Raw genomic sequence first — 72,089 nt, 5'->3', positions numbered from 1 at the left:
AAGGGTGGCTGCAATTGCTTGCATCACAAACCCTTCTCCAGCATCGATGCACAATCCTGAAGGGCGAATACAATAATAATAATAATAATAATCTTTATTTCTACAAATACATGTGCAAGGTATATAGCTGACATAAATAACATACTGCTATTCAGAAAGCTTGTTATGCAAAGCATTTCGGGGAAATTAGGTCAATGTTGTCCCCAGGATGCGACCCGCACCAGTCGATTAATACCCAGGTATCTATTTGCTGTTAGGTGAACAGGGACAACAGGTGTCTTAAGGAAACACGTCCTTATGTTTCCACCCGTACCGGCGATCGAACCACGGACCTTAGTGTGTGATCTGAGTGCACTACCAACCGAGCTACGGGATACTTAAGCGGAGCGAAGCAAAGAGCAGAAACGGCTAAGTTATGATAGGCAGACGTTCGGAAAACAGATGAAATTGCTCAGGCATCTAGAAATGAAAATGGAGTTTTAATGGGAGATTTTAACTTGAGCCAAATCGACTGGAGCAGTTTGATAGGTAACCTCGAGTTCAGCGACTTTCTTGAAATGGTCCGCGACTATTTTTTAAAACAATTTGTGTCAGAACCAGCTAGAGAAAGTAACCTGCCGGACTTCATTCTGGCAAACAGGAATTCTTTCCTCTGATAGATAATCTCGAGGTTAACGAGGAGCTTAGAGAAAGAGATCACAAATCACTTTTAATATCTCTTGGAATTACACTAATAACCATAACAAAATTAAGGTCCCCAATTTTCTTACTACCAATTATATGGGGCCGAGGGATTACCCGAGTAGTGTAGACTGAGGTAACCTAACTAGGGACTATCATGAGGGAGACCAGATCATTGGTGGTGCTGATTGCCAATATGATAAGCTGGCCAGGCTGCATATATTTTTAATAGAGAATTTATATCAAACGTGAATGACCTAAATCGCTTAACAATAGATTCTCAATAAGGTGAGAGTCACCTTATTGAGAAAAAACTATTCCGTTCAAGAGGGAAGTAAAAAACGAATAAGAGAAGCCAAAAGAGAATATGATATTGAGGTTGTGAGGAAAATAAAGAGTACCTGGGGTACCACTTTCAACACTTATTTCCTCTCTGCTTTTACACTAGAGGAAACAAACGAGGTCCCCGAATTTTATAATTACACTGGTCAGGAAAAAAATAAATTATGCAATATCAAAGTCTTTAGTGACATTACCCTCAGACAAATATATAGAGTTAAACCTAATAAATCACCAGGCCCTGTTGAGCTGTCTTCAAGTGTTCTAAAGGAATGTAAGGAGGAACTTATCAAACCATTAGCAAGTCTCTTCAACATTACCACTAAAAGCAAGTATCGTACTGGTCAAGTGGATAATGGTAAATGTGATACCCATTTACTAAGTGGGAGATTGGGTGTTAGTTTCAAATTATGAACCAGTCAGCCTAATCGTAATTGTGGGAAAGTTGATGGAATCAATAATTGTTAATGCAGTTCAAAGCCAAATTGTAAGATACAATTTGATCAACGAATCTCAGCTTTCTTGCCTTACGAGTTTACTAACTTTTTTCACTAAGGTATTCAGGCGGTAAACCAAAATAAAGAAAACGATATTGTGTATCTGAACTTTAATAAGGACCTTGATAAAGTTTCACAAGGAGCTTGATTAAAACAGTGGCGGCACACACAATATGAAATATTATCGCCTGGGTCGAGGAATGGCCGACCTGTAGGCAAGAGAGAGTTTCCATTAATGGGGAGAAATCGGAATGGTAACCTATTACGAGTGGTACACTACAGGGGTCAGTGTTGGGACCCTTGTTGTTCACAGTCTGTATAAAAGAAATTGATGAGGTAATAAATAACTACATAAATAAGTTTGCCGGTGACACTAAAATAGGCCGTCAAATAATTTCTGATGTGGACATTAGAAGACTACAGAATGACCTGGAGAGGTTGATGTAGTGGTCAGAGAAGTGGAAGATGCAGGTCAATGCAGACAAGTTTAAGTGTCTAATCCTGAAAAAAAGTAATAACTATGATAATTATAACCTAAACAATCTTGATATTAGTCTAACAGGAGTAAATAAAGTCAAATAGGAGTCAATAAAGGGACTTAAATAGTGTGTTGAAAATATCTAAACAAGGCAGAACTCGCAGCAAAATATTCAAGCTGGAGAAAATTTATTTTAGAAAGGATGTGAATAAATGGTTTATGAAACCGACAAGTTGATAAATGAGACACTTGTGCCACATTTAAGTATCTTTATTCGGGAAACGTTTCGCCACGCAGTGGTTTCAGTCCAATGCAGAAATATGCGGACAATGAGGAGGAGTTTGAGGTAATTAGTCCCTCAGCCTACAGTCGATGTGTGATTCAGTCCATCAGTTTTGACCGAAGCTTTTGTCAAAGCTCCTGGAGAGTGAAACGTTGCCACAAGATGTCGTATTAGTTGCACTTGTGTCCCTTTACCTAACATGGGTCAGTAGGCCTGTTGGAGCGTTTCTTCGTTCTTAAGTTCTTAAAGTGGGGAAGGAGAGGTGATAGTGGCAGTGGTGGGAGCCTAGTCCATCCCTATAAGGTTGAGGCTTGCTAGTACACCCCATTGGGGATGAGGCTTGCTAGTCTACCACTTTGGAGATGAGATTTGCTAGTTCACCCCTTTGGAGACGAAGCTTGCTAGTCCGCCCCTTTGGGGATGAGGCATGCTAGTTCACCCCTTTAGGGTTGAGGTTTGCTAGTCCATCCCTTTGGGGATAAGGCCTCCTAGTCCACCCCTGTAAGGATGAGGCTTGCTAGTCCACCCCTTGAGGGATGAGGCTTGCTAATACTCCTCATTGGGAAGGAGGCTTGCTAGTACTCCCTTTGAGGATGAGTTTGCTAGTTCTTCCCTGTGGGGATGAGGATTGCTAGTCCTCCCCTTTGGGGATGAGGCCTGTTAGTCCACCCCTGTGAGGATGAGGTTTGCTAGTCCACCCTTTTGGGGATGAGGCTTGCTAGTCCACCTCTGTGAGGATGAGGCTTGCTAGTCTAACCCTTTGGGGACGAGGCTTGCTAGTCCCCCCTTGTGGGGATGAGGCTTGCTAGTCCTCCCCTTTGGGGATGAGGCTTGCTAGTCCTTCCCTTTGGGGATGAGGCTTGCTAGTCCACCCCTGTGAAGTTGGCTGGTCCACCCTTGTGAGGCAGGCTAGTTCACTCGTGTGAGGTTGGCTAGTCCACCCATGTGAAGCTGGCTAGTCCACCCCTGTGAGGTTGGCTAGTCCACCCCTGTGAGGCTGGCTAGACTGCTTCTGTGAGGCTAACTAGTCCACCCCTGTGAGACTGGCTAGTCCACCCATGTGAGGCTGGCTAGTCCACCCCTGTGAGGTTGGCTAATCCACCCCTGTGAGGCTATCTAGTTCACCCGTGTGAGGCTGGCTAGTCCACTTTTGTGAGGCTGGCTAGCCCACCCCTGTGAGGCTGGCTAGTCCACCCTTGTGAGGCTGGCTAGTCCACCCTTGTGAGGTTGGCTAGTCCACCCTTGTGAGGCTGGTTAGTCTATCCTTGTGAGGCTGGCTAGTCCACGCCTTTGAGACTGGCTAGTCCGCCCCTGTGAGGCTGGCTAGTCCACCCCTGTGAGGTTGGCTAGTCCACCCTTGTGAGGCATTAGGGGAATTGCCAATAAACCCCTGGCTGCCTTCAAGAGAGAGCTGGACAGATACCTAAAGTCAGTGCCGGATCAGCCGGGCTGTGGCTCGTACGTTGGACTGCGTGCGGCCAGCAGTAACAGCCTAGTTGATCAGGCCCTGATCCATCGGGAGGCCTGGTCATGGACCGGGCCGCGGGGGCGTTGATCCCCGGAATAACCTCCAGGTAACCCCTATGAGGTTGACTAGTCAACCCTTGTGAGGCTGGCTAGTCCACCCCTGTGAGGCTGGCTAGTCCGCCCCTGTGTGGCTGGCTATTCCACCCATGTGAGGCTTGCTATTCCACCCCTGTGAGATTGGCTAATCCACCCCTGTGAGGCTACCTAGTTCACCCGTGTGAGGCTGACTAGTCCGCTCTGTGAGGCTGGCTAGTCCACCCTTGTGAGACTGGCTAGCCCACCCATGTGAGGCTGGCTAGTCCACCCTTGTGAGGCTGGCTAGTCCACCTTTGTGAGCCTGACTAGTCCACCCCTGTGAGGCTGACTAGTTCGCCCTGTGAGGCTGGCTAGTCCGCCATGCTATGCTGGGCTGGCTACCAGTTTTACAATCTTGTGGTTGTGGTTTAAAGTGTCCCAGGAGGCTGAACTCCAGGCTAGGATTTTAAAGCACCTGTTTCAGTTTCATGTGGTTTAGGGGGTTTAAAGTTACGCGGTTTATTATAGTCAAATTGAGTTTTATGGCGTAGCAACAGTAGCAAGTTACTGTCATAAAAATATTAATCTTATTTTATATATTTCCGTTGGATATAAAATGCATATTTATTAAAATTAAGAAAATATAGCCATTGATCTGCACGTGTTTGTGTGCATGAAAGTTGTGCTTGGGGAAACGTCTAGTCTTAGTTCTTGTCCCCGTCAGCCTGGCTACCTGGAGGTTATTACGGGGATCAACGCCCCCGCGGCCTACAAAGTACAAAAACAGTAGACCTACTGGCCGACCTTAGGCAGGACATAATTACACCCACCAGTCCCCACTCACGTTTCTGTCCAACCTACTTTTGTCCCCACTCACGTTTCTGTCCAACCTACTTTTAAAACTTCTCATAATATAATATTTTATCTGATGACGCTATTTGGCAGTTTGTATTATTTTCTCAGGTATAGTGAAGACTGTACTTCTTTCAGTTGACCGCATGATGACCTCAGCACACGCAAGAATAGTAAATTGATCTCAGAACTCTCAGTAGGTAGAGGAGCTGTAGCTCAACTCCCTCAACAGACTTATAATCTATAACTCAACTCTCTTAAAGAGTCATAGGAATTGAAGATTACTTTTAAGGGCCCTAGGAGTTGATGATCAATTTTAAGGGACCCATCAATCTATGTAATCAGTCCATCAATCAAGATTGATGGACTGATTAAAAAGACTCCAGACTGAGGGACTGATTACCTCAATCTCTTTCTGATCTTCACGATTCTTCTTTGTATTGGACTGATGAAGCCACTGTGTGGCGAAACATTTCCACAGTAAAGATACCCAAGTGTTGCACATGTGTCTAATTTATCAAGACTGACAAAAAGGCAGGTGCACAGCACAATTACAAAAACCGAGCCTTCCTCTGGGTATAGTACATCAACATTAAGAACTTGAAGCTGATCTGAAGAAACATTCTCAAGTTTGGACGAAAATCTTGAAAAAGAAAAGAATTCCAGGAACCGCTGTATGCACTACTTTGGTGTCTTTATTACTGAAACTTTTCGCCTACAGAGTAGGCTTCTTCAGTAGATTACAGAGGTGACTAAAACTAGAGATAGCAGAAGTAGTGATCGGTATTGCATATTATAAAATATATTGGTATCCCCTTTTTTGGAGGGATACTTAATAAATGCAAGATTAACATGTTAAGCAAAGGTATGGCTGCTCTACAAGCCTAGTCTGCAAGTTCTGAACACGAAGCATTTACCCCTCCCCCCCTCATGCATGCACGCATATATAACATTCATACGTAACGTACACAGCCCTTTCCTCAGCGACTGCACTACACTACTCTACATCAATATCACTGCTCTCCTCTACAACAGTCCTCACCTCCACCTCCACACCCTCCATCTCCAGCAACATTTCTAAGTGATCTAATAGTTACAAGTGGCTGGACCACTTAAAAAATATCTTCACTTAATTCCAAATGAAAGGAAATATAATTCACAATGAATGAGGTTTCCGCGATCCTCACGCACTCCAGCCAGGTGCACCTTTACTAGTGCACTCTGAGTGTCACCAACACGTGCACAATATTCGCAGCCTCAGTAGCTGTAGTAATAGTAATGGCAGCAGTACTGGCAGTAGGGGTTCTAACTGGAGGTTGTTCCGGGGGTCAACGCCACGCGACCCGGCCCTCGACCAGGCCTCCCGATGAATCAGACCCTGATCATCCAGGCTGTTGCCGCTGGCCGCACGCAATCCAACGTACAAATCACAAACCAGCTGATCGGGCACTGACTTGAGGTATCTGTCCAGTTCACTCTTGAAGACAGCCAGGGGGGGTTGTTAATCCCCCCCTGGCAGATGCAGTTTAATATAGACAAATGTAAAGTTCTAAATGTTGGACAGGACAATAACCATGCCACATATAAACTAAATAATGTAGATCTTAATATTACGGATTGCGAAAAAGATTTAGGAGTTCTGGTTAGCAGTAATCTGAAACCAAGACAACAGTGCATAAGTGGTCGCAATAAAGCGAATAGAATCCTTGGCTTCATATCAAGAAGCATAAATAATAGGAGTCCTCAGGTTGTTCTTCAACTCTATACATCCTTGGTTAGGCCTCATTTAGATTATGCTGCACAGTTTTGGTCACCGTATTACAGAATGGATATAAATTCTCTGGAAAATGTACAAAGGAGGATGACAAAGTTGATCCCATGTATCAGAAACCTTCCCTATGAGGATAGACTGAGGGCCCTGAATCTGCACTCTCTAGAAAGACGTAGAATTAGGGGGGATATGATTGAGGTGTATAAATGGAAGACAGGAATAAATAAAGGGGATGTAAATAGTGTGCTGAAAATATCTAGCCTAGACAGGACTCGCAGCAATGGTTTTAAGTTGGAAAAATTCAGATTCAGGAAGGATATAGGAAAGTACTGGTTTGGTAATAGAGTTGTGGATGAGTGGAACAAACTCCCGAGTACAGTTATAGAGGCCAGAACGTTGTGTAGCTTTAAAAATAGGTTGGATAAATACATGAGTGGATGTGGGTGGGTGTGAGTTGGACCTCATAGCTTGTGCTACCAGGTCGGTTGCCGTGTTCCTCCCTTAAGTCAATGTGACCTGACCTGACTAGGTTGGGTGCATTGGCTTAAGCCGGTAGGAGACTTGGACCTGCCTCGCATGGGCCAGTAGGCCTTCTGCAGTGTTCCTTCGTTCTTATGTTCTTAAGTGTGATGGGGGCTGCTGAACAGTCTTAGGTCCCGGATACTTATTGTGTTTTCTCTTAGTGTACTCATGACACCCCTGCTTTTCATTAGGGGTGTGTTGCACCGTCTGTCGAATCTTCTGCTTTCGTAAGGAATGATTCCTGTGTACAGATTTGGGACCAGTCCCTCTAGGATTTTCCATTTGTAGATTATGATGCGTCTTTATCATCTGCATTCCAGGGAGTACAGGTCAAGAGACTTTAAACATTCCCAGTAATTAAGGTTCCAGACTTAACTAATATGCACAGTGAAGGTTCTCTGTACATTCTTTATATCTGCAATTTCTCCTGCCTTGATTGAGGCTGTTAGTGTACAGCAGTATTTCAGCCTGGAGAAAACAAGGGGCTTAAAGAGGATCATTATTGTTATGGTAACCCTTGTATTGAAGGTTCTTATCCATCCTATCATTTTCCTTACAAATGTGATAATGACCTTGTCATGAAACTTGAGGTGAAATCCTTTGACATTATCACTCCCAAGTCCTTCACATTAGTTTTTCGCTCTATTATGAGGTTAAAATTTGACATATACCCCGTTCTATCTATTATTATCTCAAGTTGCCATAACGGAGTAACTGAAAGTTGTCCTCATTGAGCATCATAATGCTTTCCGGGGCCCACTGGAAAACTTGGGTTATAACTGCTTGGAGATTTACTGTGTCCTCAGTCGATGACACTCATGCAGATTCTAGTATCGTCTGCAAAGAAAGACATGGTGCTATGGTTTACATCTTTGTTTATATCATATATGAGGATGAGGAAAAGGATGGGGGCGAGTACTGTACCTTTTTCACTGTGGCAGGCTCCGACTTAACTCTGTTTACCATTACTTTCTGTGTTCTATTGCTTAGAAAGTTCGAGATCCATCTGCCCCCTTTTCCAGTTAATCCTTTAGCACGCATTTTATGTCCTATTACATCATGATCTCACTTGTCGAAGGCTTTTGCAAAGTCGGTGTACACTTCCATCTGAGCTCTGTTTGTCCTCCAGTGCATCCAGGACCATGTTATGGAGGTCCAGTAGTTGTGAGAGGCAAGAGCGACCTGCACTATACCCATGTTGTCCTAAGTTTACGAAGGTTCTTAGTATGAGGAAGGAGCTTGGTGTTTCTAGTATCAGTGATAGGATTATTAAGATTAACTCTGTACTTGGTATTAGAATGTAAGAAATAAACCAGACACAATGTCACTGTGATAACATGCAATTATACTAAGTTTTATAACTGTAACATTTTAGACAAAACCATTTCACCCCTCGGGGGAAGGTGTGTTCATTGAATATCACATACCTGGAAGTCCCTCCCAAGAAGCACATTACTAGTAATTCCTTACTGAAATCACAAGTTATAAAACACTGATAGGTCTGAGCAGGAGTCTACTGATAGGGCTGCATCTGCTCTTGTTGCTACTTCCCTGGATAAGAAGGATAGGAATTATATTGAGTTAGGCATAAGAAATCAACTGGGGGGAATTGTTTGCTATCCTAATGGTACAAATGTTAACTTATGACACTGAGTTTGACTCTGTTATTGCTATCATTATTGCTTATTCTGTCATCACTGGGATTGATAAGTTAGTCACAGAAAGCATCCCTAAGGAAAATGTAGATATAACTTTTCGGCATGTCTGTGTCTAGCATTAGGAATAATATTAGGAGAGAAGTAAATAATGAAACTGAATGTTATAGGAATGTAGTTAGAAGCCTGAGCAGATCTATCACTCACTATGATAGCATGGACGTAGATAAGTATGTTAATGGAGCAATTTGCATTGTGAACAGACCAGGGTTAGGTTTAAGAGGTGCTTCTGGCAGTCTAGCAGACAACACAGATGATGATCAAACTAAATGCAAAGTATGTGATAAGCTTTATGGTCACTTTCTAGAACACATATGCTTAATTGTCTACTTACTGGAGAATATAGAGAAAGTCAGTATAATAGCCTGTGTGATATGCCAAGGTATCTTTTTTAATGAATATAAAATACCACCAGCCATAAGGGGAATTACCAATAGACCCTTGATTGTCTTCAAGAGAGAGCTGGACAGATACCTAAAGTCAGTGCCGGATCAGCCGGGAAGTGGTTTGTACGTTGGACTATGTGCGGCCAGCAGTAACAGCCTCGTTGATCAGGCCCTGATCCACCAGGGGCCTGGTCATGGACCGGGCCGCGGGGGCGTTGATTCCCGGAATACCCTCCAGGTAGACTCCAGTTAGGTAGATACCAAATAAATTAAGCAAATACCCAAAATTTGCTTGCGACGGATAAGTCAACTGTAGATATAAATCCAGATATATTCCTATGAGGAATATGGATACTCAAAAGCCTTAGTTCCTAGGCCTTTTAGTGTATCCATATAATCTTGCCCTACCATCCATAGGATGGATATGGGGTGCGCAATAAACTAGCCGCTTAGGCGGCAAAATCTGTATCGGTGGGAGATGGTCAGTCCCTAAGGGACTAAGTATCTCCCAAGGGGTGACGGGCTAATCACGCCAATACTCCCTCTACTGCTTCTAGTGTTGTATTCACCTGTAGCCGACAGAAGAAGCCTGTTGTGAAGGCGAAACATTTCGCCTTATTTATTTATTGATTTATTTATTTATTGAAAAAAGTGAGCATTATCGATTTATTACTTGGAGTGTTACCTGGATTTGTTACAAAGAAGTGCATAAACATCACAAGTCAAACGACCCTCGGAACTGCTATATCCTCCACCCATCCTTGAAAATTTCAGGCACTCGCATATTGCAATAAAAAATACAAATATATAATTTTCCTGATTTTAAATTCTACTATGTGCTGTAACTAATAAAATACTCACAGGTCCAGGCCTAGTAGGCCTTAGTCCGGCCCTGGTGTTACTCACTACTGTGTGTGATCGTAATATCAAGTTCACAAGCGTTCTTAGAGAATGTTTTAATTCAGATGGTAAAATTGGACCTGTGCACATGCGTAGTTTAGGAAAGCTCGTAGCAGCACGCCCGACAATACCTCTTGTAGGTTGGTTGTTTGGTTAATGGGGTTTGAAGCCTAATGACTACACGAGGGTTCTTAAGGCTGCATGCAACTTGTTTATCACCAGTCAAGAATACTTTAATCCCTGTAGGTCACCGGTAGTTGCTTTCGGGGGTCACCACCCCAGCGTCCTGGTCCCAGATCAGGTCTTCTGGTTGTTTGTCTGGCCAATAAGGTTGCTAGTGACCGTAGTCCAACGTATACACCACAGCCTGGCTGATTAGGAACTGACTTGAGGAAATTAGACACTTGTGTAACACTTGGGTGTCTTTATTATTGAAACGTTTCGCCACACAGTGACTTCCCCAGTCCAGTGCAGAGAAGAAGGTTTGAAGATCAGAAGGAATTTGAGGTAATCAGTCTCTCAGCCTCGGGTCGATGTAATCAGTCCATCAAGCTTGATAAGAGTACAGCATATGTACAGAGGAGCTTATATACTGTAGACAGGTGAGGTAAAGCAGTTGTAGGCGGTGTCACCTTGGAAAAATCCAGAGGTTAGGCAAGAGTAGAAGTTCCTGTATCTAGATTCCATGATGTTGCTGTCTAACGGGAATGTAGATAAATTGTTCAGAGAACCGACAGGATAATGAATTAGACACTTTTGCAACACTTGGGTATCTTTATTGTATTGCACAAGTGTCTAATTCATCATCCTGTCACTTCTCTGAACCATTTATCTGCAGACAACTAAGGGTTTGTTGGTAATTCCCCTTAACATATAATGGGAGTACGTACATTGAAGAGTCGTGTTCGATTTACGCTTATTAGTTCTCTTGTAGCGTATTCATCGCTACCCTGCTGTTTGTAGAAGATATCTTACATCCTGTGCCAAGCCTCTTCCTTTCATATTAAGCGATTTCTGTGTGAAAGTTTGGGACTAAGTAGTATCCCTCTAGAAAGTTTCAGGTGCAGTTTATGATGAATCTTTCTTCCCTACATTCTAAAGAGGACAGTTCGAGGGACTTCAGTCAGGCGCTCCCAGTATGTTAGGTGCTTGACTGTGGTTATACAAGCTGTGAAAGTTCTCTGTTCGTTCTCCAGTTGTGCAATTTCACCTGTCTTGATGGGGACTGTCATCTTCTCCATAGAATATCTTAGGCACGAGATAATGCTTTCTTGCAATTCACCATGACTGGTGTTTCATGAGTCAGGTCTGGGGCAGAGTTCAGGGTCATACAGTTGATCGCTTCTTCGAAGACAAGTGAGGTTAGGGTTATATCAAAAGTTTCAAATATGTCCGCAGTGTTGTGCATCTCGTCAGTCCTTAGGCTGATAAGTGGTTTACTGCACACCGAATCGTATTGCGACGTAAGTATTTCACTCATTTCATTTTAGGAATTAAAGTAAACTCTCATTGTATGTAACTGAGATCAACACCTCTGGGTGTATACATCCTGGCGCTGTTGTAGCAGCAGTGTAGCAGGTAGTTATTAGTGCAGTCACCTGCCACCGTGAACACTTGCATACTGAATGTTGTTTATTTACAAAACAGTCAGCTGCACTGCTTGTTATCCTGACCTGATTGTTGACCATCTATTATGGTTATATCCTGCCGTGATTGTTGACCAGTTATTATGGTTATATGCTGCCGTGATTGTTGCCAACCTGTTATTGTTCCTATATGCTGCCATGATTGTTGATCAGCTATTATTTTTCCTATATGCTGCCATGATTGTTGATCAGTTATTATTGTTCCTGATGAAAGTTAAGACACTTGTGCAACATCTGGTTATCTTTATTGTAGACGTTTCGACATCCAGTGGCTTTATCAATACAGATTCTTGGACATAATTAAAAAACAGAAGAATTATATATGTTCCTATAAGCTGCCGTGATTGTTGACCAGCTCTTATTGACATATCTTACCGAGTGGTGGTAGCATTGAGGTGCAGGGAATCACAGCATACATAAATTGATCATACAACCGTTACCTCTGCTAAACAGGAAATAAACTTTTCCATAGAAGTGTAGGGGAAAGTTAGCGTAGGCCTAGCTGCTGTGTAAATAATAAAACAATGATCCCAGTATAGCGCAGTGAAAAGTGTATTTTGAAAGAATACAGTGTATATCCTTGAGATAAACAGTGTACAGTACTAAATAAAAGGAAATTAAATAATAATAATAATAATAAAAATAATAGTGAAGTGTGGCAGTGTGGGTAAGTCTTGCCCTCACACCCACCCTACACCCACCACCCACCCTACACCCACCACCCACCCAACACCCACCACCCACCCTACACCCACCACCCACATACTGCAGACTTGGTTCGTATAAATACATCTTAAGAACATAAGAACATAAGAACGAAGGAACACTGCAGAAGGCCTACTGGCCCATGCGAGGCAGGTCCAAGTCCCTACCGGCTTAAGCCAATGCACCCAACCTAGTCAGGTCAGGTCACATTGACTCAAGGGAGGAACACGGCAACCGACCCGTTAGCACAAGCTATCAGGTCTAACTCACACCCACCCACATCTACTCATGTATTTATCCAACCTATTTTTAAAGCTACACAACGTTCTGGCCTCTATAACGGTACTTGGGAGTTTGTTCCACTCATCCACAACTCTATTACCAAACCAGTACTTTCCTATATCCCTCCTGCATATTACTGGCACCAGCAAGAGAAAGGTAAAGTGGAAATCAGTTTTCTTCCGTGGCATACAGAGTGTAGTAGGATACAGACAGGATGTCAGCACAGCATATCTGTGAGACATGTAAAAAAATTCTTGGAAGGAAATCCAGAATCACATGCAACCTATGCTCTTCCAAACACCATATCTCTTGTACTAGACTAAATACAGCCTCAAAAAATGACCTCGAACTAGCAAGGTGTTTCTGGTTGTGCAATAAAGATGTAGAACTTTGGGGAGGTATCAGAAAGGTACTAAGGAGAGTAATAAATGATAAAAATAATCAAGAAAACAAAGATGACTTCTTGGATAGTCTACCAAAAATATATAAAACATGGGAGCAAGAGATAGTGTATCAAAAAATGCAGAATGCCCATACCACAACAGATGACTCGAAACTATTTAGTCACCCTCATAGTGCTAAACCAGACCCATCCCCCAGTCATAGCACTAATACCCACAGTGATGGTGATAAGATAAGATAAGATTTCGTTCGGATTTTTAACCCCGGAGGGTTAGCCACCCAGGATAACCCAAGAAAGTCAGTGCATCACCGAGGACTGTCTAACTTATTTCCATTGGGGTCCTCAATCTTGTCCCCCAGGATGCGACCCACACCAGTCGACTAACACCCAGGTACCTATTTGCTACTAGGTGAACAGGACAACAGGTGTAAGGAAACGTGTCGAAATGTTTCCACCCACCGGGAATCGAACCCGGGCCCTCCGTGTGTGAAGCGGGAGCTTTAGCCACCAGGCCACCGGGCCACCAGGCTAAGCCCCCAGCCCCAGTGCTGACTCAGACCCAGCCCCAGCCTTACTGCCAGCCCAGACTCTACTTGGGACCCTACCACAACCGTAAATATACAACCATCATTGCACAAGACCGTGTCCCACAGTACAGATGTTGGAGAGGAGTCTCCTCCTTCTTCCTCTACTGAGGAAAGTAGATGGAATCTAGGACGGGGTGGCCCTGGCTTGGATACTGAGGATTATAGTGCAGTCCCAGAACCTGCAGAAATTGACAACACACCTCCCAACAATTCTCAACCAAAGGTAAATTTGTGTGAATATTATGCTTGGGGCATCTTTAAGCATGGAATATCAGGAAAAAAAAATGGGACATGCAACTTTGAGCATCCCAAAAAATGTAGCGACCTCCTGTCTAAAGGAGTGTGTCGTTCTTCTTCCTGTACTTTCTTTCACCCAAAAATTTGTCACTCCTCGGTCCTCCAGAAGCAGTGTTACAACATCGACTGCCCTGCATACCATCTAAAAGGGACCAGGAGGCACAGACCCCACAAGACAAACAATAGTAGCTACGACAACCCAACTCCAGGTGATTTTTTTAGTGCCAGGAAACGGAAAAAGAAAATGGAAGGAAATAACAAAAATAGTCCACCACCTTGGAGCCTTGTTGGACTGGAGGCACAGCCAGTAGCCACCCATGGCCCTCCAGAATTACAACTACTGATGCCAATAACAAAATCCCCCCAACAAACACAGAATACAACCTCATTCATATTTGCTAATATACAGGGCCTTAAGCCATCCACCAACAACAAAATACCTTTTATCAGTGGACTTCTAGAGGAGTCTAATGCAATGTTTGCAGCCTTCACAGAGACTCACACAAAAGATCACTTTGACAGTGAAATATGGATAAGTGGTTACAACCTTTTTAGATGCGACAGAATGAATAGGCAACAAGGGGGGGTTGGCCTGTATGTCAAAGAGTCCCTCATCTGCATGGAGTTGCTGAACACCACAAATGAGGTAGTTGAAATTCTGTCAATGAAGATCGAGAACCAAAATCTAGTCATTGTGGTTGTATATAAGCCACCATATGCAACCTCACAACAGTTCAAGGAACAGCTACTGAAAATTGATTACTGTCTGGAAAACCTTCCAGCTCCATCCCCAAACATCTTACTGCTTGGTGATTTCAACCTAAGGCATACAAAATGGAAGAATGTAGCAAATAATGTTATAGCTGAAACAATCCCCGGAGGTAGCACAGATGAAAGGTCACACACACATGAGCTACTAAGTCTCTGCGAAAAACACACCTTAAGCCAGCAGATAGTGGAGCCAACAAGACTAGAAAACACACTTGACCTTATCTTCACAAATAATGAGGACCTGATAAGAGACATAAGAATGTCAAAAACAACTAATTCCAATCACAACCTAATCGAAGTCCAGACGTACATGCATAGGGGTCCTGATCAGCAGAATGCATGTACCTGTGAAGGTGTCTTCACAAAATACAACTTCAACAACAAGTACATCTACTGGGACCAGGTAAACCACATCCTAAACGAAACATGGGAAGATATCTTAAATGACATGGATCCAAACCAGTGCCTTGAAAGGATCAACTTCCTGGCAGCTGAAGCATGTTCTAGGCATATTCCCCTAAGAAAGAAGAAGAGCAGGAGTAAACTGGAGAGAGAAAGACGCTCCCTCTACAGAAGACGACGAAGAGTCACTGAGCCCCTCAGGAGTGCTAGAATATCTGATACACGAAAGGAGGCGCTGACCAGGGAAGTGGAAACTATCGAACTTAAGATAAATGACTCTAACAGGAACCAGGAGAGACAGGAGGAGCTTAAAGCTATTAGTGAAATTGAAAGAAATTCAAAATTTTTCTTTTCATATGCCAAAAACAAGGCAAATACCACATCTAGTATCGGGCCCTTACTCAGACAGGATGGGACTTACACAGATGACAACAAGGAAATGAGTGAAATATTGAAATCCCAGTACGACTCTGTGTTTAGTGAACCACTAATCGGTCTGAGGATCGACGACCCAAATGATTTCTTCATGAATGAGCCTCAAAACTCCATAAATGTATGCCAGATTTCCGACATTACCCTAACTCCGATAGATTTCGAAAAAGCCATTGACAACATGCCCATGCTCTCAGCCCTGGGCCCAGACTCGTGAAACTCTGTTTTCATTAAGCACTGCAAGAAACCCCTCTTGCGTGCCCTAAGTACACTATGGAGGAGGAGCTTGGACATGGGTGAAATTCCAGTCACTTAAAACGACGGATATAGCCCCACTCCATAAAGGTGACAGCAAAGCATTAGCTAAGAACTATAGTCCAATAGCTCTGACATCCCACATCATAAAAATCTTTGAAAGAGTGCTAAAAAGCAGGATTGCAAATCACCTGGATTCCCAAAATCTGCACAATCCAAGACAACATGGGTTCAGGGCAGGTTGCTCCTGCCTCTCACAACTACTGGATCACTATGATATGGCCTTGGATGCACTGGAAGAAAATCAGAATGCAGATGTAATATACACAGACTTTGCAAAAGCATTTGACAAATGCGATCATGGCGTAATAGCCCATAAAATACGTGCTAAAGGAATAACTGGGAAAGTGGGGAGATGGATCTTCAACTTCCTAACAAATCGAACACAAAGAGTAGTGGTCAACAGAGTTAAATTGGAGGCTGCCATAGTGAAGAGCTCTGTTCCACAAGGCACAGTACTCGCCCCCATCTTATTCCTCACCCTCATATCAGACATAGACAGAGATATACATCACAGCACCGTATCATCCTTTGCGGATGATACTAGGATCTGCATGAGGCTGTCACTGCTGAGGATGCGGTTAACCTCCAAGAAGATATAAACAAAGTTTTCCAGTGGGCAACGGTAAACAATATGATGTTCAATGAGGACAAATTCCAACTACTCCGTTCTGGAAAACTGGAGGAGATAATAACTAGAACAGAGTATACTACTGACTCCGGCCATACAATAGAGCGGAAAAATAATGTAAGGGACCTGGGAGTAGTAATGTCTGAGGATCTCACTTTCAAGAATCACAACAGTGCCACGATCGCACGTGCAAAGAAAATGATAGGATGGATAATGAGAACGTTCAAAACGAGAGATGCCAAGCCAATGATGATCCTTTTCAAATCACTTGTTCTCTCTAGGCTGGAATACTGCTGTACATTAACATCTCCATTCAAAGCAGGTGAAATCGCAGATCTAGAGAGTGTACAGAGATCCTTTATTGCACGTATAAGTTCTGTCAAGCACCTTAACTGCTGGGAACGCTTGGAAGCACTTGACTTGTACTCGTTGGAATGCAGGAGGGAGAGATATATCATAATCTACACTTTGAAAATCCTGGAAGGAATGGTCCCAAATCTGCACACAGAAATCACTTCCTACAAAAGTAAAAGACTGGGCAGGCGATGCAAAATGCCCCCAATAAAAAGTAGGGGCGCCATTGGTACACTAAGGGAAAATACCATAAGTGTCTGGGGCCCAAGACTGTTCAACAGCCTCCCATCAAGCATTAGGGAAATTGCCAATAAACCCCTGGCTGCCTTCAAGAGAGAGCTGGGCATATACCTAAAGTCAGTGCTGGATCAGCCGGGCTGTGGCTCGTACGTTGGACTGCGTGCGGCCAGCAGTAACAGCCTAGTTGATCAGGCCCTGACCCATCGGGAGGCCTGGTCATGGACCGGGCCGCGGGGGCGTTGATCCCCGGAATAACCTCCAGGTAACCTCCAGCTGTTTGGTTCCTATATTCTATCGTGATTGTTGACCAGCTATTTGGTTACTTGTAGCGTCCTCAGAAAAAACAACATAATTATTATGTATATATTGTCTATTTCATGTAATTTTATATTGCTGATTTTTTGTTAATAGCTAAATAGAAAATTTCATGCTTTATATTATTAATTGTCATATATTTAGCTTATGTATATAGGTAGGATGTAAAACTACACCTATCACTGTGCTCGTTGAAGGAGAGTTTTGATTGGCTACTCCAACGCTACAAACTACCTGACCGCTTATTTCATTGTTGGCGCCTCGAGTGTTAAGCCGGCAGGTGTCACCTGTCGCCTGACTTTGTAACTACAGGGCCTTCCTCGCTCTCGCTTTCATAGCTACTGGTCGAGGAAACACCTCCTCTCTCTGTTTTGTCCAGGAGAACAGCCCTCAGTTCGTATTATTTAGACTGTTTTGGTAGAATACGTCTCCATTGGTGAGCCAGGACAGACATCTCGGAACTCCCTGAAGCTGTTTCCAGAGCATTAGAGTTACTGATATTTAAAGTTTTCAGAAGCTGTGTGGTGTATGACACTATATCTCTGGTCCAGAGTTCAACTCTTGATCTACTTTATTCTGACATCTATGCACTGTCGTAGCTAGAATTGCTGAACTCAGTTTCAGTAATAAGGAAGGTTTTTCCTTATATGGAAGATTTGCCGATGGTTTCCAGTTAGGTTTTTTTTTTTTGTTTCTTTCCTTGCCTAACTCTGTGCTCTTCACAGCTGCTTCCAGCATTATTGATGTTCGGTGAATTGGTCATCCTACGGCTCTAGCAAGCTGTTGTATTGCCTCTATGGGTCAGATGTTATATTATCTAGGAACTTGTTTTTGCCGTGAATGTTGACCAGCTATTTGGTTCCTGTATCCTGCCTTTGTTGTTGACATTGTTTTTTTCCTTATATTCTGCCGTAATTGTTGACAAGCTGTTATTGTTATATCCTGCCTTGATTGTTAACCAAATGCTTTTGTTCCTATATCCTGCTGTGATTATTGGCCATTTGGAATAATTAACTCATTTACACTTTTATTAATAACAAAACATTTAATATTCAGTGCTTGTTGCAACACTGGCAGTTGTTCATTGTTGGAACACAGGCAGACAAATCTGCACGGCCCGGTTGCCTGGTGGCTAAAGCTCCCGCTTCACACACGGAGGGCCTGGGTTCGATTCCCGGCAGGTGGAAACATTCGACACGTTTCCTTACACCTGTTGTCCTGTTCACCTAACAGAAAATAGGTACCTGGGTGTTAGTTGACTGGTGTGGGTCGCATCCTGGGGGACAAGATTAAGGACCCCAATGGAAATAAGTTACAGTCCTCGATGACGCACTGACTTTCTTGGGTTATCCTGGGTGGCTAACCCTCCGGGGTTAAAAATCCGAACGAAATCTTATCCATTGAGGACACAGTAAATCTCCAAGTGGTTATAAACAAAGTTTTTCAATGGGCTGTGGAAAACAGTATGATGTTCAATGAAAACAACTTTCAGTTATTCCGTTATGGCAACTTGAGGAAATAATAGCTAGAACAAAGTATAAAACAAATTCTAACCACACATAAAGCACAAAAAAAAAAATTAGCTAATGTAAAGATGGAAGTGATGTCAGAGAATCTCAAATGAAAGATCACGACAATATCATTATCACAACTGCGAGGAAAATAATAGGATGGATAATGAGAACCTTCAAAACAAGATATGCCATACCAATCATGATCCTCTTTAAGACGTTTGTTCTCTCAACTCCATCTACACCAGCATCACCTCCATCTACACCAGCATCACCTCCATCTACACCAATATCACCTCCATCTACACCAGCATCACCTCCATCTACACCAGCATCACCTCCATCTACACCAGCATCACCTCCATCTACACCAATATCACCTCCACCCACACCAGCATCACCTCCATCTACACCAGCACCACCTGCATCTACATCAGCATCATCTACACCAGCACCACCTGCATCTACATCAGCATCATCTACACCAGCACCACCTCCATCTACACTAGCATCACCTCTACACCAGCACCACCTCCATCTATACCAGCATCACCTCTTGTCGGTATTGTATACTAATCATGAACACTGCAACATCATGAAATCTTGGTTCAGGGGACATCTCCACAACCTTCTTCACTACTACTAACCCGTGCCTTGGGTATGACCTACTTCCACTGGGTAATCCCGCCTACCAATGACAGTGCCTTCGTCTGATACCCGTCCCCTTTACACCTGACGCCAGTTTATAATCGCCAGCCTTCTTGCCTGTACTCCAGATTGATTCTTCACGACTACAGTGCTCTTCACACCATCTCCAAGGCTGAGGGACTGATTACCTCATCTTCTGTCTTCAAATTATATCCTAGAGTTTGTATTGAGAAAGCCACTGGATGGCGAAACGTTTACATTAAAGATACCCATATGTTGCATATGTCTAATTTTCATCAACATCACCTCCACCTACACCAGCGACACCACCTCCATCTGCACCACCATCACCTCTACCACTATCAGCACCACCGTCTACACTTACACCAGTTATGACTCACGAAATCGTAATGACACGATTGCAAACAAACCATACCCCGGCCGGGATTGAACCCGCGGTCACATGCACCAACACCACTACCTACTCAAGCAACACCACCACTTACATCGCTACCACTTACCCCACCACCACTTACATCGCTACCACTTACTCCACCACCACTACCTTCTTCAGCAACACTACCACTTACATCAGCACCACTACCACTTGCATCAATACAACTACCACTTACATTAGCACCACTACCTGTTTCAGCAACACCGTCGCCACCTACACTACCAACATTTATACCACCACTTACACCATCACCACTACCTACTTCAGCAACACCATCACCATTACCTTTAAATCCAGTTCCGCCACACCTTACCCCACTCCGTATGCGTAGCCTCATTATTCACTTAAACTAGTTTTTAGGACCTGCTAAGCCACAGTGTTCAGTTTATTCATTTTTTTGTAACGAAATTACGAATCAATACGTTGTTAATAATGATGTGTGAAGTGCCCGAACCATCAACAAAACAGAGGATGGAAGGTAGCAGGGTCAGTGACCAGCATTATACTGTGTGTTTTTGCGGGCCCTCACCGAGGCTATATATATACGTTTTGCAGCGGGGGTGTACGTAAAGAGTATGTTTAAAGCTGGATGTATTAGGGTCAAGGTCGTGGTAGGCAGAGAATAATGATAATGTTAGGTGAGACACAACGGCGTTCACCTGGTCACTATTTGCTGACTTCCTCGTTCAGCTGCCACACGAGCACGTACGTGCGCGCATGCACACACACATATACACACACACACACACACACACACACACACACACACACACACTTACACACTCACACCAACACACTGTCACCTACACACACACACCAGCGAAGAAGTGGGGCCAGGGGCTATGAATCGACCCCTGCAACCACAATTAGGTGAGTACACACACACACACACACACACACACACACACACACACACTATGCTATGATTCGACCCCTGCAACCACAACTAGGTGAGTATACTTCCACAGTCGACATCAGTGTTTTAAACTGTACTCGCAGCCCTGCACACACCCAACAATACTACTGCTTTAATTCAAGTGAAGAAGGATGTCCACTTAACATGCATCCAACGTTTACTGCTACTCGTGCAACATTTGAAAGGTAGTGAGACTAGGGAAAAAAAAAGTTTCCACAAATAAATTCCTCCACTCAACACCTGACGGAAGCATTTTTAAATTTTTGGCGGGAGGTGTTCAGTGTGTTGAGGGCAGCTAGCGCGTTCGGTCGTGTGGTGCACACTCTACCTTACTCGCTAACATTATTCACTCTCACTACCAACATTGCTGAACCTTGCAGTCGAGTGGTGTTTGTGGCTGGCACCTGGCGTGTGCGCCTGCTTTCTGTGGCTTGTGTATTGAACTAGTGGTGAGCAAGAGAAGTTCAACCTCACTTTTTTCCGTACCATTTAAACTTGTGGCCTCGTAAGACAGGTCGTAGATAAGGCGAGTGGCTTTTTAATTACTTCTATAGCTTACATTACTTACGTAACCAGGAGGAGGTTATTTTAACAATAAACATGTTAGTAGTATATTCGATATGCTGGAGAGAACAGGTGCTGTGGAATCTGACCTCAATTCTCCTCGTCCAGTCAAAACAATCGGTTATCAGTAGAATAATCACACTAAATACGAAATATTGTTGTTTCTAATTATGTCAATGAAATTTTGTGGTCATCGTGAAGTACTTAACACGGTTAAATTTAACAATATATTAGCGCGCTTTTATTAATAAAAGGCTCGTGTGGGTTATTTATTTTAACTTTGACAATAGCTCAGTAATTTTTTACTATATGACTATGTGGGTATATAATTTCTTTAAACTTGACATTGAACATGAGATGTAACTTAATTAGTGATTTTGGCAGTGAACATTGTCTGTTTACATTCTGAGTAAACAAATGAGAATTCAGAAAAAAGGTGAAAGTAATAATCTAGTACTTTAACATCTTAGTGTCAGTCAATTTGATCACTTTTCCTTGATTGTTTTATTGTTTAAGCAACACAGTGATAATAACTTGTCGCTTAATCACGTTGTTTTAAGGTTTATTAAATCAGTCACGTTCACTATCAAGCCTCGTAGCATTATTACACGTGTTCCCTCCAGCCTCGTCAGCCTCTTGTGATTTACAAACAGTATATATTGTTTAGTGAACCATCATCATTTGGTATTCTTAATCACCATATAGTTCTTTTAGTGAACCACCATAATATTTAGTGAACCATCATAGCACTCTTGATCACAATATCTAGTGAATCACTGATACTTAGTGAATCACCATAATATAGTGAACATAATATAGTTTATGACCACGTAGTTCCTCTAGCTACCAATTATTTATCTTGGTGACCCCACACAGTACTTAGTAAACTATCATAGTTTTCATGTTGAACCATCATAGTGATCTTAGCTACAACATAAGTGTGTTAGTGAACCACAATTTTATTAGTGAACCACACAGTACATTGTGAACTTCCATAGTTCTGTTAGTGAATCTTAATGCTTCTCTTAGTGAACCTTCATATTTCTCTTCTACTTAATCTCTTAGTGAACCATCATAGTTCTCGTAGTGATCGAATACTACTCCTAGTGATTACATTTGTTTTAATGAACCACATATTTCTCTTAGTACCGATACTGACCACAGAGTACTCTTAGCGACTACATATTGAACAATTTTGAGACCAGACAGACTGCTTGTCCACATGAGAAAAAGAAGCCGCAAACTTTACAAGGCTGCGAGGCCACAGAATGAGGAAAAGCTTAAACAAAATCTATCTTGATAGACAGTGTGATTCGACAAAGATCCATTTTGATTGACTATGCGTATGTGATTCGTCGAACAAAAGACATCTTGATTAACTTTTGTGTTTGTGACCGTACAAACAATACATCTTGATAAACTGTATGATTAAGAAAATTCCATCTTGATAACCTAGCTTTGTGTGTGTGTGTATAGCACAATTTGAAAGATGGAGATGCCATCATACCCCTCAGAAGAGGCAGCCCCCACGCTGGACACTTACGATCTGCCTACCAGAGAGGTAAGTGAGATTCTGCGAGTGGATAAGGTTGCTGAACACGTATGACCTGCCTGTCAGAGAGGTAAGTGAGGTTCTGTTTGTGTATAAGGTCCCGGAGAAGTATGTCTTGCCTGCTAGAAAGATAAGTGAGGTTCTGTGAGTATAAGGTTGCTGGACACGTATGACCTGCCTACTAGAGAGGTGAGGTTTATGTGAGTTAAGGTCCTGGGTACGTATGTCCTGCATAACAGAAGTGACGTTGTGTAAGTGTATAAGGTCCTGAACACGTATCTGTTGCATATCAGAAAGGTAAGTGAGGTTGTGTGAGTATATAAGGTCCTGGTGAGTGTATAAGGTCCAGTAAGATAAATGAGGTTTATGTGAGTATATAAGGTCTTGGACAGGTATGTCCTGCCTATCAGAAAGGTAAGTGAGGTTGTGTGAGTGTATAAGGTTTCTTCTGGCCTACGGCTCTCACTGCTCCAGATTCCGGTGGGCCGTGTACTGGAGCGCGGGGTAAAGACGCCCAGTTTGCTTGGGTTTAAAGGTGAAGTGACGCTCCTCCAAGAAGCCACTGACTGGAAGGAGTAATGGCGTTCCTTCAAGAAGTCACTGACTGGGAGGAATAATGGCACTCGTCCAAGAAACCAATGACTTAAAGGAGTAATGGCGATCCTCCAAGGAGCCACTGACTGGGAGGGGTAATGGCTCTTCAAGGAGCCACTAGGAGGAGTAATGGCGTTCCAAAAAGCCACTGACCGAGATAGTAGTGTTCTAAGAAGTCACTGACCGAGAGAGATAGTAGTGTTCCAAGGTACCACTGACTGAAAGAAGTAGTAGTGTTCTTAGGTACCACTGACTGGGAGAAGTAGTGGTGTTCTAAGGTACCACTGACTGAGAGAAGTAGTGGTGTTCCAAGGAGCCACTGAGAGAAGTAGTGGTGTTCCAAGGAACCACTGAGAGAAGTAGTGGTGTTCCAAGGAACCACTGAGAGAAGTAGTGATGTTCCAAGGAACCACTGAGAAGTAGTGGTGTTGCAAGGAACCACTGAGAGAAGTAGTGGTGTTGCAAGGAACCACTGAGAGAAGTAGTGGTGTTGCAAGGAACCACTGACTGAGAGAAGTAGTGGTGTTCCAAGGATCAGCCGGGCTGTGGCTCGTACGTTGGACTGCGTGCGGCCAGCAGTAACAGCCTAGTTGATCAGGCCCTGATCCATCGGAAGGCCTAGTCATGGACCGGGCCGCGGGGGCGTTGATCCCCGGAATAACCTCCAGGTAACCTCCAGGTAAGGAACCACTGACTGAGAGAAGTAGTGGTGTTCCAAGGAACCACTGACTGAGAGAAGCAGTGGTGTTCCAAGGAACCACTGACAGAGAAGTAGTGGTGTTCCAAAGAACCACTGACTGGGAGAAGTAGTGGTGTTCCAGGGAACCACTGACTGAGAGAAGTAGTGGTGTTCCAAGGTACCACTGACTGAGAGAAGTAGTGGTGTTCTAAGGTACCACTGACTGAGAGAAGTAGTGGTGTTGCAAGGAACCACTGACTGAGAGAAGTAGTGGTGTTCTAAGGTACCACTGACTGAGAGAAGTACTGGAGTTCCAAGGTACCACTGACTGCGGGAAGTGATGTTCGAAGGAACCACTGACTGAGAGCAGTAGTGGTGTTCTAAGGAGTCATTGTCTTTTTTTTTGGGGGGGGGGGGGTTAGTGGCGGTGATCCAAGAAGTACTCTCAAGCGGGGGTTAGTGGCGCTTCTCCAAGGAGCCGCTGATAATATGGGCGAGGGGTGGTTAGTGGCGCTGATCCAAGGAGACACTGTCTCGAGAAGGAGGACGGAGGGTATTTTAAGGACATACACGCTCAGCAGGTAGTGATACACGTCTAAACAACTACTGACTGTTTCAGAAGGTATTGACTGTTTTAGGGGGTAATGACTGTTTCAGAAGGTGGTGACTCTCAGAGAGCAGTGACACTTCTCTAAAGAACTGCTAATTGTTTCAGAAGGTAGTGACTCATAGAGTAGTGACTTTCAGAAGGTAGTGACTGTTTCAAAGGGCAATGATCATTATAGAGGGTAATGATTTATTCCAGGTACACTTATTGGAGTATATTTGGAGGGAGTTCGCTGTATGATCCTAGTGGGTTTAGCGCTTCTGTTTGATTATAATAACACTGGAGGTAGTTCCAGGGGTCAACTCCCCCTACGGCCCTGTCCATGACCAAGCCTCACGGTGAATCAGGGCCTAATCATCCAGACTGTTGCTGCTGGCCGCACGCAATCTAACGTACGAACCGCATCCCGGCTGGTCAGGTACCGATTTTAGGTATCTGTCCAGTTCCTTCTTGAAGACAGCCAGGGGTCTGTTGGTAATCCCCCTTATGTATGCTGGGAAGCAGTTGAACAATCTAGGACCTCTGAGACTTATTGTGTTACCCACTTTTCATAGGGGGTACGTTGCACCGCCTGTCAAGTCTTTTGCTTTCGTGGGGAGTGATTTCTGCGGTCAGATTTGGAACTAGTTTTTCTAGGATTTTCCAGGTGTAAATTATGATGCATCTTTCTCGCCTGCGTCCAAGAAGTACAGGTCAGGGGACTTCAAACTGTCCCATTAACTGAAGTGCCTGACTGTACTTATAGGTGCAGTGAATGTTCTCTGTATTTTCTTCAGGTTTGCAATTTCGCCTGCCTTGAAAGGTGCTGTTAGTGTACAGCAGTATTCCAGCCAAGAGACAGCGAGTGACTTAAAAAGCGGCATCATTTGCTTAGCGCCCCTTGTTTTGAAAGTTCTCTTTATCCACCCTATCATTTTCCTAGCAGATGTGATAATTGCATTGTTGTGATCTTTGAAAGTAAGATCCTCTGACATTATCACTCCTAAGTGACCGTTATGGAGAACAGTGACTCTTTCAGAGTGTTGTAACTGTCAGAGCGGGCAGTGACTGTCACAGAGGGATAGTGACTGTCACATACCATAGAGAGAGACGCTTCAGTTGTCACAGTCTGATACTAGAGCTACTTTTCGACCATCGTCTTACATAATTTATGTCCGTACCAACCTGTTATTAAAACTAACTCTTAAAGGGAGGGAGTGAGGGAGTCTTGATAATGGTGAGGGAGTCTTGATAATGGTAAGGGGATCTTGATAATGGTGAGGGGGTCTTGATAATGGTGAGGAGTATCTTGATATATCATGTGGGAGTTCGATACGTGGATTAGGGTAGAAATACTCACGTAGGCTGTTATACGTATATTGGCGATATGTGGAGAGAGACCTGCCAGCCGTTACCTATCTCCTTGCTACTACTCGATATACTAACTAGCCGGGCTGCCCAGTACCCCGTAGTGGGTCTTTGAATACTGCTGAGGTACAGGTACTATAACACTTACAATGACGGAGCACACTTCTTAAATTAATATTCTTACAACAAAATCCTGCTGTGACTGATACAACAAAAATCTTGCTGTGACTGATACGACAAAAATTTTGCTGGCAAAAATAATGGTACACAGTCTGCGAAAAATTAGAGGAATGAGACACTGCTGGCATACGAAAAAAAGACACACATAGAAATAAATTGATAATTTGGTATACTGGGGTAATTAGCACTGCATGAAATACAATGACAATACAATAAAAAAAAAATGAATCACTTCACACAGAGTGACTGACTGGTACACGACACAATAATACTTACTACAGACAGGAGTAGCATAAGAAAAAAAAAACACAGGAGAAAAATATAAGATAAGTGAAAACACTGAAAAATATTGGAAAAATAATGAGTCAAAGAATATACTGCGTTTACACTGAAAACACAAGGTTTAGAGTACACAAGAAATTTACTATAAATGTCTCACACACGCAAATGTCTTTAAATGCAAGAAAATGTCTCAAAATTATCACTGAAGTGGAGAGTAGTAGACGGGCGGTGACGGGGTGATGAGGTGAAGATATTGTCCTGTGGGCGGGCGGTGTTTCCTCCCACACCCACACACTGTTGTCGTGAAGAAATGTGCGTTCTAGGCGAACTCACATAACTGGCTTTATCTCGTTGGCACCAGCTACAATCTCTTGACCAATTATGTGAGCCAAAACAGTACTAGGACCCGGTACAAGGGTGCAAACAACCACAGGTATATGGGTGGATGGCTGGTGGGAGAGAGTGGGGGTGTGACTCTCGCTGGGGTACTGCCGCGCACCCCGGGTGGTGGGAGAGAGAGTGGTGGGGGGGGGACGCTGGGGGGCTGCCGCGCACCCCACTCACCCACGGTGGCTTAATAACCCACTCTATGCCACAGGAATGGTAAAAACCACTCTTAGCATCCAACAGGAAGCACAAAGCGATATAAACAATACCTCAGAGGAGCTTGGCTTACTGCTTACTGCGTGGCTTACTTCTCTCTCTCAGCTGGGTTAGAAGCTGGGTTGGCTGACTGGCTTACCCCACGAGAATGGATGACTGGAAGACGTGTAACGATGCACAAAGCACGGAGGAGCAGTTGGATGACAGGAGACAGGCTGGATGATAGGCTGACTGGCGTTCACTTCCACAGTCTGGCTTACTGACTGGCTTAATTGCAAAATCCGGGTCAACCCCTCGGAGATTAAGCAATTAGCACACAAACTAAGCCAGGAAGCTTGAAACGGCTGCAACAGGCTTGCAGGCAATAGGTTTGAGGGGAGTAGGCTGCTGGCTCGGGGTGGTGAGCGAGGGTAGAGCTGGTGGTTGGAGACTCACCTTTGACCCTGGCGCTACTCACACATACAGCCTTCAAACGCCTTGAATTACCCTTAAAAACGTAAATCCACGCTCCACACCGCTGCACACCATTTATCATGTGGGAGTTCGATACGTGGATTAGGGTAGAAATACTCACGTAGGCTGTTATACGTATATTGGCGATATGTGGAGAGAGACCTGCCAGCCGTTACCTATCTCCTTGCTACTACTCGATATACTAACTAGCCGGGCTGCCCAGTACCCCGTAGTGGGTCTTTGAATACTGCTGAGGTCAGCACAATATGAAGTCCGTGACTCAAGACGGTTGGTCGTGATTCAACGGACGGTTACTGGTAACTGGTTACTACTGAGACTGGTAACTGGTTACTACTACTGAGAGATAATGGTGAGTGGAATCTGGATAATGGTGTGAGGGGATCTTGAAAATGTGGGGTCTTGATAAGGGTGAAATACTATTGATAACGGTGAGGGGGTCTTGATAATGATGAAGGGGTTTTGATAATGGTGAAGGGGGTCTTGATAATGGTGAAGGGGGTCTTGATAATGGTGAGGGGGTCTTGATAATGGTGAGGGGACTTGATAATGGCGAGGGGGACTTGATAATGGTGAGGGGGTCTTGATAATGGTGAGGGGGTCTTGATAATGGTGAAGGGGTCTTGATAATGATGAAGGGGTTTTGATAATGATGAAGGGGGTCTTGATAATGGTGAGGGGGTATTGATAATGGTGAAGGAGTCTTGATAATGGTGAGGAGGTCTTGATAATGGTGAAGGGGGTCTTTATAATGGTGAAGGGGTCTTGATAATGGTGAAGGGGTCTTGATAAGGGTGAAGGGGTCTTGATAAGGGTGAAGGGTTCTTAATCCAAGTTATTGTACCCACACTCCCGTTCCCTTGGATCAACCCTACTTACCTGCCATTTTCCAGGCGCAGTATGGCCCCTGCGGGTTCAGCGCTCCACTATTAGCTTGAGTGTAGCTACGTTGCAGCTGTTGTTACTGGGATTTTTTTTATAGACTTTCTTTACCGAGGAATATCTGAAGCATTCTTGAGGGATACCTGAAGCATACTTGAAAGATACCTAAAGCATACTCGAGGGATATCTGAAGGATACTTGAGGGATACCTGAAGCATACTCGAGGGATACCTGAAGCATACTCGAGAGATATCTGAAGGATACTTGAGGGATACCTGAAGCATACTCGAGGGATACTTGAGGGATACCTGAAGCATAATTGAGATACCTGACGATATTTGAGGGATATCTGAAACATAGTTGATGAATACCTGAAGTATACTTGAGGAATATCGGAAGTATACATGAGGGATACCGGTCGGATGTGTTCGAGGGTTAACTCTCCCGCGGCTCGGTCCCAGACTAGGCCTGGTGGACAAGGCTTGATCAACTAGACTGTTATTGTTAGATTATTTTCAGTATCTCTCTCTTTCTCTTTCTTTCTCTCTCCCTCCCTCCCTTCCTCCCTCCCTTCCTTCCTCCCTCCCTTCCTCCCTCCCAGGGAGAAGTGTTACTACCAGGGGGAAAGTGTTACACTGACAACAAAAGCCAGGAGGGGGGGAGGGGGAGGGGAGAGAGGAGAGCCGGGAGGGGAGGGAGAGGGGAGGGGGTGACTTTTATGTCCAGTTTTCACTTGTTATTTTTAGATTTTGATATCCTCTCTTACCCTCTTTTTTTTTTTTATCCACAACCTTTAAGCCTTCTATCCTGTCTCTCTCTCTCTCTCTCTCTCTCTCTCTCTCTCTCTCTCTCTCTCTCTCTCTCTCTCTCTCACCGTCTTTCTTATCTTCCATTATCTTCTTTATCGTCATTCTCTCGTTCCCCTTCCTTGCCAAATTATAGCTTTATATTAGGGAAAATCCCACCGAGGAACAGGTTATGGGACGTGGGGAGAGAGAAAGAGAGAGAAGGGCAGGATGGAAGGATTAAAGGTTGTGGATAAAGAAAGAGGGGAAGGGAGGAAGAAAGAATAAAGAGGGTAGAAGAAGAAAAGGAAGGATATGAGGGGAGAAGAGAAAGGAAGGAGGGGAGAATAGAAAGGAAGGAGGGGAGGGAGTAAGGAAGGTAGCAGAGAGGTGAAATAGATGAATGGATTAAATGCAGAATGGGAAAGGAGAGGAAACAACGATGAGGAATAGAGAGGAGGAAGGAGAGTTAAACGTAAAAAGAGAGAGAGGGAGAGGGGAGAACTGAGCGTGGATAGGAAAGAAAAGGAGTAAGCGATGTGTATGGCAGAGGAGAGAGAGAGGGCGGAGAATGCTAAATAAATGGATGAAAAAGGAGTGGGAACGAATGAAGGATAGGAAGCAAAGACGCTTAAGAAATGGTGAAGTAGAGATGAAGCAGAATAATCGGGTAGAAGTTGGAAAATAGAATTCTAGATAAAATGCTGAGTGGAATAGAAAACATTTGTAAGTTAATATTGTGTGTGTACTCACCTAGTTGTGGTTGCAGGGGTCGATTCACAGCTCCTGGCCCCATCTCTTCACTGGTCGCTACTAGGTCACTTTTCCTGCTATATGAGCTTTATCATACCTCTACATCACTTCCTAGACTATTCCACTTCCTGACTACTCTGTGACTAAAGAAATACTTCCTAATATCTCTGTGATTCATCTGAGTCGTCAACTTCCAATTGTGACCCCTTGTTGCTGTGTCCCATCTCTGGAACATCCTGTCTCTGTCCACCTTGCCAATTCCTCTCAGTATTTTATACGTCGTTATCATAACCCCCCTATCTCTCTGGTCCTCCAGTGTCATCAGGTCGATTTCCCTTAACATCTAGTAGGACATACCCCTTGGCTCCAGGACTAGTCTTGTTGCAAACCTTTGCACTTCCTCTAATTTCCTTACATGCATGGTTAGGTGTGGGCTCCAAACTGGTGCTGCATACTCCAATATAGGCCTGACATACACGGTGTACAGGGTCCTGAACGATTCCTTATTGAGATGTCGGAATGCTGTTCTTAGGTTTGATAGGCGCCCATATGCTCCAGCAGCTATTTGGCTGATGTGCACTTCAGATGTGCCTGGTGTTATACTCACCCCGAGATCCTTTTTCTTGAGTGAGGTTTGTGGTCTCTGGACCCTAGACTGTACTCCGTCTGCGGTCTTCTTTGCCCTTCCCAATCTTCCTGACTTTGCACTTGGTGGGGTTGTAATCCAGGAGCCAGTTTCCAGACCAGGCCTGCAGCCTGTCCAGATCCCTTTGTAGTTCTGCCTGGTCTTCGTCCGATTGAATTCACCAACTTCACATCTGCAAACAGGGACACTTTTGAGTCTATTCCTTCCATTATGTCGTTCACATACACCAGAAAGAGCACCGGTCCTAGGACTGACCCCTGAGGAACCCCGCTCGTCACAGGCGCCCACTCTGACGCCTCGCCATGTACCATGACTCGTCGATGTCTTCCCGACAGGTATTCCCTGATCCATTTTAGTGCCTTCCCTGTTATACCTGCCTGGCCTTCCAGCTTGTGCACTTATCTCTTGTGTGGAACTGTGTCAAACGCCTTCTTACAGTCTAAGAAAATGCAGTCTACCCACCCTTCTCTCTCGTGTTACTGCTGTCACCTTGTCATAGAACTCCAGTAGGTTTGTGACACGGGATTTCCTGTCCCGGAATTCTTGCTGGTTGTCGTTGATAAGCTCATTCCTTTCTAGGTGCTCCACCACTCTTCTTTCGATAATCTTCTCCATGACTTTCCATACTATACATGTTAGTGACACTGGTCAGTAATTTAATGCTGCATGTTTGTCCTTTTTTTAAACTGGTACTAGATTTGCTGTCTTCCATACCTCAGGTAGTAGCCCTGTTTCAATAGATGTGTCGAAGATTGTTGTTAGTGGTACACAAAGCACTTCTGCTCCATCTCTCAGGACCGATGGAGACATGTCCGCCCCATTGTCTTTGAGGTATTTAGCTCGGCTAGCAGCCTCTCCATCTTTCTGGATTCCTTTCTGTATCCTCTGTGAATACTTCTTTGAATCTCATGTTGAGCTCCTCACATACTTCTCGGTCGTTTCTTCTCATCTCCCCTCCTTCCTTCCTCAGCCTGATTACCTGGTCTTTGACTGTCGTTTTTCTCCTGATGTGACTGTACAACTGCTTCGGGTTGGAATTGGCTTTCGCTACTATATCATTTTCCTATTGTCGCTGGGCCTCACTTCTTACCTGAGCATATTCATTTTTGGCTCTTCGACTGCTCTCTCTATTCTCCTGTGTGTGTTTGTGTTTGTGTGTTACCATTTTGTCAAAAGTACTTGTCGATTAGACACTTGGTTTAGTCAAGCACCTGAACAAATTAAAGAAAGTGAAAAAGTTTGCAACAAGACTAGTCCTGAAACTAAGGGTTATGCTCTATGAGGAGATGTTAAGGGAACTCATTCTGATGACACAGTAGGGATAGGGGGGATTTCATAACTCCCTCCCTCCATGCTACACTCCCTGCATGCCTGCTACACTTTCTGCCTGCCTGCTACACTTTCTGCCTGCCTGCTACACTTTCTGCCTGCCTGCTACACTCCCTGCCTCCCTTCCACGCTCCCTGTTTCCCTGCTACACTCCCTGCCTTTCCTGCTACACTCCCTCCATGCTACACTCCACACTTGCTTGCTATACTCCCTGCCCCCCTTCCACGCTCCCTGCCTCCCTTCCACGCTCCCTGCCTCCCATACTCCCTGCCTCCCTTCCATGCTCCTTCCCTCCATGCTACACTCCCTCCATGCTTGCTACACTCCCTGCCTGCCTGCTACACTCCCTGCCTGCCTGCTACACTCCCTGCCTGCCTGCTACACTCCCTACCTCTCTCCACATCTTCCATTGTTTGTGATCTCTTTTTCGTTTACATGTTTACCCATTTTGCCACATCAGCTTCCTTGATTTGTTCTTTGACAGAATAGAAGTGATTGTTGATTTGGATTTCCCATACATCCTGGCAAGTTCTAGCACTCGAACACCACTCTCGTATTTTTCAATAACTTCCTTCTTAAATTCTATCATGTTTCTCACTTTCTTTACCAAAGGATCTTTACTAGGAATTTTCTTTGGGCCCATGGTGGCTTATTTCAGTTGCACTTAATAAACAAGCACAAAAGCCAATGGATTTTAAGGAAATGTTTGGAGTATATGCTCGTTCACCGAGACAGGGAGACTGACTCACCAATTCGGGCGATAAACGCAGTGGCCGATATTCGGGGTTCCACTGTTTTGGCATATTATATAGAACATTATAGAAACATTTCAGGCAGAATTAACTTATAACTGTTAGACGATTATATAATTAAGTTGGTATAGATGACATTAACTATCTGGTTTATGATTATGACTTATAAGACAATATTATAATGTTTGCAGTGGTTATTACATATATTGAAATAAATTGGTGATATAACAATATGAATACTGTATTAATGTTGGTCGAGTTTCCTAATAGCATACCGAATTTGCAGTCCTAAGTTTCTTGACGAGGAATGTACATACACCAAACTTTCACTGAGCTACATTTTCCTTCCTTTTTTTCACCAAAGACTGTAAGAAAAGAGCCCTTCAGATTATTAATTCTGCATGCACCAATACCACTCGTAACAAAGTTATAATCCTTCCCAGCAGCCATGTTGCACTGAACGTTTCTAAAGTACACGTGTGTGCTAACACACTGAGTCGCCTTCGCATTCAGCACTTCCATAAGGGATCTAACCAGGACAGAATCGAAGCGCCATGAACCAGTCAACGCAGGAGTTTACACTCTACCCTGTGGAAGCTATGGCAGAATATATGTAGGTGAAACAGCGAGGAACCTCAAAACATGTCTCAATGAACACATTAATTCATGTAGAAACGATAACTTGAACAGCGCCTGCATACAACATCAGAATTCTGCTAATCACCTCATGAAATTCAATGATGCCCGATTGGTGATCAAAGACCTAATTTCTGCAGACGTAAATGCCTTGAATCATCATTAATCACTGTTTCTAACACAAACAAAATAAAGGGAGCTTCATCATCTCTGAAGTGTTAGCAAGAATCCTCCTCAAAACCCTGCCATCACAACTTTGGCTGCTGAACATTAAAGAGGAACACTGGAATGGGCCTTCTCAAATCCGGCCACTAATAGAACTATTTACCCAACCTATTTTTATTAACCTTTTTACTTGTGTACAAGTCGACTTTTTCTACCATATGTATTGCTACTACTACTACTACTACCACCACTAGTATTATGCTTACTGCACCTAACTCTATGCCTATATATATCCCCTGTGTCCACATATTGTTTGTAATGGCTTGACAAAGCTCTGGGAGAGTGAAACATTGCCACAGTAAAATGTCACATTAGTTGCACTTGTGTCCTTTTACCTAATATGAATACTCTTTTTGTTGTGTTGATACTCGCCAATACCTGCTGACCAATCTGTTTTGATTACCCTGTCTTCTGATGGTTCCCCACTTTCCACTTTGATGACTTTATTGATTTTTTTGCTAGGTACATCACACTTCTGTCATTCTCTGTTGGTGCTCCTTCATCAATATTATCGTTTGTACCTTGACAGTTGTACATGCCTATTAGTACTCACATGTTTGTAGTTACAGGGGCGAGTCTTTGATCCTGGCCCCATCTCTCCACTGATCACTGCTGGGTTTACTACCCCTGATGGCAGGACTGTAAGGGACTACAGCCTTTGCTGTCTTGGTCTTACAAGGTGGGCTTAGACTCCCTCAGGGTGGCCATGGCATGTAGTGCCCTAACTGAACACTGTCCTGTGGGAATGCCATGCACTGCGACCCATGAATTTCATGTTTCCTCTTTCCTAGAAGTTAAGCAGACCAGTAGTCTATGGTCTGCAGGTACTTAACAAGCTTCTTTAGGGGGATAGAGGTCAAACGGAAGCCCTGGTCCCTGCTGAATCACTCGGCTAAGTCTAGCATTGCTCTTTCCTGTGTGGTAATGCGATATGTTCGGCTAGGGCCAGGAGAACATCTGTGAGCGGGAACCACTTCAGTTCCATGACTGCCATTTAGCTCACCGATGATACTTGTGTATGCCTCTTTTATCTCTGGGGTCGTTTGTTTTAGTTAACGATGAAGCCTCCCCTTGTTGGGCTCGATGGTAGGTGAGGAAAGAGAGAGATAAAGGTAATTACTAATGTTGTATGGATAGTCTTCATACAACACAATCTGTTGACCCCTGTTCGCTCCTGACCCACCTCGGAGCCTGGTACCGCTGTCGGGCACTCTTTTGTTGCCTGATCTCACTGATGGTGTCCATCTTGACCCCCTTTGATACCTCTTACCTTTTCAGTACTTAAGCTATGCTTTAGCTTCTTCCATGGCACAGCAGCGACTTTCAGGTAATTCACTCTTCACAGGACAGTGACTTAGAGCCATCGTCCAAATCACCTTGACACACAGTAGACGATTCTGACTCTAGAACTGTCCCACCTCTCTTGCATCACAAGAAACAAGCTACCCAGAAACCTCTTCCCATCAAATGTATTTTAAAGACAGTCTTGGGCAAAATTCTTTTCCCTTCAACCAACACCTACTTGTGACATGATGGCCACTGCATGGGCGAAACGTTGTCAATAAAGGAAGTGTTTATATTTCCATTGTGTCGGCATTTTATACCATTTATTTCCACTGATTACCTTATCGACCATCGCATTTTGACCAGCATGCCTCATGCCCCTCAAGAGTGGGATGCATATTGTCACTAAAGGATGCTGAACAATTAACACTCTTCACCGTATCACCTCTGTCGACAACACTCTTGTTGCGTACACACATTCCTTTCTCAATTCTAGCTGCAGTATTGTTCTCATATCACACACTGTAGTCTAGCAAGTATATGGAATGTGGCCCATTCATTCATGAGGAACTTAAGCTTTAGAATCTCCCTATCGTCAGAGAGGAGACGTATCTGCCCTAGCCGTGTTCGGATATTGCCAAGCTGACTTTTCGACTGCTGCGAACTTCTGGCCTTAGTTTACATAGCAGGACAGCTCTTACAAAGAGGAGGAATAATCCTAACACCTCAAGATCGCCAAGTGAACTTACGGTCTTTGGAGCCGCTAACCATAATCCATCCTGCAACCCCTTCCCCTCCCACTTGCCTTAATTGTAGAGAAGTTCACCCAGCATATTACCACCGTTGAATATAAGAAATGAGGAACACTTCAACAGGACTATTGAGCCCATACTAAGCAGGTCCATTTCAAGCCCAAACCCACTAATAAAAATATCTATCCAACCCATTTACAGTACTACCCAAGGAATAAGCTTTGATAGCCCTATTGTATTGTATGCCATTCAAATCCAACCCCTCTCACTCGTGTATATATCTAGCCTAAATTTGCAGCTACCCAAGGTCTTAGCTTCAATGATCCTACTGGAAGTGAAATTCGCTGTCTCAAGGAAAAGGAAGGCCTTATCATACGCTATGTCAGTGACGTAATTGCGTCTCCAAGGAAGACTTCCACATCTATCTTACTCCAGAGCTGCACGGCTTCCACAGGTCCCTGTTGCACCCTCTCCCACGGTTACCTCGTGTATAACCTTTATGTAGTCCTCGCCTCTGACGTGCCTACCTCTACGTCCTGTTATTTCTCATGTTTCTTCCTCTACACTTGCTTCCCCAACTGAACCTTTAATTAGACCCAAAACTTAAAACCTCTTACGAACCTATTATTCCGTCTTGCCTTACTTTCCCTGCCTTTTGTCTTGCCCTTTGCTTCTACTCCTGTGACAGTAGTGGAAATCCATCCACCTCTACATACTGTCGATGAAAATAAATGATATAAAATACCGACACAATGGAAACATAAACACATATGCAGTTTAATGTGATCCTTTATTGTAATAAAGTTGGTAGAATTACCGACAATATGTAAAGTAAAAGGACACAAGTGCAACTAATGTGACATTTTATTGTGGCAACGTTTCGCTCTCCAGGAGCTTTATCAAGCTATTACGTAATCACTTGATAAAGCTCCTGGAGAGCGAAACGTTGCCACAATAAAATGTCACATTAGTTGCACTTGTGATCCTTTATTGACAACGTTTCGCCCACACACCAATACGCAAGCAGGACTGACGATACAAGGAATGCCTGTGTACAACATCGCAATTCACACAACCATTTAATTAACTACAGAAACTCGACTTATCGCCACAGAAGACAACACTCAATACCGAAGAATCCTGGAATCATCGCTTATCTCTATAACCAACAATTTCAACCAGAACAATGGCTTCTATAACATAGCTGAACCACTTGCCAAGAAACTTCTTCATCGCTATCCCACATAAGAACATAGAACACTGCAGAAGGTCTGCTCACAACTTGTCCAATGCCCCTGCCAAGCTACCCAAGATTGTAGATGAATGGTTCACAGAACCGACACGTTGATAAATTAGACACATGTGCAACTCTTGGGTATCTTTATTAAGGAAACGTTTCGCGACACAGTGGCTTCATCAGTCCATACACAGTAGAAGCTTGAGGGACTGATTACCTCATTCTCCTCCTTTTCTTCGAGCTTCTCCTGTGTATGGACTGATGAAGCCACTGTGTGGCGAAACGTTTCCTTAATAAAGATACCCAAGAGTTGCACATGTGTCTAATTTATCTACCCAAGATTTTAGACTCTATAACCCCACCCAGTAGATCATCAGATGCAGCATTCTCCACCTGACCTCAACATTCTGAACCTGACTATAAATACTCGCGTACCTTCCACCCCAGGTAGATCTGTTTGTGATTTGAAAAAGCCCACTGTGTGGGCGAAACGTTGTCAATAAAGGATCACATTAAACTGCATATGTGTTTATGTTTCCATCTACATACTGTCACTACCTCTGTCCCCACCCAGACTCCTTCACCTCTAGACTCCAATTTAATGTTCAACCTGTCAAGACACTGCAACACAAGGGTATCTTGGTACAGACCTTAAATCAACTTCGACAACCTCTACTAGTAAGAACGGCTGGATTTGAGAGGGACCTGACCTCCCAACATCTGCGTTCTACTAGTGACCTACATCTCACCTCCTGGCGCTATATAAGGCTCCATCCTGTCACTTCAACTCCATATTGTTTCAGACTTTGGAACAATGCTCTTCTCCAGACTGAGGGACTGACCACCTCAAAACTTTAAGGGTGATGGACTGATTACATCGTCTTCAAGTCTCTTCTGCTTCTATCAACTTTTCTGTACTCGACTGAAGAAGCCTACTGTGTAGGCGAAACGTTTCGAAATAAAGATACCTAACTGTTGCATATGTGTCTCACCTAACAACCTGTCGGTATTTTATACCAATTTAATGTTCCACCTCTAGACTCCACTATACTCTTGCAGTCTCTTCCCATTTTACCAGTTACCAGTGTCTCTCCTTCCACCTCTTGTACTACAACATTGCTACTGCCTTGTCTCCAGAAACATTTGCAGCTGTTTCGAATTATGACTTTGGTCTTTTCGATCTTTCTCAGTAGAGAGCATATATGCAGACGTGAACATCCCCTCTTCACAAAATCGACACAATGCCTTTTGTCTATATTTTATTTTCTTCCCTTACCTTCACGACCCTTCCACATATAGAATGCTAACTGATATTACTAGGGTTAATTTGTTTAATTGTCATCCTATTTATTACACCCCTTTTCTTATTTGTTCTCTCTTGGCTTCCCTTAATTTATCTCCCCTGTATTCTCACCCTACATCATTCTTTTCATCTCTATATTTCATGTTAGCTCTTCCCCATTTCCATGTGCAAAAACTCTCCTCCCACAACTTTATGTTCAGTCTTGATCACTCTCAGTCTCACTCTCACCATCATGGGATCTGCAATAGCAGATCCCATGATGGTGTCGGGCATGCAGCTGTTTTTCCAGAATGAATCAACAGAAGTCATTAGAATCGTCTAGTAGTTTCACAGCGAAGTTTGTGATTCTCACCGCTATCATCCACATTGCTACCATATCTACCTCATCATTCATAGCTGTTTTGAACTCCCAAAGTGCATTACTAGGTATCCATCTTCCCACTATTGGATTTTGAGAGACCACATGGCTCACTCATGGATATCACATAGAGAAAACTAATGTGTGAGGACTGTCAGGTTTCATTGTCTGTCCAATATTTATTTAATCCTATTGTCCATCCTATCAGAGCACTTGCAGGACCCACTTTGACGCCCAAGCTGCCCCAATACATTCACTCTTGCTGACCTCCTTGCTGAAAGTCCCACCTTTGATGTAGACTTTCTCGTTTGATTTTTTTTTAATTGCAGCTAACCTATTGGACCAACTTTGATTAAAATTTTATTTGCACTAACCCCACCCCTACTATCCCCTTACATTGCACACCCCTGTCTCTTGCTTATTCTTAACCTTTGCACATTTCTACTTTCACGTGTTCCTCCCCGCATTACTGTGTGACCCTTTCCGGTAGCACTTAATTTGATAATAATACTCTGTTCACTCATGGGTGTGTAAGCCCTATCAAACCTATTCTTAAAGCTATGTATGGATCTTGTCTCTACCACTACTGTCTAGGTTGGTCCAATTCCTGGCCACTCGAAGGCTAAAGAAAATTTTTCCAAGATCCCTGTGATTCATCTGTGTTGTTAACTTTCCGCTGTGGCCTCGTGTACCTGAAAATGATAAATAACAACATTATAACAAATAGTTCCTGGAAGCATACTAGCCCAACAGGTACACACCAGAAACCTAATGGGGTTTTGTGAAAGGTTTGCTTTGAGTCAGCAAACAATAGAACCCACTAGAAATGAAAATTCAATAGATTTTATCTTGAAAACAAAGAGGGACTAATCAAACACATAATCACAAGTACCATATACTCTGGTCACAGCATTATAGAAGCACAAACAAGTATAAATTCGAGGATGAAAAACCAACAGTAGTGTACGAGAAGGGATGATCAGAAAAATTTGCTTCAACAATCAGAGAACTGACATGGACAAAATTAACAAAGTATCAGGCATATCCAGGGAAACAGTCATGAACACCCTGAACCCTCAGCAGTGCTGGAAAAGGTGAATACAGAAGCATACAAGTATGTATTAAATATGTACCACTGCAAAAACCTAAAAAAGCTCACATGCAGAAAGAAAATGTAGAAGAATGCACAGGAAGAGAAAGATAATGAAGGAAAGATTATCTATGCAGGAAGATTACGGAGATACTAGAAAAACTTAAGCTGTCATATCAGACGGAAACATAAAGGGAACAAAAAGCTGTCCAGGATACCGCAAGAAACCCTAAATATTCTACACGTATGCAAGATCCAACTTAAGAACTACCTGTAGAAATGGATCATTAATCACAGTCGGAAGAGATTCGTACACTGTTGATGAAAAAGAAATAACAGTATTAATAATCTACAACCATCATGGGACAATAATGATTGCACACAAAATGAGGGCGACAGGTATAACTGGGAAAGTAGGCAAATGGTTATTCAGCTTTCTCGCAGAACATAAAATCTAGTATCAGTAAGTAAAAACTTCAGCACCTCAAGGCACTGGAGTTCTGTTGTATGTATATCACCTAGGTAGAAGACACGGAAAAGTTGCAAGAAGATAAAAGCAGTCGTTCAGTGGGCAGTGAAAAATAACACGACTTTCATTGGTGACAAGTTTTAACTGCTTCGGTATGAAAAAAAGAACTCGGAAGGAACACTGTATATAAAATACAAGAGGAGCACCAAAAAGAATGTGAACGATGTGGGAGTAATAATGTCAGTTGGCTTTTCTTTCAAAGAGCATAGTAAAGCAAATGTCACGACAACTATGTAAATGAGGTGGATACTGAGGCCTTTGAGACAAGGGAAATAATGCCAATGTTACACTTGTGCTTTCTCGCTTGGAGTACTGTTCGGTGTTGACAGCTCCATCCAGGACAAGATATATCAGAATTAGAAGAGATTCAAAGACCATTTATGGCCCAGATAGAGACAGTAAAGCATTGAAATTACTGGAATGCCTCACAGTCCTATATATGTTCTCGCTGGACCAGAGAACATATTGGAGCGAGAGATATGGGAGAATGCATACAAATTCAGTGAAGGGCAGGGGTGATGTAGGCACAGTAAGAAAACATTGTATCAGTATACGCAGTTGCGGACTTTCTAGCATCTTGCCAGAAGATCAGATACTACCGAAACAAGTGCAGAGTTTTTGAAGAAGAAAACCGACAAGTGCCAGATCAACCAGATTGTGGCATATATGTGGCCATTAGTCTGCCAACAGAAACAGCCTGGTTGACTAGACAAGCACCAGATAAGCCTGACCCAGGGTTGCCAGGGTTCGAGAGTAGAAAAGCTTTCAAAACTCATCAAAGGTAAAGGTATCAAAGGTTCCTCCAGTCTCCTTCAGTATCACCCCTTCAGTGTATATACACAGATATACACCTTTCAGTGTATATACAAAGAGACATACACCTTTCAGTGTATATACAAGGAGACATACACCTTTCAGTGTATATACAAGGAGACATACACCTTTCAGTGTATATACAAGGAGACATACACCTTTCAGTGTATATACAAGGAGACATACACCTTTCAGTGTATATACCAGGAGACATACACCTTTCAGTGTATATACAAGGAGACATACACCTTTCAGTGTATATACAAAGAGACATACACCTTTCAGTGTATATACAAGGTGACATACACCTTTCAGTGTATATACAAGGAGACATACACCTTTCAGTGTATATACAAGGAGACACACCTCTTAGTTTATACTGTATGTCTCATTGTAGATCTTTAACTGTAGTCTTCTTATATGGATGTGTGCGCGCGCTCACACACATTATACACTTTTTATAATTCATTAGTGTTATTAATGTTGCTCTGTATTTACAAGAGCAGGGAGAGGGGAGGGGAAATCCCACCCCTGCTTGAGGGGGAAGTCCCCTCTCATCCCACTCACTGCTTCATTCGATTTAAATGATTTATTAATAAAAATTTCTGTGTTATTATTAATTTTTCAAAGTTATTAACATTGTTTTCGGTACCATGGCATAGATCTTAATATATATACATTTTTAGTTTTCATATAAACTGAATTACGAAAATATTCAGCAGAATGGTTGCTACATTTCATCACTCGTCTCAACAATGAATTAAGCGCTCGAGGGTTACCATTTTTTTTCTTTTTTGCGAAAAAAGTATTATTTTGTTATTCTATTATTATTATTATTATTATTATTATTATTATTATTATTATTATTATTATTATTCTATTATTATTTTATTATTATTAATAGTAGTATTATTATTCCATTATTATTATTATTATTATTATTATTATTATTATTCCATTATTATTATTTATTATTATTATTATTATTATTTTAATTATTTTTATTATTTTTATTATTATTTGTTGATAGGAGAGGGGCATGTGGTTGTGTGCAGCTGGATGTGCTGTGTGTGAAGTATTTTACGAGTGCCAGGGACCTGTAACTGATTAACTAGATTGTGAAAGATGGAAGGAGACGAGGAAGAAAAGGCTTAGGGAGGAGGGAGGAACTGATAGGGGAAAGGAAAGGAAGGAATTGTCCCTGAAAGGCTGGGAAAGGGGGTAAGGAGAGAGGATATGGTGATAAACGTATGAAAGAGGGAAGGATAGAGTGATGTGGAGGAGGAGGATTTGTGTCATTGAAAGGTTAGGAAGAGAGGAGGAGAGGGCGTGGTGATAAACGATGGGGAGATTGCGATGAAAGGAAGAAGAGTTGAAACATTGTGATGAACGGAGAGGGAGACGTGAAATGCAATAAGTGGAAGACTTGAAACGCAGCAATAAACGATTGAGTTAAAACAGGGGTGGAAGATTTGAAACTCGGTGATAAATGGAAGAGATAGAGGAGAGAGACAAAGATAAACGGGAAAGGAAGAAGTGTAATAGAGGAAGAGAGCTGAAACGGGGAAGAAGAGGTGAAAAGGAATGATAAACAGAAAAAAGTATAACGTTATGATAAACGGGGGAGGAAGAAGTGAAACTCAGTGATAAACGGAGGGGGTGGAAAATTTTATTTTATTTTAACTTTTTTCCACAAAGGAAGGCACGAAAAAAATAGGAACGAGAGAGAATGAAAAAGAGAATAGCAGGAGGGGATGTTATGTGTAGTTTTTGTTACAAGGAAAAAAAAGTTTGTGTATGTACACTACAAGCTATATTTTTAGTGAGAGAGGACGGGCAAACAGGGATAGAACAGAGGAATACTGGAGAGAGAGAGAGAGAGAGAGAGAGAGAGAGAGAGAGAGAGAGAGAGAGGAACAGCGAGAGAAACACGCACACGACAAAGAGCAAGAATAAATTTAATAAATTGAGAGAGAAAGGGGGAAAAGACAGATCAGAGAGAGAGAGAGAGAGTACATTGAAAAGCCAGACAGCAGGAAACTTCCACAGTCCATATCGAGGCTGTATGTAGTTGAGATTATCAGAAGGTTCTCTCCCCATCCTTCACTTTCCAGCTACACTGCTCGCTGGGAAAAATGGGCAAAATAAGAAAGCGTGATGAGTCTTGAATTAAGAATGAAAGGAACTTTGATTTATACTGCTAGGCGCTGCTAGACACCGTCACCACCACTACCTGACACCGTCACCACCACTACCTGACACCGTCACCACCACTACCTGACACCGTCACCACCACTACCTGACACCGTCACCACCACTACCTGACACCGTCACCACCACTACCTGACACCGTCACCACCACTACCTGACACCGTCACCACCACTACCTGACACCGTCACCACCACTACCTGACACCGTCACCACCACTACCTGACACCGTCACCACCACTGCCTGACACCGTCTCTGACCACTCTGAATTTCCGACACAACGAAGGATGCTGCAGTTTTGCCTAGTTTGTGTCTAGCCAATCAGACGCTTCTGCTTTCCGTACCAATCACACTTTCCTACTGTAAGAGAGTGAGAGTGGATAAGAGAGAGACGGAGAGAGATATGAAGATGGAGAAAGGTGAGGAAGCCAGGGAGAAAGAGAGAGATATATGGAGATAGAGGAGGTGAGAAAGGAAGGGAAGGGAGTGAGAGTGCTGGAGTGATAGGCAGTGAGAGTGATGACGAGAATGGGTGTGCCAGTGGAAGAATCAGGGTGAGAGAGAGAGAGAGAGAGACAGTGAGAGAGAATTATGGAGAGCTGGAGGAGGAGGAGGGGGATAAAGACAAAGGAGTTGGGAGGAAGTTTTAAATAACAGAGAGGAAGAGGGGGAGTGAGAGGGAGGGTGAGAAGAGCTGAGAGGAGGCATGAAAGCTGTGGCGTGAATGGTGGTGAAGGAAGAAGCAGAAGGGGAGGCAGTAAAGCAAGAGACGTAGAATGAACGGAACAGAGAGAAGAGAATGAGGTAGACAGGCTGTAATGAGAATAGTTAGAGGAGAGGAGGGAGATTGTATGTTTATGAGCCAGGAGGGAGATACGCGTGTATGAACCAGGAGGGAGATGCGCCTGTATGAACCAGGAGGAGGATACGCGTGTATGAACCAGGAGGTGGATACGCGTGTATGAACCAGGAGGGAGATGCGCCTGTATGAACCAGGAGGAGGATACGCGTGTATGAACCAGGAGGAGGATACGCGTGTATGAACCAGGAGGAGGATACGCGTGTATGAACCAGGAGGAGGATACGCGTGTATGAACCAGGAGGAGGATACGCGTGTATGAACCAGGAGGAGGATACGCGTGTATGAACCAGGAGGAGGATACGCGTGTATGAACCAGGAGGGAGATACGCGTGTATGAACTAGCAAAAACAAGCGGAGGTTTATGCAGAGAAAGATCGCGTGGAGGGAGTGGCATAGCTCCCCAACGTGACGTGACGCTTTAGACCACTCAGCCACAGATGCCACCAGAAACTAGGTAGCCTGGTTACAAGCCATGTTTTTTCCTAGCACCTGGCACACCAGTGGGCCTTAGACATGGTTTCCATGTTTCATTCTCCTGTGTGTTCTGATCATACGAGAGATTTTATATCAATGCAACACTCAGAAACAAGCGGAGGTGTATAGCAGAGAAAGATCGCAGTCAGCATGATTCGAACCCACATGAGGGGGGGTTGCCTAGTTCCCAAGTATGACGCTTCAGACCACCCAGCCATAGAGTGGTCAAATCCTGCTGACTGCTATCTTTCTCTATGTGTGTGTGTGTGTGTGTGTGTGTGTGTGTGTGTGTGTGTGTGTGTGTGTGTGTGTGTGTGTGTGTGTGTGTGTGTGTATGTGTGTGTGTATGTGTGTGTGTGTATTTTTATTAACACATTGGCCGTTTCCCACCAAGGTATGGTGGCCCGAGAAAGAAAAACTTTCACCATCATTCACTCCATCACTGTCTTGCCAGAGGCACGCTTACACTACAGTTATAAAACTGCAACATTAACACTCATCCTTAGAGTGCAGACACTGTACTTCCCATCTCCAGGACTCAAGTCCGGCCTGCCAGTTTCTCTGAATCCCTTCATAAATATTACCTTGCTCACCCTCCAACACCACGTCAAGTCATAAAAACCATTTGTTTCCAGTCGCTCCTATCTAACATTCTTATGCATCCTTGCTGGAAGTCCAAGCCCCTTGCACACAAAACCTCCTTAACCCCTCTCCCTCCAACCTTTTTAGGCTGACTTCTATCCTCCACTACAAATTTATGCACTCTTGAAGTCATTCTATTTTGTTACATCCTCTCTACATGTCTGAACCACCTCAACAGCTCCTCCTCAGCCCTTTGGATAATAGTTTTGGTAATCCCGCACCTGAATTTCCAAACTACGAATTCTCTCCATTAGATTCACACCACACATTGCCCTCAGACACGACATCTCCACTGCCTCCAGCTTTCTAGTTGCAACATTCACCACCCATGCTTCACACCCATACAAGAGCGTTGGTATAACTATACTCTCATACATTCCCCTCTCTGCTTCCATGGATAACGTTCTTGGTCTCCACAGACTCCTCAATGCACCACTCACCATTTTCGCCTCGTCAGTTCTATGATTCACCTCATCTTTCATAGACCCATCTGCTGACACGTCCACTCCTTAATATTTGTAGATAAATGATTCATAGAACCGACAGGTTGATAAATTAGGCACATATGCAACACTTGGGTATCTTTAATGAGGAAACGTTTCGCCACACAGTGGCTTCATCAATCCATACAAAGGAGAATGGTGAATAACAGGAGTTCGAGGTAATCAGTCCCTCAGCCTTGAGTCGATGTAATCGGTCCAATCTTGAAAAGAATACAGCAGATGTGTGAAGAAGTGATTTATATACTGTAGTATATAAGCCACTTCTTCGCACATATGCTGTATTCTTTTCAAGACTGATTACATCGACTCAAGGCTGAGGGACTGATTACCTCGAACTCCTGTTCTTCACCATTCTCCTTTGTATGGACTGATGAAGCCACTGTGTGGCGAGACGTTTCCTCATTAAAGATACCCAAGTGTTGCACATGTATCTAATTTATCTCCTTAATATCTGAATACATTCACCTCCTCCATATATATATATATATATATATATATATATATATATATATATATATATATATATATATATATATATATATATATATATATATATATATATATATATATGTCGTGCCGAATATGTAAAACTGGTCAATTAGCAATAACTCATTTAAAATTAAGTCCTTTCTGAAATTTTCTCTTATACGTTTAAAGATATATTGTTTTCATTAATGTTAATGTAAAAATTTTTAATTTTGCTCCAAAAGAATCTTAGAAAACTTACCTAACCTTATTATAACAAGAACAATTTATTTTAGCCTAACCCAACTAAATATATTTTAAATACGTTTACAATAATTAAATACTAAACAAACACAATCAAATATATTTTTTTCGTTAGCTTCAGAATGTTTTTTCCGAAATTATTGCATACACAAATTTTCACTTGTCTTATATGGCAAGATGAGCGTTGCTATTTAAGCCAAGATCGCAAGTTCTGCCTATTCGGCACCACACACACATATATATATATATATATATAAATATATATATATATATATATATATATATATATATATATATATATATATATATATATATATATAGTGTGCGTGCGTGTGTGTGTGTATGTAATATGTCATCGATTTTTCTTGTCCCTCACTGTGTACAAAACTATGTTGTGGTAATATAGCAGGTGGGAGGCAAGAGGATCCTGCTCTAAATCCATTTTGTTGTGAGTTGTGTGAGTCAAACGATTCCACGTGACCATCAATCTTTGTTTTTAGTACTTTCAAAGATTATGATGTAACAGTGGTATCGGTTCATAGTTTTTTTCTTTTGCGTATCTTTACTGTTGCCTTAACGAAGTGGCGTTGTATCAGTGTCATCATAAAGTGGTGCTGAATCAGTGTCATCATAAAGTGGTGCTGAATCAGTGTCATCATAAAGTGGTGCTGAATCAGTCATCATAAAGTGGTGCTGAATCAGTGTCATCATAAAGTGGTGCTGAATCAGTGTCATCATAAAGTGGTGCTGAATCAGTGTCATCATAAAGTGGTGTTGTATCAGTGTCATCATAAAGTTGTGTTGTATCAGTGTCATCATAAAGCGGTGTTGTATCAGTGTCTCTCAAGGCTGGTTGTATGATACATGTTTTAGAGTTAGTCTCCTTAAAATACTAATTTGTAGTTTTTTTTTATTATGATGGAGTTGTAACAATCAAGAACTTTGGGTTGTGAGTATTGACATACTGTCACTGGTTTCTTCAAAGGCAAGTGTGATTAACTTAACTCCAGAAATTTTGACTTATTATTTGCACTTTGATAAAAGATTATTGTGGCTTCTTAAGCTGCTGTCTTATTAATTAACCACTGAAAATCGAGTCTTCCTGTGTCCTCAAGATTTCGTTCATTTCTTCCCTAGCAGCAGTAAAATTTCGGTCTTAAGGAAGGCCATAACACTAGAGGCAGGTTCTACCTAGGATTTTCATGTTTTTTTGGCTACTTTAAATTTTACTGATGACCTTTTGTTATTTTTCCTGGGACGGATTGATGTTTACAATTTACGCTCGATGTTATTTCCATTCTCTTTCTTTTTTCTACTAAATATTATATGTATTTTGTTGTGGAAACATTTAAAAGTTGTGACTGTCTTGACTTAATGGTTGAGGGGCGCATCCTGTTGCTGAGCTCCCGCCGACTACACTTTCATATATATTCGTATTAAATATACTATATTCCCAGCTTATTTCAGTAAAGTTAAGAGTTGTGTGTTTTTAATTCAACAGAGTCTAGTCTGAGGTTTATGTTGTGGTCCGTGTTTGATGTATTTGATGTCATTGTGTTACATGCAAGATCATTACTTGTCAGTATAAGGTTAGGGATAAAATGGTCACACTTGTGCCTCTTCAGTTTATGCTGAAATTATTATTTTTTTCTTTTAGTGTTGAAAGTCATCACCATCGGCCCTAATTCCGCAGCCATCTTTTCCTCTTCCTTGCGAGATTTACAAGGAAAAATAGTCTGGATTAAAACGAAGTTGTTCAGTATCGTACTAGTAAGTTAATGTTACACTCTTCCTCAGTATCTCAAACTGAAATAACCAAGTAAGACAATGTTTGAGGCCGCATTTATGCCAGACTTTCTCAGGCAGGTAAGAGAGTGTTGGAGGGCGGGGAAAAGGTTATGTATCTGTGGCCTAGGAGAAAGGTGTGGAGTGTATGCGTGTGTGTACTCATCTATTTGCAGTTGCAGGAGTTGAGTCTCAACTTTGGCCCTCACTTTGTGTGTGTGTGTGTGTGTGTGTGTGTGTGTGTGTGTGTGTGTGTGTGTGTGTTAGCACAAGTGGCAGAAGAACAGGAAGATGGTGGGAGAAGGACAAAGGTAAAAGAAGAGAACAAGAAAGTTGTAGAAAGGAAACAAGGCAGTAAAGATGGAACATAAAGTCTGAGGGAGAGATAGAACACAGTAAAAAAGGGAGAGGAGGCTTGAGGAAGGGAGGGGGGAGTGAGGGCGTGATAGAGGGCACATTGTCATCCTCAATGTCAGAGGAAGGACACACAGGAAGGGAAGAGAGAAGTGATGTTTGCCGCTGTTTGATTTCCAGCTCCGTGTCCTTCACGTACGTGGCTTTGCTCCGTTGCTACGATGGTCCGTTAGTTCGACGGTCTGCTGTTAATACGGTCCGTGGCGCTAAGGAGGTCAAGATTTGTTTGGTTTCAAGCATATAGTACGTTTATGACTTGACCGTGGTTGGTTCGTGATGCGTCTGTAGGATGTACACCCGGTCCTTGGTGGGTTAGTGGGACGTCCGTAGAGTATACGCCAGGTCCTTGGTAGGTTAGTGGGACGTCCGTCCATGTTGCGTTACGAAAGTATAAACAGGTGTGTGAAAGTAGGCGGGTGAGGGGGATGTAGTGAGGGGATTGTCAAGGAGAGAGGTAAGGGGGAGACGGAGAAATAAGAGGGTGACTGAGAGGTAAAGGGGGTGAGGGAGGGCTAATGGAGAGAGAGAGAGGTAAGGGGGTGAGGGAGGGCTAATGGAGAGATAGAGAAGTAAGGGGGTGAGGGAGGGCTAATTGAGAGAGAGAGAGAGAGAGAGAGGTATGGGGGTGAGGGAGAGGTAAGGAGAGGGTGATGAAGAGATGGTTACCTGTCGGATACTTGAAAACGATTTGGGTCTCGCCTCCTGTCTTGGGCACCTCTGCCCGGCTGATCAGGAACTGACTTGAGGAAGGTTGTTGAAGAGTCTTGGTTCCTTTATGCTTTTTGAGTTATCTCTTAGTGTACCGATTGCGCCCATGATTTTCATTAGTGGTTTGATTCTTCTGTGGAGAATCATAATGACTACTAAAGGCTCATTGGAGAAGCCAGATATAGATCATAATAAAAATAATCAAAGAAAAATTAATTAATGTGCAATTTTAATGGATTCTATCACACTGAATTACTCCTTCGTGAAAAAGTTGATAAATTAGTCAAAGAAAGTAACCTGAAGGAAAATGTAGAATATAACTTGGTATATCTTTGTAAGTATTGAAATTGAATGTTATAGAAATGCAGTTAGAAGCCTGAGTTGATCTATCACTTGCAATTTAAACAGACGGACTGATGTTGTAGTAGCCAGGCTTGGGTTTGGTTACAAGTACTTCTGGCAGTTTGGAAGATAAACAAATGATGAACAAACTACATGCAGAGCTTGTGGTCAGCCATATGGTCACTTTCTTGAGCACTATCTATTCATCATCTGCATTTTGTTTGTCTTCCAGTGCATTCAAAACTGTCATTCCATCACGGTCGAGGGGCAGGAGCGACTTGCTCTAAACCCATATTGCCCAGGATTTTGCAATTACATACATAAGGGGGATTACCAATAGACCTCTGGCTGTCTTAAAGAAGGCACTGAACAGGCACCTAAAGTCAGTACCTGACCAACCGGGCTGTGGTTCGTACGTCAGCTTGCGTGCGGCCAGCAGTAAAAGCCTGGTTGATCAGACCCTGATCCACCATGAGGCCTGGTCTCAGAACGGGCTGCGGGGGCGTTGACCCCTGAAACCCTCTCCAGGTCTCCAGGCAAACATGTGTTTAGTAATCTTCGTAAAACTCTCTTGAAGAATTTAGTAAATTAGAATGTCAGCACTTTCGGTATATACTTTTTTGCAGTTGGTTTGCTGCCTCCTCCTTAAAGGGGGCTACTCGTTCTTAATTTTCAATGAGTGAGATGACTCTAGTGTCCATAGTGTCCAGATTTCGTCTCTGTAGGATATGTAAAGCGTGTGATAGTTTTTGTGTTTTTATTTATTAAATATGGAGTTCCACGAGTGTGTCTGGGGTAGGAGTTATGGGCATACTAACTTTCAAAGTCGAATGAGGTTAGCATTGTCAGAAATTTTGAGATGCTTCATGACTGTTTCATTCATGGAATAAATAATTTAAATTATCAATCTTTGGTTTGAGTAATGAGTCACCGAATATATTCATATTGTGGCTTCAGTATTTCACTCGTTTCTTTATCATCATTGTAAGTTCCATCATTAAGCAGGAGCCCAATGCTGAGTTTGTTTTTGTCCTGGATTTCGCATATGAGAAGTATTTTGGGGTTGTTTCAATAGCACTAATGGCTCTTTGCTCCCTCTGCTTCCTTTCTAACCAGTGTTCATTTTTGTTCTTGCGGAAATGTAAAAAGTTTGAGAAATTCAGTGTTTCTTCGCCTTCTCCTGTAGAGGGAGCCTTTGTTTCTAACTTTCATCCTTTCTTCTGTTTTTTCATAATGAGATGAGTCTGGAACACACTTCTAGTGCAGCTGAGCTCATCATCTCGAGGCACTGGTTTAAAATTGTGTTATATCCCAGTATATCTCAGTAAGGTCATGAATAAACCACCTGTGCAGCACTTGATTTCTGTAATGAATTAATAAAGCCAACAAGTAGCTTTATCAGTTCAATACAACAGTTATTTGAAGGTGTTGAAATTCTAGAGTTGAAGACGAGGTTATTAGTCCCTCAGCCGAGATACCCAGGTGTTGCACATGTGTTTTATCATCTTGTCGGTATTATATACCATTTTACTATTACTTATACCAAGGTCATGATATAGTTGATCCCAGTTAATGTATTATTAAAGCTGAATTTGTCGAGCATACTCTCATGACTCAAGTGTTTTGCAGGTCTTAACTTCAGTTAGGACGCAGTCACAGTTAGCTGTATTCGACACTATTGCGTTCTATAATGACTTAATTTAGGGTCAGGGGTATTTTTTGGTCTCGTCTTTTCCTCTGTTTACTAATTTAAAGCAAATTTATCAGTATTAATAGGTTATTTGTTTGAAATTCTTCATCCAAACTCCTGGGTTTTTCTGTTGCTGTTACACCGTTTACTACATTCTGCCATTTTTGATGTCTTAAAATCAACAATTAGCAAGATGTTTCGGACTGTGTTTGAAGAATTTTTCGAGATAATATGCTATTTTCATTAACAGGTCTTTGAACTGCTGGTAATTTTTTTTCTAGTGGTTTATATGCAAATTAAATAACTATATTCTAATTTTCAGCTTTTACCACTGAAACTTCTGTGTTAAGCAACTCAGTGCCAGTGACTGGCTCTTTAATATATAGGCTAACTCCTCCTTCTGTCCTGTTTTTTTGTCAGTTACATTAGATTGTACCCAGGTATCCATATTTTGTTGTCAAAGTAGTCTTTATATGGGTCTCTGTATCTTGTTGTTGATTGATTTATGATCTTGCAAAAATAAATGTTATATTATTTGTTTGCTGTGGGATATTTTTTTTTTTGACATTCATATGGCTCAGATGAGGCGGCCAGTGGTTCGTTATCAGTCCAACATGGTCGAAAATTCTTGGTCTTTTTTTTTTTTACCAATTTTTTACATCCTGGCACCGACAAAATCTGTCGTGTGTTAAATTAATGGTTGTGAATACTATGGTTAGTTTGCTCACGTGGCTTGTACCTCAAGTTCCTTTCAGGTGGTACATGGGGGTAGCTTGTGTTATAGCAATGTTAATTATTTATCAATGTGTAACACATGTTGGAGTTAAATTATCTGTAGAAATTAGAACGAAGTGAGCCTTTAGTTAAGAGATCAAGGCTTTTTTTTTTTTTTTAGGTGGTTAAACCCGGATCAATTTGTTTTCCCAGATATTTTGTATTGGCAAACACCAGAAGCATAGAATTTACTCATTTCAGTTTTCTGATGGCAGTGCTTTATGGGGGTCTGTATTGCCAACTGATTAAATTTTCTGGATATGTTTTGGAACAAGACACAGTTATAATTAGTGTATTTTTCTTGCGTACTTCATGTACGTAATGTCACCTGTTGTGTCAGCAGTTATATCAGAGTTGTCTGCTGAACTCTTGAATGGAATTTGTCTACTACTCTTGTCCGCAACATCTCTCTGCCAGCTACCGCTTCTCTCACAGTGGTCATGCAGTCTTACCCCTGTATAGGGTAACGCAGAGGTAATGGGACTTTTTATTGAGCAAAATCTGATGCGGGAATAATGTGTTGTTACACTATTTTATAGGATAGTTACATAGAGAGAAACAAAAGCTGGCTGTTTCCCTATCATATTCCATCACACAGGATGGGTTACAGAAGGATACGCGGGGGTCAACGCCCCCGCGACCTCGTTCAAGCTCAGGCTTGGTAGATCAAGGCCTGATCAACCAGACTGTTACTGCTGCTGCACGTAGTCCAGCATATGAACCATAGCCCGGCTGGTCAGAAACCAATTTGAGGAACTTGTAAGTTCTCTTTCTTGAAGACTGCCAAGGGTAATGGAGGGAAGGGAGAAGGTAAGAGGGGTAATGAATAGGTAAGAAGAGGGTAGAGAACAGTTAAGATAAGAGTGAGGGAGAGGTGAGTAGTGACTGGAAGGGACTACGAGGTAGGGAGTGCAGGTGTTGGTGAATGGTACACAACAGTGACAGGTAGTGGTGGTGCACGGCATGGTGCTTGTCTACCTGGAGGGTATTCCGGGGATCAATGCCCCCTCGGCCCGGTCCACGACCAGGCTGTTACTGCTGGCCGGACGTAATCCAGCGTATGAACCACAGCCCGGCTGATCCGGCACCGACTTGAAGTATCTGTCCAGTTCCCTCTTGAAGGTAGCCAGGGGTCTATTGGTAATTCCCCTAAAGCCTGTTGGAAGGCAGCTGAACAGCCTTCGGCCCCAGACACTTATTGTGTTTTCTCTTAGTGCGCCAATGGCGCCCCTACTTTTCACTGGGGTATTTTTGCCGCCTGCCCAGTCTTTTGCTTTCGTGGGGAGTGATTTCAGTGTGCAGATCCGGGACCGTTCCTTCTAGGATTTTCCAAGTGTAGATTATGATATATATCTCTCGTCTGCGTTTCAGCGAGTACAAGTGAAGTGCTTCCAAGCGTTCCCAGTAGTTAAGGTGTTTGATGGAACTTATGTGTGCAGTAAAGGTTCTCTGTACATTCTCTAACTCTGCAATTTCACCTGCTTTGAATGGGGATGTTAATGTACAGCAGTATTCCAGCCTAGAGAGGACAAGTGATTTAAAAAGGATCATCATTGGCTTGGCATCTCTTGTTCTGAACGTTTTCAAAACAGATGTGATAGTGGCACTGTTGTGATCTTTGAAAGTGAGATCCTCAGACATTACCACTCCTAGGTCCCTCACATTATTTTTTTTCGCTCTATTGTATGATTAGAGTTTGTAGTATACTCAGTTCTAATTATTATCTCCTCTAGTTTTCCATAACGGAGTAGTTGGAATTTGTCTTCATTGAGCATCATATTGTTTTCCGTTGCCCATTGGAAGACTTGGTTTATATTTTCTTGGAGGTTAACCGCGTCCTCAGTAGAAGACAGTCTCTTGTAGATCCTAGTATCGTCTGCAAGGGATGACACGGTGCTGTGGATTACATCTCTGTCTATGTCTGATATGAGGATGAGGAATAAGATGAGGGCGAGTACTGTGCCTTGTGGAACAGAGCTTTTCACTATGGCAGCTTCCGATTTAACTCTGTTTACCACTATTTCTGTTCGATTGGGTAGCAAGTTGAAGATCCATCTCCCCACTTTGCCAGTTATTCCTTTAGCACGTATTTTGTGCGCTATTACGCCATGATCGCATTTGTCAAATGCTTTTGCAAAGTCTGTGTATATTACATCTACATTCTGATTTTCTTCCAGTGTTTCCAAGACCATATCATAGTGATCCAGTAGTTGCGAGAGTCAGGAGCGACCTGCCCTGAACCCATGTTGTCTTGGATTGTGAGTGGTGGTAGTATAGGGAATGGTGATTGTGATGGTGGGGATAGTTGGAGTTGCGTACGGGATGGTGACTGGTGAATTGGTTCTGGTTCAAGGATCATAAAAGTGGTGATTGTGGTGCAAGTGACGATTGTGGCGGTACAGGTGATTGTGGTGGAGGTGATATGTGATGGTCCAGATGGCGATAATTGTGTTAGTACATGTGGTTATTGTGATGGTGCACGTGGATATTGTGGTGCAGAGTTATTGAAGTGATTATTGTGGTGCACGTGTTATTGTGGTGGTGCATAGTTATTGTGGTAGTTGGTAGATTTGGTACTGTGGTGGTACATGTGGTGTTAATGGTGTGGTTATCAAGGTGTAGGAGGGAAGTAAGGAATATTTAGCAGTATAAGTATTGGTGATTGTGTAGATGATAGATTGTATGATGGTGGTGTTACTTATGGTGGAAATTGTCACTGTAGTGGAGGTAGCGGTGCTGGTACGGTTGTGTTCGTGGTATGCTTGTTGTGTTGTTGTTATGGTGATGGTTGTGCTGGTAATGGTAGTAGTGATAGTACTGGTGGTCTAGTGAGTGACCTGGTAATGATGATGGCTTAGTGGTACTGCTTGTGGTAGTGCTGGTGGCCTAGTGGTGATTGTCCTGGTATTTATAGATTGGTGGTGCTGACTGTGGTAGTGCTAGTTGCAGTAGTGTTAGTTATGGTAGTGCTGGCTCTGGTACAGCAAGTTGTGGTAATATTGGTGTTGTGTTAGTTGTGATGGTGGTAGTGGTAGTTGTTGTGGTTTAGTTCTGATCCTGGTAATGGTAGGGATGGTTTGGTGGTGCTGGCTATGGTAGCATTGGATGTGATATTGTTGGTTGTGGTGGCGTTGGTTCTGATGGGGGGTGCTGGCTTTGATGGCAGTTGATGTAGTATAGCTGGTTGTGATGTTAATCCTTGATGTGATTGTGGTGACAGTGCTGGTTGGTGTGGTGTGGTGGTAGTTCTGGTTGTGGTGATAGTGCTGGTTGGAGTAGTGGTAGTGCTAGTTGTAGTGGTGGTAGTGCTGGTTGCGGTAGTGGTGGTGGTAATGTTGGCTGTAGTAGTGGTGGTGCTGATTGCAATGGTGTTAGTGCTGGTTGTAGTGGTGGTAGGGCTGGTTGTGGTATTGTTGGTTGTGGTGATGGTGGTAGTGCTGAATGCGGTGGTGGTAGTGCTGGTTGTGGTGGTGGTAGTGTTAGTTGTAGGGGTGGTGTGGTGGTGGTAGTGCTGGTTGTGGTGATGGTAATGCTGGTTGTGGTGATGATAATGCTGGTTGTAATGGTGGTAATGTTAGTTGTGGTCATGGGAGGCCGTGCAGTCGACAGGGTTGGGGTGATGGTGGTGGTGGTAGTGCTGATAGTGGTGGTAGTGCTGGTGGTAGTGGTAATGGGAGGCCGTGCAGTCGACAGGGTTGGGGTGATGGTGGTGGTGGTAGTGCTGATAGTGGTGGTAGTGCTGGTGGTAGTGGTAATGGGAGGCCGTGCACTCGACAGGGTTGAGAGGCTGCGGGCAGTAGCAGCGGTCAAGGGGGGAGCGGGAGGGGGGCACGTTGGAGGGTCGTTGAGGAGGAAAGGATTGTGGGAGGGAGTGATTGAGGGGGAGGGTTTCTGGGATTTAGGGAGGGGGTGCGGCTGGGGTAGAGCAGGTGGTAGGGGAGGAAGGTTGGAGATCTGGAGGGGATGGGGGGATTTTGTGAGGAATGAGAGGGTTGATAATAGTTGGGACAGGTAGTGGGGTGATGGAGAGAAGGTGAGGGGAGGGAGTGATGGAGAGGGAGTGCAGTGATGGAAGGGAAGTGCAGTGATGGAGGGGAAGTGGAGTGACGGAGGGGTAGTGCGGTAGTGGGGGGAAAGTGCAGTGGAGGGGAAGTGTAGTGATGGAAGGAAGGTACAGTGATGGAGGGGAAGTGCAGTGATGGAGGGAAGGTACAGTGATGGAGGGATAGTGCAGTGATGGAGGGAAGGTACAGTGATGGAGAGGAAATGCAGTGATGAAGGGAATGTGCAGTGATGGAGAGGAAGTGCAGTGATGGAGAGGAAGTGCAGTGATGGAGGGAAGGTGCAGTGATGGAGAGGAAGCGCAGTGATGGAGGGAAGGTGCAGTGATGGAGAGGAAGTGGTGATGGAGGGAAGGTAGAGTGATAAAGGGGAAGAGGAATAATGGATGGAAGGGGGAGTGATGGAATTTGGCGCAGTTGAAGTGATAGAGAAGAGATAATGAATGACTGGAGGAATAGACAAGAGGTAGGGAAGGAGTTAAAGAAATTAAGAAGGTGGAAGGAAAGGTAGTGTGGTGATGAAGGAAGAAGAAAAAATGTAAGATGATGGATGAAGAGAGAGAGGGAGGGAGGGAAAAGAATGATGGATAGCCCGTAGACTGCTGGAGGGCCTTGGGTAGATGGGGAGAGCCTTCGGTAGATGGGGAGGAGCTAGGGTAGATGGGAAGGAGCTGGGGTAGATGGGGAGGGCAGGGGCAGGTCAAGGAACAGTAGAATTAGTACCCAAACAGCCCCAGCGTTTGGAGAGTCGAGTCCATGGTAAAGTTGTAGCCTGTGTTGGTGGTGGTATTGTAGTAGCAGTAGTGGTGGTATTGGTATTGTAGTAGCAGTGGTGGTGGTGTTGGTATTGTAGTAGCAGTGGTGGTGGTGTTGGTATTGTAGTAACAGTGGTGGTGGTGTTGGTATTGTAGTAGCAGTGGTGGTGGTGTTGGTATTGTAGTAGCAGTGGTGGTGGTGTTGGTATTGTAGTAGCAGTGGTGGTGGTGTTGGTATTGTAGTAGCAGTGGTGGTGGTGTTGGTATTGTAGTAGCAGTGGTAGTATTGTAGTAGCAGTGGTGGTGGTGTTGGTATTGTAGTAGCAGTGGTGGTGGTGTTGGTATTGTAGTAGCAGTGGTGGTGGTGTTGATATTGTAGTAGCAGTGGTGGTGGTGTTGGTATTGTAGTAGCAGTGGTGGTGGTGTTGGTATTGTAGTAGCAGTGGTGGTGGTGTTGGTATTGTAGTAGCAGTGGTGGTGGTGTTGGTATTGCAGTAGCAGTGGTGGTGGTGTTGGTATTGTAGTAGCAGTGGTGGTGGTGTTGATATTGTAGTAGCAGTGGTGGTGGTGTTGGTATTGTAGTAGCAGTGGTGGTGGTGTTGGTATTGTAGTAGCAGTGGTAGTATTGTAGTAGCAGTGGTGGTGGTGTTGGTATTGTAGTAGCAGTGGTGGTGGTGTTGGTATTGTAGTAGCAGTGTTGGTGGTGTTGGTATTGTAGTAGCAGTGGTTGTGGTGGTGGTATTGTAGTAGCAGTGGTATTGTAGTAGCAATGGTGGTGGTGTTGGTATTGTAGTAGCAATGGTGGTGGTGTTGGTGTTGTAGTAGCAGTGGTGGTGGTGTTGGTATTGTAGTAGCAGTGGTGGTGGTGTTGGTATTGTAGTAGCAGTGGTGGTGGTGTTGGTATTGTAGTAGCAGTGGTGGTGGTGTTGGTATTGTAGTAGCAATGGTGGTGGTGTTGGTATTGTAGTAGCATTGGTGGTGGTGTTGGTATTGTAGTAGCAGTGGTGGTGGTGTTGGTGTTGTAGTAGCAGAGGTGGTGGTGTTGGTATTGTAGTAGCAGTGGTGGTGGTGTTGGTATTGCAGTAGCAGTGGTGGTGGTGTTGGTATTGCAGTAGCAGTGGTGGTGGTGTTGGTACTGTAGTAGCAGTGGTGGTGGTGTTGGTATTGTAGTAGCAGTGGTGGTGGTGTTGGTATTGTAGTAGCAGTGGTGGTGGTGTTGGTATTGTAGTAGCAATGGTGGTGGTGTTGGTATTGTAGTAGCAGTGGTGGTGGTATTGGTATTGTAGTAGCAGTGGTGGTGGTGTTGGTATTGTAGTAGCAGTGGTGGTGGTGTTGGTATTGTAGTAGCAGTAGTGATGGTATTGGTATTGTAGTAGCAGTGGTGGTGGTGTTGGTATTGTAGTAGCAGTAGTGGTGTTGTTGGTATTGTAGTAGCAGTGGTGATGGTTTTGGTATTGTAGTAGCAGTGGTGGTGGTGTTGGTATTGCAGTAGCAGTGGTGGTGGTGTTGGTATTGTAGTAGCAGTGGTGGTGGTGTTGATATTGTAGTAGCAGTGGTGGTGGTGTTGATATTGTAGTAGCAGTGGTGGTGGTGTTGATATTGTAGTAGCAGTGGTGGTTGTGTTGGTATTGTAGTAGCAGTGGTGGTGGTGGTATTGTAGTAGGAGTGGTGTTGGTATTGTAGCGATGGTGGTGGTGGTGATATTGTAGTAGCAGTGGTGGTGGTGTTGGTATTGTAGTAGCAGTGGTGGTGGTGGTATTGTAGTAGCAATGGTATTGGTATTGTAGTAGCAATGGTGGTGGTGTTGGTATTGTAGTAGCAGTGGTGGTGGTGTTGGTATTATAGTAGCAGTGGTGGTGGTGGTGTTGGTATTGTAGTAGCAGTGGTGGTGGTGGTGGTATTGTAGTAGCAGTGGTGGTGGTGGTATTGTAGTAGCAGTGGTGGTGGTGGTATTGTAGTAGGAGTGGTGTTGGTATTGTAGCGATGGTGGTGGTGGTGGTATTGTAGTAGCAGTGGTAGTGGTTGTGGTATTGTAGCAGCAGTGGTGGTGGTGGTGTTGGTATTGTAGTAGCAATGGTGGTGGTGTTGGTGTTGTAGTAGCAGTGGTGGTGGTGTTGGTATTGTAGTAGCAGTGGTGGTGGTGTTGGTATTGTAGTAGCAGTGGTGGTGGTGTTGGTATTGTAGTAGCAGTGGTGGTGGTGTTGGTATTGTAGTAGCAGTGGTGGTGGTGTTGGTATTGTAGTAGCAATGGTGGTGGTGTTGGTATTGTAGTAGTAGTGGTGGTGGTGTTGGTATTGTAGTAGCAGTGGTAGTATTGTAGTAGCAGTGGTGGTGGTGTTGGTATTGTAGTAGCAGTGGTGGTGGTGTTGGTATTGTAGTAGCAGTGGTGGTGGTGTTGGTATTGTAGTAGCAGTGGTGGTGGTGTTGGTACTGTAGTAGCAATGGTGGTGGTGTTGGTATTGTAGTAGCAGTGGTGGTGGTATTGGTATTGTAGTAGCAGTGGTGGTGGTGTTGGTATTGTAGTAGCAGTGGTGGTGGTGTTGGTATTGTAGTAGCAGTGGTGGTGGTGTTGGTATTGTAGTAGCAGTAGTGATGGTATTGGTATTGTAGTAGCAGTGGTGGTGGTGTTGGTATTGTAGTAGCAGTAGTGGTGGTGTTGGTATTGTAGTAGCAGTGGTGGTGGTGTTGGTATTGTAGTAGCAGTGGGGGTGGTGTTGGTATTGCAGTAGGAGTGGTAGTGGTGTTGGTATTGCAGTAGCAGTGGTGGTGGTGTTGGTATTGTAGTAGCAGTGGTGGTGGTGTTGGTATTGTAGTAGCAGTGGTGGTGGTGTTGGTATTGTAGTAGCAGTGGTGGTGGTGTTGATATTGTAGTAGCAGTGGTGGTGGTGTTGGTATTGTAGTAGCAGTGGTGGTGGTGGTATTGTAGTAGGATTGGTGTTGGTATTGTAGCGATGGTGGTGGTGGTGATATTGTAGTAGCAGTGGTGGTGGTGTTGGTATTGTAGTAGCAGTGGTGGTGGTGGTATTGTAGTAGCAATGGTATTGGTATTGTAGTAGCAATGGTGGTGGTGTTCGTATTGTAGTAGCAGTGGTGGTGGTGGTGGTATTGTAGTAGCAGTGGTGTTGGTATTGTAGCGATGGTGGTGGTGTTTGTATTGTAGTAGCAGTGGTGGTGGTGTTGGTATTGTAGTAGCAGTGGTGGTGGTGGTATTGTAGTAGCAATGGTATTGGTATTGTAGTAGCAATGGTGGTGGTGTTGGTATTGAAGTAGCAGTGGTGATGGTGTTGGGATTGTAGTAGCAGTGGTGGCGGTGTTGGTATTGTAGTAGCAGTGGTGGTGGTGTTGGTATTGTAGTAGCAGTGGTGGTGGTGGTGGTGGTGGTATTGTAGTAGCAGTGGTGGTGGTGGTATTGTAGTAGGAGTGGTGTTGGTATTTTAGCGATGGCGGTGGTGGTGGTATTGTAGTAGCAGTGGTAGTGGTTGTGGTATTGTAGCAGCAGTGGTGGTGGTGGTGGTGGTATTGTAGTAGCAGTGGTGGTGGTGGCGGTATTGTAGTAGCAGTGGTGGTGGTGTTGGTATTATAGTAGCAATGGTGGTGGTGTTGGCATTGTAGTAGCAGTGGTGGTGGTGTTGGTATTGTAGTAGCAGTGGTGGTGGTGTTGATATTGTAGTAGCAGTGGTGGTGGTGTTGGTATTGTAGTAGCAGAGGTGGTGGTGTTGATATTGTAGTAGCATTGGTGGTGTTGGTATTGTAGTAGCAGTGGTGGTGGTGGTGGTGGTATTGTAGCAGTGGTGGTGGTGGTGGTATTGTAGTAGCAGTGGTATTGGTATTGTAGTAGCAATGGTGGTGGTGTTGGTATTGTAGTAGCAGTGGTGGTGGTGTTGGTATTGTAGTAGAAGTGGTGGCGGTGTTGGTATTGTAGTAGCAGTGGTGGTGGTGTTGGTATTATAGTAGCAGTGGTGGTGGTGGTGGTGGTATTGTAGTAGCAGTGGTAGTGGTGTTGGTATTGTAGTAGCAGTGGTGGTGGTATTGTAGTAGGAGTGGTGTTGGTATTGTAGCAATGGTGGTGGTGGTGGTATTGTAGTAGCAGTGGTAGTGGTGGTGGTATTGTAGCAGCAGTGGTGGTGGTGTTGGTATTGTGGTAGCAGTGGTGGTGGTGGTATTGTAGTAGCAGTGGTGGTGTTGATATTGTAGTAGCAGTGGTGGTGGTGATGGTACTGTAGTAGCAGTGGTGGTGGTGTTGGTATTGTAGTAGCAGTGGTGGTGGTGTTGGTATTGTAGTAGCAGTGGTGGTGGTGTTGATATTGTAGTAGCAGTGGTGGCGGTGTTGGTATTGTAGTAGAAGTGGTGGTGGTTTTGGTATTGTAGTAGCAGTGGTGGTATTGTAGTAGCAGTGGTGGTGGTGTTGGTATTGTAGTAGCAGTGGTGGTGGGGTTGGTATTGTAGTAGCAGTGGTGGTGGTGGTATTGTAGTAGCAATGGTATTGGTATTGTAGTAGCAATGATGGTAGTGTTCGTATTGTAGTAGCAGTGGTGATGGTGTTGGTATTGTAGTAGCAGTGGTGGCGGTGTTGGTATTGTAGTAGCAGTGGTGATGGTGTTGGTATTGTAGTAGCAGTGGTGGTGGTGTTGGTATTATAGTAGCAGTGGTGGTGGTGGTGGTATTGTAGTAGCAGTGGTGGTGGTGGTGGTATTGTAGTAGCAGTGGTGGTGGTGGTGGTATTGTAGTAGCAGTGGTGGTGGTGGTGGTATTGTAGTAGCAGTGGTGGTGGTGTTGGTATTGTAGTAGCAGTGGTGGCGGTGGTGGTGGTATTGTAGTAGCAGTGGTGGTGGTGTTGGTATTGTAGTAGCAGTGGTGGCGGTGGTGGTGGTATTGTAGTAGGAGTGGTGTTGGTATTGTAGCGATGGTGGTGGTGGTGGTGGTATTGTAGTAGCAGTGGCAGTGGTGGTGGTATTGTAGCAGCAGTGGTGGTGGTGGTGGTGGTATTGTAGCAGTGGTGGTGGTGGTGGTATTGTAGTAGCAGTGGTGGTGGTGGTATTGTAGTAGCAGTGGTGGTGGTATTGGTATTGTAGTAGCAGTGGTGGTGGTGTTGGTATTGTAGTAGCAGTGGTGGTGGTGGTGATATTGTAGTAGCAGTAGTGATGGTGTTGGTATTGTAGTAGGAGTGGTGGTGGTGTTGGTATTGTAGTAGGAGTGGTGGTGGTGTTGGTATTCTAGTAGGAGTGGTGGTGGTGTTGTAGTAGTAGTGGTGGTGGTGTTGGTATTGTAGTAGCAGTGGTGGTGGTATTGGTATTGTAGTAGCAGTGGTGTTGGTATTGCAGTAGCAGTGGTGGTGGTGATGGTATTGTAGTAGCAGTGGTGGTGGTGGCATTGTAGCACCTGGTTACCTGGAGGTTACCTGGAGGTTATTCCGGGGATCAACGCCCCCGCGGCCCGGTCCATGAACAGGCCTCCCGATGGATCAGGGCCTGATCAACTAGGCTGTGATGTTGGTATTGTAGCAGCAGTGGTGTTGGTATTGTAGTAGCAGTGGTGTTGGTATTGTAGTAGCAGTGGTGTTGGTATTGTAGTATCAGTGGTGTTGGTATTGTAGTAGCAGTGGTGTTGGTATTGTAGTAGCAGTGGTGTTGGTGTTGGTATTGTAGTAGCAGTGTTGGTGGTATTGTAGTAATGGTGGTGATGGTATTGTAGTAGCAGTGGTGGTGGGGGCGGTATTGTAGTAGCAGTGGTGGTGGCGGTATTGTCGTAGCAGTGGTGGTGGTTTTGGTACTGTAGTAACAGTAGTGGTGGTGTTGGTACTGTAGTAACAGTGGTGGTGGTGTTGGTACTGTAGTAACAGTGGTGGTGGTGTTTGTACTGTAGTAACAGTGGTGGTGGTGTTGGTACTGTAGTAGCAGTGGTGGTGGTATTGTAGTAGCAGTGATGTTGGTATTGTAGTAGCAGTGGTGGTGGTATTGTAGTAATGGTGGTGATGGTATTGTAGTAGCAGTGGTGGTGGGGGCGGTATTGTAGTAGCAGTGGTGGTGGCGGTATTGTCGTAGCAGTGGTGGTGGTTTTGGTACTGTAGTAACAGTAGTGGTGGTGTTGGTACTGTAGTAACAGTGGTGGTGGTGTTGGTACTGTAGTAACAGTGGTGGTGGTGTTGGTACTGTAGTAACAGTGGTGGTGGTGTTGGTACTGTAGTAGCAGTGGTGGTGGTATTGTAGTAGCAGTGATGTTGGTATTGTAGTAGCAGTGATGTTGGTATTGTAGTAGCAGTGATGTTGGTATTGTAGTAGCAGTGGTGTTGGTATTGTAGTAGCAGTGGTGTTGGTATTGTAGTAGCAGTGATGTTGGTATTGTAGTAGCAGTGGTGTTGGTATTGTAGTAGCAGTGGTGTTGGTATTGTAGTAGCAGTGGTGTTGGTATTGTAGTAGCAGTGGTGTTGGTATTGTAGTAGCAGTGGTGTTGGTATTGTAGTAGCAGTGGTGTTGATATTGTAGTAGCAGTGGTAGTGGTGTTGGTATTGTAGTAGCAGTGGTGGTGGTATTGTAGTAGCAGTGATGTTGGTATTGTTGTAGCAGTGATGTTGGTATTGTAGTAGCAGTGGTGTTGGTATTGTAGTAGCAGTGGTGTTGGTATTGTAGTAGCAGTGGTGTTGGTATTGTAGTAGCAGTGGTGTTGATATTGTAGTAGCAGTGGTAGTGGTGTTGGTATTGTAGTAGCAGTGGTGGTGGTATTGTAGCAATGGTATTGTAGTAGCAGTGGTGGTGGTGGTGGTACTGTAGTAGCAGTGGTGGTGGTGTTGGTATTGTAGTAGCAGTGGTGGTGGTGTTGGTATTGTAGTAGCAGCGGTGGTGGTGTTATTGTAGTAGCAGTGGTGGTGGTGTTGGTATTGTAGTAGCAGTGGTGGTGGTATTGTAGCAATGGTATTGTAGTAGCAGTGGTGGTGGTGTTGGTATTGTAGTAGCAGTGGTGGTGGTGTTGTTGTTATTGTAGTAGCAGTGGTGGTGGTGTTGGTATTGTAGTAGCAGTGGTGGTGGTGTTGTTATTGTAGTAGCAGTGGTGGTGGTATTGTAGCAGTGGTGGTGGTATTGTAGTATCAGTGGTGGTGGTGGTATTGTAGTAACAGTAGTGGTGGTGTTATTGTAGTAGCAGCGGTGGTGGTATTGTAGCAGTGGTGGTGGTATTGTAGTATCAGTGGTGGTGGTGGTATTGTAGTAGCAGTGGTGGTGGTATTGTAGCAGTGGTGGTGGTATTGTAGTATCAGTGGTGGTGGTGGTATTGTAGTAGCAGTGGTGGTGGTATTGTAGCAGTGGTGGTGGTATTGTAGTATCAGTGGTGGTGGTGGTGGTTGTGGTATTGTTGTAGTAGTAGTGGTGGTGGTAGTTGCTCTGGCAGTGGTGATAGTTGTATTAAAGTACATTACGAACACAGGTGTAGTATGCCCTGTGACCTGGTCGTAATGGGATGCAAAGTGAAGCAAACAAAACTCAACCATAGTATATGACTTGTATTTTCCTTCACCAGGTAGAATAGTAAGTGTACACAGTGGTGACAAAGGATGGCAAAAGCAGAGGTCAGAGAATGCACCGTGCTCAACCAGCGGCTCAGACAAGTCTGTCAATTCGCATGGCACAAATAAACCACGTTACTTCAGTTTTGGAGGGCTTGTCTGTGATTGGCCATTGAATCAAGGTACTGATTTAATGATAGGTATCCTATTGATCGTTAAATCCTTAGCACCGGTTCGCTGGTTGGGAGGCAGCCTGTATAGGAGTGTGACATACACCAAATAAAATACTTGTAAAATAACACAAAATAGTAGTGGTAGCTGTTGCTCTGGTACCTGAAGTTGCCTCCAGAGGTCACTGCCCCCACAGCTTGGTCCCAAACTAGGCCTTCTGGTTGCTGGATCAGATTGTCGGTGCTTTCCGCCCTCAGTCCAACATATGCAACCACAGCTCAGTTGATCTCAATTTTCTTTTCACTAAGGTATTTGAAGAGGTAGAACATGGTAATGAATATGATATTGTGTATATGGATTTCAGTAAGGCTTTTGATAGAGTTCCACATTGGAGGTTATTGAGGAAAGTAGAGGTACACAGAATAGGAGGAGAAATTATTTCCTGGGTAGAGGCGTGGTTGACAGATAGGCAACAGAGAGTTTGGATAATTGGGGAGAAATCAGAATGGGGAAGCGTCAGAAGCGGTGTTCCACAGGGGTCAGTGTTGGATCCCTTGTTGTTCGCAGTTTACATAAACAATATATATGAGGGAATAACAGCAACATAAGCAAGTTTGCCGATGACACCAAAATAGGCTTTCGAATTAATTCTGACGAGGACACTAGAGCACTGCAAAAAGATCTGAATAGACTGATGCAGTGGTCGGAGAAGTGGCAGATGCAGTTTAATATAGACAAATGCAAAGTTCTTAGTGTTGGAAAGAAAAATGACACTTATTAGTAAATAATGTAGATCTTAATATCACTGATTGCGAAAGAGATTTGGAAGTTCTGCTTAGCAGTAATCTAAAACCAAGACAGCAGTGTGTAAGTGTTCGCAATAAAGCGTATAGAATTCTTGGCTTCATATCAGAAAGTATAAATAACGGTTTATATTGGATATGAGAATGGTTTATATTGGATATGAGAATGGTTTATATTGGATATGAGAATGAAAAGAAGTGGGGAAAGTATTGTGCCCTGAGGAACAGAGCTCTTTACTGTGGCAGCCTTTGATTTCACTGTTTACCATTACTGTTTGGCTTCTGTTAGAAAGTTAAATATCCATCTGTCCATCTTTCCAGTTATTCCTTTCTGAATGCTTTTTGTGTGCAATTACCCTGGGGGGCAATTGCACACAAAATGCAAAGACTTGCAAAACCATTGTACTCCATATTTGCATTATCCTCGTCTTCCATTGTATCCAAGACAATGTCGTAACAGTCCAGCAGTTGCAAGAGGCAGGAGCGACCTGTTCTGAACCCATATTGACCTGGGTTGTGCAATTACTTTGATTTCATGTGGTTCGTAATCTTGCTTCTTAATACTCCTACAAAGATTTTAGTGTGGAACTTCAGGGCTGTTGGTGTAAAATTGTTTTAATGGCTGTAGGATGACTCCAGTGTCCAAACTTCTCCGTAGCATATTTAAGGTCCTTGCAATTCTTTGTGAATATTGCGCTCCACAAGTTTGGGTCTGGCTCAGAGTGCATGGGCGTGAAAGTCATCCTTTTTTTGAAGTCAAGTCGAATTAGGGTTATGTCGGAAATTTCAGAGATACTTGTAGCGTTTTCTTTCTCCCTCAAGAACTCTTTGGGGTCGTCTATCCTTAATCTGCTTAGTGACTCGCTGAACATTGAGTTATATTTTGACTTAATTATTTTGCTCATTTATTGTAATTATCAGAGATTATTTCATCTCCTGTCATTAAAGTCCTGATACTAGATGTTGTATTGGACCTGGAGATTGCTGATGAGAAAAAGTATTTTGGATTTCTTTCAGTTCCACTTATTGCTTTTTGCTCCCTCTGTCTTCCTGGATTCTCTAGGATGTATTCACTTTGAGCTCAGCGTTTTCCACATCCCTAATCAGTGTTTCTTTTCGTTGTTGAGAAAGTTTTCCTCCTTAGAAAATTTCTGTGATCCGTCGTGCTCATGTATATAAACAAGGTGCGACTCATCCTTTCCAGGTTGCACCTTCTTCGTAGTTGTGTCTGGAACACACCTCTAGTGCCATTGAACTTATCCACTCGTAGTTGGTCAAGTCCACGTTTAGCCTGGTGGCTAAAGCTCTCGCTTCACACCTCGCCAGGTTCGATTCCTGGCGAGGGTAGAAACATTGGGCGTCTTTCCTTACACCGATTGTCTATGTTCCCATCAATAAAATGAGTACCTTGGTGTTAGTCGACTGGTGTGGGTCGCATCCTGGGACAAAACTGACCTAACTTGCCGAAATGCTCTGTATAACAAGCGGCTTTCTATATAGTAGTATGTCATTAATGTCAGCTAGGACTGTATACCTTGTACATGTACTTGTAGAAATGAAGATATTATTATTATTATTATTATTATTATTATTATTATTATTATTATTATTATTATTATTATAAAAGCATATTTCGGTGAGATTACGATTTATTTGATCCCAGTTTATTTTCTTGTTAAAATTAAATTTGTTGAACACACCCTCAAGATTGAGCGTATTTTTCTGATTAGGATCTGTGAATATACAGAACTGAACTTCTATTAAATTGTTGTCTGAGTTTACAAGTCTTCTACTCTTATTATAAGCTGTATAATTTCCTCATATTAATAAATATAAGTTCTTGAATATTGTCTAGTCTTGTCTCTTCCTCTTATCAGCAGACCTAAGGCGAAATTATTACAAAGACTTAGTAATTCAGTTCAGTGATACTTTTCATCCAGACTAGCTCTTGGGATTTTATCTGTTGTTACAGTCCCTGGTGCATTTTTCCATTTAAGGAGTGTTAAACTAAAGTCACCAAACACCAGGATGAAAGGAACCAGGTTTGGGAGATTTTCAAGACAGTACCACATTAATAATAGTTGGTGTATTGTGAACCGTTGTTTTTTTAAGCTACTGGGAAGTTGTATCGGGTGGTTTATATACAAGCACAACAAAGACATTGTGATTTTCAAATTTAGCCACCAGGACTTCAACTACATCGTTTGTGGTGTTAAGTACAGTACTTCAGTACTTAACATTCAGAACTAATCCCCATTTTATTTTCTGTCGCACGTAAGTAGGTTGTACCCAGGGATTCTTATTTCGTTGGATTTTCACTGGTGGTGATAATTTCAGTAATGATGGTGATGATATAGTAGTAATGGTGGTGATCATACAGTAGCAATGGTGGTCATAGTTGCAATATTAATGGTAGTGATGATAGTTGCAGTTGTAATGGTGGTGGTTTACCTGGAGAGTTTACCTGAAGAGGGCTTCGGGGGTCAACGCTCCCGCGGCCCGGTCTGAGACCAGGCCTCACGGTGGACCAGGGTCTGATCAACCAGGCTGTTACTACTGGCCGCACGCAAGCTGACGTACGATCCACAGCCCGGTTGGTCAGGTACTGACTTTAGGTGCCGGCCAGTGCCTTCTTAAAGACAGCCAGGGGTCTGTTGGTAATCCTCCTTATATACGCTGGGATGCAGTTGAACAGTCTTGGACCCCGGACACTTATTGTGTTGTCTCTCATTGTACTCGTTGGGCCCCTGCTTTTCATTGGGGGAATGTTGCATCTCCTGCCGAGTCTTTTGCTTTCATAGGGAGTGATTTTCGTGTGCAGGTTTGGTACCAATCCCTCCAGGACCTTTCAAGTGTATATTATCACGTATCTCTCTCGCCTGCATTCCAGGGAATATAGATCAAGGACCTTCAACCGTTCCCAGTAATTTAGGTGCCTTATCGTGCTTATATGTGCCGTGAAAGTTCTTTGTACACTCTCCAGGTCTGCAGTGTCGCCATCCTTGAAGGGGGCCGTTAGTGTACAGCAGTATTCCAGCCTAGAGAGCACAAGCTATTTGAAGAGAAACATCATGGGCTTGTGTCGTGGGGGTTCGGAAGGAGATATGATGGTTGAAGTTAAACACACTTGTGGATGGTAACACTATATTGTCAGACTGTGGTAAGGGATGGGCCCGGCCTGCCTGCCTGCCTGCTGTATGTCTAAGCGTGGAGTGAGGGCGAGGTAGCGGGTCCCACTAACTCATGCGCATCCCGTGACGTCATACAGTCACTGGGCATAAGGATCTTCTATATAAAACACATGTAAAGGTGGATCAGCAACTATGCTGACACTTGGCATCCCCAGTTTTGAAAGTTCTCATTATCCATCCTACCATTTTCCTAGCAGATGAGGTAGTTACATTGTCGTGGTCTTTGAAGGCGAGGTTCTCTGACATTATCACTCCCAGGTCCCTCACATTACTTTTCCGCTCAATCGTATGGTTAGAATTTGTCGTATACCCCGATACATTTTTAATTTCCTCATGTTTCCCATACCTGAGTAGTTGAAATTTCTCCTCGTTGAACTTCATATTGTTTTGAGTGGCCCATTCAAAGATTTGGTTGAGGTCCGCTTGGAGTCTCGCGGTGTCTTCTATGGAGGTCACTGCCATAGAAATCTGGGTGTCATCCGCAAAGGAAGACACGGAGCTATGACTTATATCTGTCAGAAATGAGGATGAGGAATAGAATGGGAGCGAGTACTGTGCCTTGTGGTACAGAGTTTTTTACCGTGGCTTCCTGGGACTTTACTCTGTTTACTATTACTCTTTGTGTTCTATTTGTCAGGAAGTTATAGATCCATCTACCAACTTTTTCTGTTATTCCTTTATCACGCATTTTGTGTGCTATTACACCATGGTCACACTTGTCGAAAGCCTTTGCAAAGTCTGTGTATACTGCATCTGTATTTTGTTTATCCTCTGCAGCATCCAGGACCCTGTCATAGTGGTCCAGTAGCTGGGACAGGCAGGAGCGACCTGCTCTAAACCCGTGTTGCCCTGGGTTGTGTAACTGATGGGTATCTAGGTGATTGGCAATCTTGCTTCTTAGAACCCTCTCAAAGAGTTTTATGATATGGGATGTTAGTGCTATCGGTCTGTAGTGCTTTGCAATTGCTTTACTGCCACCTTTGTGGAGTGGGGCTATGTCTATTATTTTTAGTGTGTGTGGGATGACCCCTGTGTCCATGCTCCCTCTCCATAAAATGCTGAAGGCACGCGATAGGGGCTTCTTGCAGTTCTTGATGAACACGGAGTTCCATGAGTCTGGGCCTGGGGCAGAGTGCATGGGCATGTCATTAATTGCCTCTTCAAAGTCTTGTGGAGTTAGAATAATATCCGAGATTTTTGGGATGTCCAAATTTTGGGCTTCGCTCATAAAGAATTCATTTGGGTTGGCGACCCTTTGTCTGGGCAGTGGCTCGCTGAACACTGAGTCTTATTTGGACTCTAGTATCTCACTCATTTCTTGGTTGTTATCTGTGTATGTCCCGTCCCGCCTAAGCAGGGGCCCAATACTGGATATTGTTTTTCCTTAGATTTCGCATAAGAGAAGAGGTATTTTTTTTTTCAATTTCCTTTATGGCTTTTAGTTCTTCCTGTGATTCTTGTCTCCTATAAGATTCCTTCAGCGTAAGTTTGATATTTGCAATTTCATTGACTAGTGCCTCCCTTCGCATTTCCGATATATTGGTCCCACTCAGTAGCTCTGTGACTCTTTGCCTTCATCTGTACAAGGTGCGTCTCTCTCTTTCTAGTTTACATCTTCTCTTTCTTTTTCTTAATGGAATGTGTCTTGAGCAGATCTGAAGAACCAGAGAATTTATTTTTTCAAGGCAAATGTTTGGATCCGTGTTGTTTAGGATATCTTCCCAGCTTGTTTCATTTAGGACATGGTTTACTTGATCCCGTTGTATGTTTTTGTTATTGAAATTGAATTTTGTGAAGAGACCTTCATGATTGATCACATTTTGCTGGTCAGAAGTCATGTGCATACATGTCTGTACTTCTGTTATGTTGTGATCTGAGTGTATTGTCTTCGATATTAAGTATCAGATCGTCGTTGTTAGTGAAGATGAGGTCCAGCGTATTTTCTAGTCTTGTAGGCTCTACTATTTGCTGGTTTAAGGTGAATTTGGTGGAGAGATTTAATAGTTCATGTGTGTGTGAATTTTCATGAGCTGCCTCCCGGGGTGATCTCTGCTAAAACATTGTTTGCTATACTCCTCCATTTTCGGTGTCTCAAGTTGAAATCTCCTAGTAGTAAGATGTTTGGGGCAGGAGTTGGGAGATTTTCTAGACAGTGGTCAATTTTCAAAAGCTGCTCCTGGAATTGCTGAGAAGTTGCATCTGGAGGCTTGTATGCAACCACAATGACAAGGTTTTGGTTTTCGATCTTTACCGCCAAAACTTCAACTACATCATTTGAGATATTCAGTAGTTCTGTGCAAATAAGCGACTCTGTGACGTACAGACCAACCCCCTCTTGTTGCCTGGTTAGTCTGTCGCATCGGAATTGGTTATACCCTGGGATCCATATTTCGTTGTCATAATGATCCTTTATGCGGGTCTCTGTGAAAGCTGCAAACATTGCATTTGACTCCGTGAGCAGTCCCTTGATGTAAGGAATTTCGTTGTTTTTTGACAGCTTTAGACACTGTATGTTTGCAAAGACAAATATCGTTATATTGATGGAATTTAAGGGGGGTTTATTAGCTGTCTCTAATATCTGTTGTTCTGGAGTAGAGGTCAGTGTTCGTGCCTCTGCTCCAGAAGTGTTTTCATTTGGTGTAAGACTGTTGTCATTTCTTGCCAATCTTTTTTCCTACCTAGCCTTAAAAAATCTCTGTCACTGGATAGGTTATGGCTCCGCTCTTTTGTTCCCTATAGTCTGGCTGGTCTGTGTCTTCTAGTCCCCTTTAGGTGATGTGCCTGGCAGTATGCGTTGTAGCATTTTCTTTCATGGATTTATGAGTGACACATTTCTAGGTGGAATAAGTTACAGGAGGGAAAGTTGCACTCTCCTGTTGTCATGTGGGTGCGTCATTTTTTGGGATGGTGGTGGTGATAGTTACAGTATCAAAGGTGGCAGGGTTGTTGGGGGTACTTCTAGCTCCCAGGCCAGCTAGCCACTTACTTGCTTTTTTTTTTTTAGATTAAAACACTCTGGCCTAACCTGGTACATTAACTCAAAAAGCTCTTATTTATTACGGTTTGCACGTAAAGAATTATAGTAAACAGTATAATTCATGATTAAGTAAATCATAAACAGAATGTAGATCAGTGGTATGAATATTGAATTTTTACATCTGTAAACTTGTTTCATTTTACAGTATTTCAAGGTTAAGTATGAAATGAAGATGTGTTTCTCATAAATGTGGAGAAAATCAATAAAGTATCTCCAGTGTACAGTTTAATTATAATTAAACAAAAAGTTTACAATAGATACGTTACAAATGGTATCTTACGACACTGGTGAGTGAAGATTGTTACTGTGTGT

Source organism: Cherax quadricarinatus, chromosome 7 (genome assembly GCF_038502225.1).
Source record: "Cherax quadricarinatus isolate ZL_2023a chromosome 7, ASM3850222v1, whole genome shotgun sequence".
Taxonomy (NCBI): domain Eukaryota; kingdom Metazoa; phylum Arthropoda; class Malacostraca; order Decapoda; family Parastacidae; genus Cherax; species Cherax quadricarinatus.
This window is presented reverse-complemented; position numbering follows the sequence as displayed.